The 72,089-nt window shown below is 28.4% G+C and overlaps 1 non-coding gene across 1 annotated transcript; it reads right to left on the reverse strand.

Moving 5' to 3' along the window:
* Positions 1–22,103: 22,103 nt before the first annotated feature.
* Positions 22,104–27,416, reverse strand: LOC101236854 (uncharacterized). Its single transcript, XR_010641465.1, has 3 exons — positions 27,191–27,416; positions 26,972–27,056; positions 22,104–22,468 (listed from the first exon to the last, which is right to left on the reverse strand). It is a non-coding gene; the product is annotated as an uncharacterized LOC101236854 (transcript).
* Positions 27,417–72,089: the final 44,673 nt, after the last annotated feature.

The following is a 72,089-nucleotide window of genomic DNA, read 5'->3' on the forward strand; positions in this document are numbered from 1 at the left end:
TGCAAACTAAACCTCTAAAAATGACATGAGAAAATTTAAAAATATTAAAAGTAAATAAAATATAAATATATAAATACAAACAATACTCTTTACCTTTATACTTTTTTCATAAGAACTGTAATCCTCATAACAAAATTTAACCTGTACATACAATAACATGTTAGTGTTGGAACAAATTTATTTATTTTTCTAAATTTTCTAAAAAAGAACAAAAACAGTTAATTATTAACTGTTAATAGCATCAATCAATATCAATCAATATATATTTTACATAATCAATATATTATTACATATAATCAGTATATATTTTCACTTTAATAATTACTGTATATATATACAATCGGGACATTTACAAACAGTTATAAACTGATGACGTGTAAAAAACTATGATGGTATAAATTATAGCATAATAAAAATAATGACAATAATAACAAGCTAAAATAATAAATAATAATAAATATTAATAATAATAGTAATAAATAGTAATAATAATATTAAATACAATAATATAAAAAGTATAATTTATATACATTTTACTAGTATAATTGAAATAAAACATTTGTAGCAAATAGTGATTGTCATTAATAATAATGCTAAATAAAAAATATAAAAATCATAATAATATCAATAAGAAAAAAATATAACAGCTAAAAAAAAGAAAAGAAAATGGAGAGATGCTTAACGACTTGGAAAGAAGAGTCAAAGAAGGAGAAGTCCTAGGAGAGTTTTGTTATGTACCAGAATTTTTTAAGCATAGTATTTTATAAGGAAATAGAAATATTGAGTATCCATTAAAGTAAAATAAAAAGAATTTAAAAAAAAATTGTTATAGAGAATTAAGTGGGGCGATAGAAATTATTTAAGAGAATTAAGTGGGGCATAGAAAATAGTTTATTGTTTATTTATTACATGTTACATGGTTGAATAACAATGCCACAAACATTAGAGCCATATAAACCTTACATGGAGGATGAAAATGAGGGTATTTGATTGCGACTAAATGAACATTTATATATTTTTATGTTTTATTTTCAGAGTTTTATATTTTTACTTTTATTTTATGAGTTTTATACTTTCATTTTATTAAAAATTTAGTTATAGAGAAATAAATTGTGACTGCATAACTAATAGTTCATTGATTTTTTTATTGAGGATAAACTTTTTTACATGGGTCATGAAGGCATTTCTATTTGTCATTTTGGAGAATATTTTTTTTAGTTTCAACAGGAAGAGAGTTCCAACAGTGAATTGATTGATACTTGATTGACTTTATGCCATACTTATGTGTTTGTTTTAAAGGCATAGAGAGACTACAATAAGATACAGATCTAAGTTTATAACTATGAATATCATTTGTAAATTTAAAATAGCTAGTGAAGCAGCTGAGCATATTATTGTGGACAATGTCCCATACAAGTACACAGTTTGATAAGTAGATAAGTTCGTCAAGCTCAAAAATTTTGAAAGGTTATATAGTATGTCAGAACTAAAACTGTTAGGTTAAAAGTGAATTACTCTTAAAGGTTTATTCTGGAAATTTATAAGGTTTTTTTAATAAATGGATGAACTTTGTCCCCATATCTGACAACCATAGCGTAGATGGGAGTTAACAACAGCATGCCAAAAAAACACTTACCAAAATGCCTTATTTTGGTAGGCATTCCATTTTCTCGACTTAGTTTATTTAATATGGATTTAATTTGTTGAATGAACAAAAGACTTTCATCTTATAATACGCCTAGATATTTTATTTTATCAACAATACTTAGTTTGTGACAATTCTAAAATTAAGTTTTTTGGTAATTTTTTTGCCTTGAGGCTTAAATAGAACTAATTCAGTTTTTTTGACATTCAAAGATATTTTGTTGGATTGCAACCATTGAACCATTGATGCCAGGTCATAATTAAGGTACTTATTTAGCTTTTTTAAAGACTTATCTTTTTATAAGATTTATCTAGAATCAGGAGGTTAGTGTCATCAGCAAAATGATGCACTTTCAAGTATTTAATATAAGTGTTTAAATCATTTACGTAGATATGGAAAAGAAGGCGACCCAAAGTTGAACCCTGAGGAGCACCTATAGGCATAAACTTAGTAGTGGATTAGATATTACTAATAGTAACACTTTGTGGACGATGGTTTAGACATGACTTAAACCAGTTCAGAGCAATTCCCTTTACACCATAATGATATAGTTTTGATAATAGAATTTCATAGTTGACAGTATCAAATGCTTTTTGCAGATCAACAAACACTCCACCAGCAAACTGTTTTTGATCCAAAGCCTCGCTTATGGTTTCAGTTATATCTATAAGTGCTTGGTTAGTAGAGTGTTTCTTTCGGAATCCGAATTGCGGACTCAATAAGCTATCTGATAGATTTAAAAAACTGAGTAGCCTGTTATACATAAGCTTTTCAATTAGTTTACCTACATTTGAGAGTAAGGTTATAGATCGATAGTTACAAGGATCTTGTTTACAGCCAATTTTAAAAATCGGAACAACTTCTGCGACTTTAAATAAGTTAGGGAATATCCCTGATTGAAAAGATTGATTTATTGCAATACTCAAGAGGAAGCTCAATTCTTGAGATGCTAAGCTCAATTCTTGAGATGCTATTGGGTCGAGTGCTTTTTTTGGATTCAAGAGGAAGATATAGTTATTTACCCCTTGAGAAGTAACTGGAGATATAAAAAAGTATCAGGATTTTGGTTTTTTAGATTTTAGAAGAGAAGTGATCATTAAATGTGTTTGCAATTATTTTCTTGTTAGTTATAGTTTTATTATTGATATTTAAACTATCTATATTATTGATGTTCATTAATTTAATATAAATAATACTCCTTATTTCTTTCCAGGTGTTTTTAAGGTTATTTAAATTTTCATTAAAGTAGGTTGAATAAAATGTTTGTTTTTTTGAGTACCGCAGTAAGTTACTAACTTGATTTCTGTAATATTTTAATTTTTAATAGCTTTGTTATACTCTGTTGTATCATAGTATTTACAATTAATATTATCATTGTCAAGTTTGTTTTGAAAAAGATTTTTTAGGATAGATAAAGAGTCATTAAATAAATTATGAGTAAAAGTATTTACACCATTTATAGTGACCTTAAAATTCTTATCTGTCAGAGAAGAGTATGATCTAGTGTTTTCCAAGCAATTAAAACAGAATCAATAGCCAGTTTTAGTCATCAAAGAGTTGTATAACTTTTTATCAACATTATTACACCTAATGTGGATACACTTATGGCAAGAGTCGCATTGTATGGCTTTTTGATTACATGTTGCGGTTTTATAATAAACACCACAGGAAGACTTAACAACTATATTATTCACTTCACTATATAGGATGATAAAGATGAGAAAAGGGTATTTGGTTGAACTAAATGTATTATTATATTTTTATTAGGTTTTTTTTTTATTTTTAATTTATGAATTTTATATTTTTATTTTTAATTCATGAGTTTTATTTTTATTTAATTCATGAGTTTTATTTTTATTTCTATTTTCTGAATTTTATATTTTTATTTTATTAGAGTTTTATTGGAGTTTTTGGTTTCAAATTTTAGTCTACAAGTGAGCACTATGCAATCTGTGTGTGAGTATTTTGATGAGAAGTAAGAATGTAACAATATTTTAAAAGTAAAGAATGTAACAGGTTCGAAATTTATAATAATTCTAACAGAGATAATGTATTAATTATTTGCATTACAAATTATAGTTACTTATAAGAATCAGATAATAATAAATAATATGATAGATATACTGTAAATACTATACAAGTATTATGATACTGTATTAAATAATTTTTATATTTTAGTAGGTCTAAATAATATTAATACTAAAATATACTGTAAATAATAAAACTAGATAAAATATGGAATACACACACAGACAAATAAGTTGTTACGCAAAATCTCTTAATAGTTTGACATTTTCGTCGGTGTTGTATGTGTTTTAATTATTATATAATCAAAACTATAATATATGGTGTTGTATATGTTTTAATTATTATATTTTTTTATTATCTATAGTGATTCCAAAATAAAAAACGAAATAAATAACTAAAAAAAAAATTATATTTTATTGATTAATTAAATAAATTAGACTTATATGCGTTTTCAAGATTCACTCCCTTACAACAACTGAAAGCAAAATGACTGATAAATAAATATTAAACGAGTTTCGGGTGCTTCATTTTATTTCACATATGAGTTGCTGGTCTCTCGTTTTCAAAGTCCTGCTGCAAGATTTTTTTTGTAGGCTTTACAAACAGTTTAAATTCATTTTGTAAACGATAGTATGATTGTGTAACAGTAGGTATTCATCTTTGCAATAATCAAGAGGTTTAATAACTAAATATTTATTTCTTTTATTTTAGATGCATTTTAGCTTAATTTTGCTACATTTGCTAAAGAAAATTGATGAAACAGAGTTGGTAAAATCCACTGCATATGTTATGTCGCGATGCTACTAATTTTTTTTAATGTCAAAAATAAACATGGATGGTACAGGAAATTTCGGAAAACATCTATTCGGAAAATCCTCGATATGTAAAGTTGTTCTGTGTAGTTCCAATTTTGATTTATGAATGTACATTTAAAATGCTATTTTTACCTTAGTTTTTTGCGGTTACAAATCAGGTTACGAAATTAGACGGTCAGGATACGAATGTAGAAGATGATGTTGCACAATAACAGGTGCATGATAAACAAGCGGTAGACGGTATACTAGGAAGATTTTTGATAATGCGTAAACCAAAGAAAACAGTGATCCAAAATATTTGTTTGTGAGTTAATTTTATTAGTAATCTTTGACTTAATCTTAATGTAAACTTTTATATTCTGTAATGAGATTAAATTTAAAAAATAATTGATAGAAATTGTTACTATAAAATTTCCGCTGCAAAAAGCTTGATCATTTAATTTTTCTTAATTATCGAAATATAAACAAGTATAGTGCACAAACATTTTCCTCTAAATCCTCACTATATGAAAACGTTGTATATAAGTTTATAACTTTGTATATAGTTTGATAAAATAAAAATATAGTATAAGTAGTATAGTGTAAAAGTATAAAACATATTATAATAGTTATAAAATATATAAAAAATGAGACCAGGTCTTTTATAATTATATCTTATTTATGAATTGCATTACTTTTATTACTACATCTTGTAAATTTCAAGACCTATATAGCTCTTATTACTTATATAAAGTTAAAAAGTTATAACGTAATTTTAATTTATATTAGTTTTAAAACTTAAATAAATTGAAATTACGTTAACTAAAGCAAAGAAACTATTAGACAAGATCTAAAAGTCTAATTTACGTTTACTTAGACTAAATCTAAACGCAAAAAATACGGTAATTTGACTACATTTACACGTAAATTAGACAAAGTCTAAACGCTTTATATAGGAATAATAATCCTATAAAAGACGTCTAAAATAAGTTTAATTATAGACGTTTTATGGACGTTTGTTCTAAACGTTAATCTGGATTTCATTCTGAACAGATAATCGACCAAATCTGAATGTTTTGTCGAAACGTTTATGTTTAATAGACGTTTGTGTGTTTACTAGGTACACTATACTTTTATACTATAAAATTATATATAAAATTATAAATCTAAATAAACCGTTTTTATATAGTGGAGATTTAGGGGCAACATGATATATTTATTGATTACCTCAAAAATATAATATTGTCTATTCTTGTTTATGCTTCGATACGTCTCAAAAAAAAAATCCCCAAGCCTTTGCTGCGGAGATTTCGTGGTAACCATTTTTAACGTCATTATCAAATATTTTTTATCTCATTTAGCAGAAAATATAAATGTAAAATTAAAGATTAGTAATAAATTTAATAAGCTAATAAACAGATATTTTGGATCACTGTGTTCTTAGGTTTATACATCATCAAAAATCTCCCAAGTATACTGTCTACCGCTTGTTTATCATGCGCCGCTTCTTGCGCATAATCATCATCTACATTCATCTCCTGATCGTCTTCTTTAGATTCTTGGTCTTATTAAGCACACAATTTTCATTGTTCTTGAAAATGTCTTTTTTCGTTCATCCTATCCGCGATGAGGTTTGTTTTAAATATGAGGCAACAAACAAATTTGGAAAGTTATATATTATAGATTCTAAAAGCGTAATAAATAATGAAATTAACAACAAATCAATATAATTCATTTGTTTTTGTATTCTAATTTTGTAACCGCAAAAAACAAGGGTAAAATAGTTAGCATTTTAAATGTAAAATAAAAAAACTAACAATGAAAAAACTTACAATGTGACAATGGCTCGCGGCGTTCCTCAAGGATCTATATTGGAACCACCTTTATTTTGATCTATATCAATGATTTAAGCAAAGTCTCTAATATTCTAGATTCTATCTTATTTGCTGATGACACAAATTTATTTTATCCTCATAGTGATATAACAACATTGTCTAAAACGGTCAACATTGAACTTCTAAAACTAACCAAATGGTTAAATATGAATAAACTTACAATTAATTTAACTAAAACTAAGTATACTATTTTTTATCGCCTCCATAAAAAAGATAAAATTCCTCATGCACTTCCAGAACATATTATTGGAGAATTTATTGTAAAAAGAGAATGTTCAGTGAAATATCTAGGTGTAATTCTAGATGAAAACAAAAAATTGGAAGACCACATAAACATGATTGAAAATAAAATTTCTAAAAATATCGGATTACTTTATAAAGCAAAACAATATTTAGATCAATCATGTTTGAAATACATATATTTCTCATTTATTCATTCCTATCTTATCTATGCAAGCATTGCTTGGTGCAGCATAAATAAAACAAAGATAAAAAGACTATTTAGCAAACAAAAACATGCAATTTGATTTATCAATTTATTATCAAATGCACACCGCCTCTAACATTCAACGCCATAGTTCAACAATCTAGAAATATTAAATATGTACCAAATAAATATATATCATCTAATTTTTGTGTATAGAACTAATAATAATACGATACCAAATATCTTCAAACCATTATTTAATAAAATTCAACACAAATACAAAACTAAATATTCAAGTAACAACTTTGTTCAACCCAAAACTATGTATGTGTAATGTATGGAATAAGATAATTTGTAATGATATTAAAACACATACAACTCTTTAACAGTTTAAACAAAAACTAAAACTATTACTTTTATATAATGAACAAACAGAGAATTATTTTTAAAACTATCTATAAAAATATTATATTTGAAAATTATTTATTAGTGCATACTTTGTTGGTCTGGAAAGGTCTAACGTCTTTAATTATAAACGTTATAGTCAATTATATTATAAAAAAGTAAATTTATAAATTTACAGCATTTATAGATTTTAATAACGATAATTTAAATTTATTATTTTTTTTAAATGAGAGAGAGAGAGAGAGAGAGAGGGAAAAAGAAGTAATCTACTTTGAATTTGAATTTATTTTATTTTTGATAATACTATTTTTTTAAATTTCTTTTTGCTGAATAAATATCTTTGATTGTGAACTTGTGTATATGTGTACATAAATTCATACATGCATACATACATACATACATACATACATACATACATACATACATACATACATACATACATACATACATACATACATACATACATACCTGCAGAAATACATACATACATGCAGAAATACATATATACATACATACACGTATACATACATACATACATATATATATATATATATATATATATATATATATATATATATATATATATATATATATATATATATATATATATATTATATGTATATATATATATATATATACATATATATATATATATATATATATATATATATATATATATATATATATATATATATATATATATATATATATATATATATATATTATATATATATATATATATATATATATATATATATATATATATATATATATATATATATATATATATATATATATATATATATATATATATATATTATATATATATATATAATATATATATATATATATATATATATATATATATATATATATATATATATATATATATATATATATATATATATATATATATATATATATATATATATATATATATATATATATATATTAGGAGTATTCAAAAAAAGTGAATTTTCAAATCTAAAAAACCATACCCTCTAAATTTGGAGCAAGTATATAAAAAATGAGCCTCACAAAGTTTGAGCGATGTCCGTTCACTTTTGACCCCCCCTCAAGCTAATAATTTAGGGGAAAATTGACCGAAAAGTGGTCGTTTTCGGGCGTCTTGAAGGAGGGGCAGTTTTTTTTTTTTTTTAATTTTTTTTTCTGCTATATATATATAGGCCTATATTTTTGTTTAAAAATATATGGTTTTTTCCTTACTTCTCAAAAATCTATGTTTGGTGATATTGAAAATCATGAAAATTGGTATTTTTTAAAATATATTTTCTGTTATGCCTAATGTTATATACATATATTTTCGTGTAAATTCTGATAGTTTAAACCTTTTTAAGAATTTTTCTAATAAATACAGATTAGTAAATACAATAAACATTAAAAATGAGCACAACTTAGGTCAATGAAAAAGGAACATTTTATTATAAAAGAGGCAAAACCAGCTATATCAGGTATAAACATTTTTATTAATATTGGAATTATAATGAGTCATTAGTTGCTAAAAAATTTATTTTATTTATAAAATATAAATTTTTCTATTTAGATATACAATTTCCAACAGGCTTGGATATACTTCAACATTTAATATATAACCAACAATGTCGATCTGTATCAATATCAAGTATTATTGCTTGTCCCCCTAAATTTTTTCTAGATGTTCGGAGAGTTGTTGTGAATGTATTTTGTCTAAAATCAAGAAACCCTGGATTAAAGCTGGATTTGATGTGTTTACTGATTTAAGTTTAGTTAAAAAACTTTTTAAATTGCATAAGTCCTATTCCAACTTGAAAAAAAATGCTTTAGCTCTTTCTCAAGCTCTGTTAATTCTTTTTTCCACTAATTTTAAAATTAAAAACTAAAACTACATTTTTCTGTTAATTAGGCAAAAGAAAGCATGAGGTAGAAAAATCGTTTACAGCCTAAGATTTTGAGAGATGATGTACCCAACGTTGAACTTATAGACACAATTCTAAGCGATGGTTCTTCAATTGAATCTGATTTCGAGCCAGGTGATTGGTATCATATAGAAGTCTCTGAAAACCCAGACACAGTAATTGCAAAAATTCCAAAAGATGTTTTTGCTGGTAATGTTTCACTTACTTAATGTTTTACAGAAGGTTACAAATGCAATTCTATATCAATCAGGTGTTGATCTTAAAGAAGTTAAAAGCAGTCAGTCTACCGCATATAGAAAAAAAAAAAAAAAAAATGAAAACATGGCAAAAATTTCAAAAGAAGATGTTAAAGCAGCCATAGGCGCATCTCCATATCCATGTATAATTCATTTTGATGGGAAGACCTTGTTTGAGCTAAACAAAGGAAAAATATTAAAGAGGGATAGAATGGCTGTTTTAGTTAACATTAATGGACAGACTTACCTACTTGGAGTACCTCCACTAGCGTCATCCACTGGTAAAGATCAGTTCTTAGGTATAATGAAATTAATTCAGGAGTATCAACTTACGTCAAAAACTAGAGGAATATGCTTTGATACAACATCATTCAACACTGGGACGAATAAAGGATCAGTTTCCAGAATATCTCAAGAACTGGATAAGTATCTCCTCCAAATAGCATATAGGCATCATGTGACTAAACTAAGAATGCTTCACTTTTGGAAATTAGTGACCAATGAAGAAACTAGTGGACCTGATAATCCTCTTTTCAAAAAGCTTAAAAGTATTTTTGAAGAACCTAATTTTAACTATAATTCAGTTCTACTGTTACGGTTTGATTGGAATAAGGTTAAAAGCAGTTTTTTAGAAAAGGCAGCTATGAAGTCATTAACATTTTGCAAAGCATACGTTAGTAAACCAGGTATTATAAGAGATGATAGAAGTGAGCTTGCAGAATTAGTTGTCACGTACTTATCCCCTAAAACATATAAAGTAAGAAAAACTGGTGCTATTCATCATGCAAGATTTTTAGGAAAACCAATTTATTATCTAAAGCTTCGGCTTTTATCCAATCAACTTACGTTTGTTCAGGAAAATGATAAACTGAAAATTGAAATTAAGCTTATTCCAGAATTTATTGTTTGCTTTTATGCAAAATGGTATCTACAATCTGAGGATGTCATCAAAGCTCCTTTTCTTGACATTACAGCGATACATCAAATGCATCTGTACAAGAAGGTATGTACAAACCCAATAGCTGTCGATGCTGTATTAGAGTCTTAGTATAAACACTGTTGGTATTTGGATTCAACAATGATACCTTTAGCTTTGCTAGATGATGAGTTAGCATCAGAGGAGAAGGCAAAAATTGCATCAGCAATTCTGTCATTTGATATGCCTAGCTCTGACTATTATAAGCCTGAGAATAAAGTAAAGCAAGATATCAAGAAAATTTATAAAATGAATACAAAAATTGGGAAAAAACCACCATCCTTGTCTGCCTTGGTTGATGTATTTTCTTACCTGATTTTTGACAAGATTGGGTTTGATAAGCAACGAGTTCAAGACTGGCTCTCACTTCCACCAAACTATTGGCATACTCAGTCATGCTTCAAAAGTTTTCAAAAATATGCTGAAACTTTGATTTTTATAAATGGCCATTCAGAACGGTCAATAGGTATGATGGGGCAGTATATTCATAGATATTCTGATGAAACTGAAAAGCACAACAGATTGCTAACTGTGGACAAAGTTCGATCTGTATTCAGATCACAAGAACAAAAATCCGGTACAATTTCAAAGATTAAGTTTAATGATGGACTTGGTGTGATGCGGAAAAAGATAAAGAGTTAAACTTGATTATTATTAGATTTGTAAATTTTTTTTCTGTTATAAAACTTGAATATAAATTTATAATTTTATTTATTCTTGCTCATTTTGATTTTTCAATATAGATAAATAGTGTTTTTTTCAATATAGATAAACAACATTGTTGAGGTCACAACCAACAACTGTTCCTTCTTTCTGGCAAAATGAAGTTGGTTGCTCCCTCTGGTATGTCTTGGCAATAGTTAGAGAGGCCTTGTGTGTATATGTTAATACACACAAAGCTTATAAATAAATATATGTATATATATATATATATATATATATATATATATATATATATATATATATATATATATATATATATATGTATATATATATATATATATATATATATATATATATATATATATATATATATATATATATATATATACATATATATATAAATCTAACTTTATATACAAAAATTCTGATTTTCATGATTTTCAATACCACCAAACATAGATTTTTGAGAAGTAGAAAAAGAAACCATATATTTTTAAACAAAAATATAGGCCTATATACATATAGCAGAAAAAAAAAATTTGAAAAAAAAGAAATTACCCCTCCCTCAAGGCGCCCGAAAGTTACCACTTTTCGGTCAATTTTCCCCTAAATTTTTAACTTGAGGAGGGGGGGGGGGAAGTGATCGGACAGCGCTCAAACTTTGCGAGGCTCATTTTTATACATTTGCCCCAAATTTAGGGGGTATAGTTTTTTAGATTTGAAAATTCACATTTTTAGAATACCCCTAATATATATATATATATATATATATATATATATATATATATATATACATATATATATATATATATAAATAAATATATATGTATTTATATATATATATATATATATATACTATATATATATATATATATATATATATATATACATATATATATATATATACATATATATATATATAATATATATATATACACATCGATATATATACATATATATAATATATATATAAAAAATATATATATATATATATGTATATATATATATATATATATATATGTATATATATATATATGAATATATGTCTGCGCATGTATATATATATATATATGTATTTGAATATATATATATATATATATATATGTATGTATATATATATGTATGTATGTATATATATATATATGTATGTATGTGTGTGTATATATGTAGTTGTGTATGTATATGTATATATATGTGTGTATATCCGTATGCATGTATGTATGTATGAATGTATGTATACATACATACATGCATACGCATATACACTCATATATATACATATACATACACAACTACATATATACATACATACATACATAAGTACATACATACATACATGTATGTATGTATGTATGTATGTATGTATGTATGTATGTATGTATGTATGTATGTATGTATGTATGTATGTATGTATGTATGTATGTATGTATGTATGTATGTATGTATGTATGTATGTATGTATGTATGTATGTATGTATGTATGTATGTATGTATGTATGTATGTATGTATGTATGTATGTATGTATGTATGTATGTATGTATGTATGTATGTATGTATGTATGTATGTATGTATGTATGTATGTATGTATGTATGTATGTATGTATGTATGTATGTATGTATGTATGTATGTATGTATGTATGCAGGCAGTGGAGGATTCAAAGGGGGGATAAGGAGGGTTGCGACCCCCCTAAAATATATATAGAAACATCAAACTTCAAATTATTATTGAAAAATTTGTAAAAGAAATAACAAAATACAAAAAATTTTTCTGTAGCAAACTTTTTACTTTTTTGAAAATAAAACAAAAACTAAAACTAAAGCAGAACTAAAACTATTTCATAACATTACAAAAAAAATATACTGTTGCATTTTTAACATTTTTACGATATCGAACAAAAACGATGAAGGTTTCGAAACATTTTAATGTTATCGTCATTAATTCATTCTATTATATGATTAGATAACAATAAAAAACAGTAGAATTACTATCGTTTTATTTTGAAAAATTTTGAAAACTGTTTTTAAAAATTTACGAAAAAAATGTCGTTTTAGGGAGTTAAAATTTCAATAAAAAAGTATTTATTTTTCAACAATTGTAGTTGCAACACTTCAATTTATATTACATTTATATACACTTTAAGTGAGGTATTTAAGTGAGATATAAAGAACTTTTTTTTAAATAATAACTGAATGAATTTCTTATGATTTAGTTTCTTATATTTAGAAAACAAAAGTGTGTTTATTACTATTTTAAAGAAATAAATGACAAATGATTTTAACTATTTTTAATGAAATTATTTTTATTAGCTACAATGACCAACAGGGTAAAGCTCTTTTAATGACTCTTTAGATAACTATTTTGTCAAAAGAATTAAAATTCTACCAATACAGGAACATGCTGGTCCTATCGTTTTGCCTTTATCTTCGGTGTCATCATCCAAACGATTTAATTGTGCATTTATTGGCGGGGCTCAAAATAATCAAATTACAATGAAAATTTGTCCTTTTTCTCCAGAACCTGGACTTGGTATGGAAGCTACTAGTTTTACAAGTAAAACTAACGCAGAAATTAATTAAAAAGATTCAATACCCGCGACAAAAGATGATAGCATTGTTTGCCTATAGACATTGGGCATTTTTAACACATCAGGTAACTGAACAAGATAAATACCGAATATTGAAATGCAATTGGTTTCATGGTCCAAATTATAAATACCATATTCTGTGCATTTAAAGAAGGGTAAGAATGTTAATTGCTTTTTTTTGTCCGAGAAACATATACATAAATTTCCGTGGATAATGATTTCAGAATGCCTTTATGGAATTTTTTGTAAGTATTGCTTTCTTTTTGCAAAAGATGGGGGAATACACAGTCGAGTGCAATTACTCAAGCTAGTTACTCTACCTCTTAAAAGTTATTTAAAGCTTTTGAGTAAGGATGCAGACTTACAATTACATGATTGCAAGGCGTATCACAAAGTTGCTATGTTGGCAGCATCAGATTTTATCAGAACATATGAATATCCGTCCTCAGAAATAGGTAATTTATTTAACGAAGGAAGACTCAAGCAGGCTAAAGAAAATCGAGAACGAATAAAGCCTATAATTAAATCTATAATATTTTTTGGTCAACATTGGTCGACCATTGGTATTCATTGGTCTAATATTGCTCTGCGAGGTCATCGCGAAGATGGGCAGATCTTTGAAATAAATCAAAACTCTTCAGTAGTTAATGACGGCAATCTACGGGAATTGCTTCGCTTTCGAGTGAGCGCTGGAGACAATATTTTTAAAAACCATTTAAATAACTGTAGTTCTAAAGCAACATACATAAGTAAAAGTATTCAAAATGAAATAATTGAACTATGCGCTCAACAAATCCAGAACTTAATTAAAACAAGAATTTTTAAAGGAAAACTTTATAGCGTTATATTTGATGAAACAACGGATACCAGTCATAGTTCTTAAATGACAGTGGTATTGAGATATATTGATGTTAATACCTGTAAAATCCGTGAAGATTTTATTGGTTTTGTAAACCATACTGAAAATCATTCTGATTTTACTTATGAACTTGTATTAACAGGAGACTTGCTAGCAAACACATTTGCAAACACTTTAACAAAATTTGGCTTTAATTTAAAGGATTGTGTTGGTATAGGTACTGATGGATGAAGCCTTATGTTAGGTGAAAACAACGGAGCAGTCACAAAATTACAGAAGATCCTACCAAACGCAATAAAAAGTCCATGTTACAACCATGCTTTAAACTTATCAATTTCCAAATGTTCGTCTGTGCGAGCTGTAAGAAATACAATTGGCACAATGAAAGAAGTAATATCATTTTTTAAAGCTTTGCTGAAGCAAAGTAACGTTCTTAAATATATAAATAAAGGAATGCTTACAAGCTTATGCGAAACAAAATGGATTGAACGGCATGGTTCTGTGTTAAGTTTAAAATCTTGTTTAATAAATATAGTAGAAACACTTGATTTGATATCTCAGTGGAATGAACGGGATTCTTCCACTGAGATATCAATGAGATCTTATTTGTAAAAACACTTTGTTCATTAGCCAATGTGTTAAATACTACAGTCTCTTTAAGTGAGACTCTTTAAAAAAAATTATTGGGTAAGGAATATGCTAAAACTATCCTTAAACATACCATAAAGATATTAAATAAAAGACGACAAAATGAAGAATACTTTAATGCTATATTTATGACTGCATCAAAGTTACTAGAAGGCTTAGGTTTAAAAATCAAAAATCCACGAATTACAGGAAAACAAACTAATTGCGCAAACCTCAATACCAATGATCCTCTAACTTACTATAGAGTCGATGTTTATTTACCGTTACTTGATAGCATACTTCTAGATTGAACTCTTCTGAACTAAATGTAGCAATACCTAGAAATTTATTGATGATTGGAATGTCCAATTAATGAAAGTTTCTTCAGAATTTGATTTTTTGGAGCCAAAATGGAAAGACGCAATCAAAAAGCAACAAGACCTACCTGAATGTGCACTGGAAGCATACAAGCAATGTGATGGTAATGTCTTCCCTTTAATTAAATGTATTTTGCAACTGCTTTGTACCCTTCCAGTTAGCGTTGCTTCGGAAGAAAGGAGTTTCTTGGTTTTAAAAAGACTTGAAACTTGGTTAAGATCCAATATAGGACAATAACGATTAAATAGATAAGCTATGATGCATATCCATAGAGATTGCATCATAAATGTCGAAAAGATTATTGATAGTTTTGCATCTTCGAAAACTAGAAAGCTCAACATATGTATAATTGTATATATATGCATATGTGTATGCATATATATATATATACATATATATATATATATATATATATATATATACATATATATATATATATATATATATATATATATATATATATATATATATATATATATATATATATATATATATATATATATATATATATATATGTTTTTGTTTTCTTGAATGAATTTTCAAAATTTTCTTTTAATGAATAAGTTTGAAATTTGAATATATATGTAATTGCATGAATGTAAATTAACCTTCATGCTATTAAGATTAAATTACTTCCATAACTTTTATTAAAGATAACTTTGAAAGACTCTATTAAACTATTTTGCATTTTATATAAACTTCTTTGAAACATTTTGCTTTTTTCTCTCATTTTTAATTTTAGTTACAACGTATTTATATAAATGTCTAGAAAAAACAAGGGACTTGGTGATGCATATTTTGGTGTATATATTATAAAACACGGAACTTGTAGATATTTGTACGGCTAAATAAATGAATATAAAAAAAATTCCGTTCAAAAATCAAAATTGGAATTACCAACAACAACTTTACATAAAACAAATTTTTTAAATGAAAATTTTTTGAAATTTTCTCTACCATCCATGTTTATTTTTGACATACAAAAATTAGTAAAAAGTTGCGACATTCTATGATCTTTAACAGCTCTGTTCCATAAAATTTCTTTAACAAATGCAACTAAAATAAACTAAAATGCTACTAAAATAAACAAAAAAATATTTTGTTAATAAATCTTTTGATTTTAGCAAAGATGAATAAATCATTCTAGCGTTTACGAAATGAATTCAAGTTGTTCAGTTGTTTATAAAACTTATGAAAAAAGTTCTTATAACAGGACTTTCTAGTCTCACATTGTTCAACTGCATCAATGTGGCCATCAATAGTTTCTAAAATATCGAAGTCCATTTATTTATTGGCCTTTAGGAAGGTAGCTGGCGTTGGTTGTCGCAAAAAAAACTTTTTATTTCCATGATTTAAAACGATGCACCCGAAATTTGTTTATTATTTATTTATCAGTCATTTTGCTTTCAATTGTTGCATGGAAGTGAATCTTGAAAACGCGGTTAAGTTTAATTTATTTGGTATAATGTCTTAAGTGTGGACAATGCAGTTTTGAGTTTATAACTAAAACAAAATCTTTTTAAAACTTGAAATGGAAGTAAATCTTTTTTCATTTATAAATCAATAAAAAATATTACTTGATTTGAATATTTAAAAAATATTTTTCAAAATGCAACATATAAACATAAAGTTTGTGCGTGACTTCAACAGAGAAAATGAAGAGAAACGAAAAGAAAGGCGATTTTCAATTTGCGTTAGATGAGTTAGACGAGGATGGCCTCTCTACAGCGGATAATGCGGCAACAATCTTGGCTGCTGAAGTTACTATAAGCATGAACATAATTCAACTTCAAAGATGTGCTCTCCACACTTCAGCTGGCACTCAATGATGCCTTAAAGAAGCCCACAATAAATAATTTAATTAGTAGTGCTGTTGTAAAACTTAAAAGAAATTCAAAGTGGATTGACTCCTTTAGAGATCAATCCCCAAACTTAATTCCTATTTTAGATTAAGCTACCCGTTGATCGAGCCTCTCTAGCATGATTGAAACGCTCATCAAAGTTAGGTCATAAGTTTTTTTAGTTTACCATTTCAAGTTACCATTTAAACTATTTAATTTACTTAGTATATAAATAGAGATTTTTTTTTGCTCTTTTTGTTTAAATATCTAAATTAATTCAATGTTGACTCTCCATAATGATTCCAAAAATTCTTTTCCTCCATTAATATAGAAATATCCGCTTCTGCAATGTTTTTTTAATATAGTTAAAAATACAGAGATATACTTTTCATAACATATTTTATTTTTTCAGATTCTACCAAATATTAAAAACCTAAACACACTTAAAGGAGCTTCCAAAGATATTAATGTTCATCCATATTACTGGGAATCTGGGAAGAACTACGAGATATATAGGAGATGGCTCGCGATCTCACTATTCGCCTTCAACGGGAGTATATCATTGCTGGTGAGTTTCTCTTTGACTGGAACTCAATAAGGTAAATTTCTCTTTGAATGGAAATCAATAAGGTATGAACTTGATGACAAAGACCATGAGTTAGCAAATGATATTCAGAAGTGAATAATGAATTGGGAAAAAACGGAGACCTAATTTGTTTTTACTGTGCCAAAAGGAGATAGAAGGGAATTTTTCAGAAGATAATGTGCAGAACCAACTTTGTACAATTGAAACAGAATTTCAAGCTGCTTTAAAAGTTATTTCGGAAATTAGGTCAATTTTTAAGAATAACACGTCCTACCTAAATGATTTTTTAAAAGTTAACCCATTCAATGCAATTAACCGTTTCCCAGAAATTATAAGGGGTTCTTGCAGAGTTGCTTTGTCTTTGCCTATCTCTCAACTAACGTGGAACGACTGTTTTTGGTGTTGAAGTACATGACTCCGAACCATCGTAGTCGCTTTACATCTGATTTAGTTGATGATATGCATTTTTTGCGCATGAATGAGTTTTTTGTTTGCAAACCCGCTAGTCAAAGTAATAATAGTCATAAGTAAAAAAGTCAGCAAAGCCGCCAATCTAAATTAAATCAGCAGCATCAGTAAATACCTTCAACCAAAAAGAAATAGTCATTTTCTCAGCAAAGCAATGAAACTAACAATATATAGTAATTTTTTCGATGCATAATAGAAACTTTAAATAGTCTATTCTAGCATGTTAGGACACTTTTATCCGTAAAAACTCCGGTTAAGACAAAAAAAAATTTCGAAGTCCTGGAGTCCCTAAAAATTGACTGGACTTCGCATCCCTGACTTGATCTCTTGTATGAACCTTGTATATACTTAAACTCTTGTATGAACCTTATATATACTTGAAGCCTTGTGTGAAACTAGTATATACTTGAAGCCTTGTATGTACCTTCTATATACTTGAAGTCTTTGTCAACTTAAAATTGTGTGTTCATATGGACTTTATAACCTTCAAACTTTTTTAAAACTTTATTTTTTTTTAAAGTTATTAAGATTTTTGTAGAAGTATATAACAGGTTTATTTTCAAACGTACAGTTGTTGTCATTTTTTAACTTAAAATCTATTATAAAATTTTATACATTAGTGTGTATTAAATTGCAATTGTATATTTTATTATAATTTTGCTTTTTTTTAGATGTATTATATAATATAAGCTAATACTCACCAACTGAAGCATTTACAGCGCTTAGGTATTAAACATGTAAATAATGTTAATCATAGTTCATGTTAATAAAGTATTTATGTATATATACATAAATTTGAAAAAATTGAAAAAACAAAGCTAGAACAATCTGTTTTTTAAGTATACTTAAAAATAGATTGTTTTTGTTTAGTTTTGTAACTAATAAGTTTTTGTATCTATATCGAGTTGTTTGTAGTTTACAAAATACTGCTAAGAAGATGTAGCGTATATTAAGTTTATTCACGAATATTTCAATATAAATTCCAATATATACGTAAAAAAAAAAGTATAATTTAGAAAACCATTCTGTAATAACAACAATCTGACATTGCCAAAATTACTGGTTGAAATATATCTGCTGCTGGTTGTGAAATATATCTGCTGCTGGTTTAGATTTTTAAGAAAACAAAGACTCACGTTGAGATAACGGTGTTTGAAACTTATTAGCAATTTGTAATTTTGACTGAACAATTTTGTTTAGTTTAAATTGCAAAGTTCATTTAAGCTAAAGGTTTTTTTTTAAATAGTCAAACAGTTAACAAAAGATTGAGTTTAACGAATAACTGATAAAAGCCCCTTTTACCAAGCTTTTCATATTTCATTCAACCAATTAGCATTCTACTCTCAACTTTTCACCAGAATTGGTAAATTTAATTAATTTTTTTTCAATCATTATATTTTAATCAAATATTCATAAATTATTATTTCTGCAATGCTTAAACAACCTTAATAACGTAGTAAATCTTTTGATAACATTTTCTTCTTTTTTAGAAAAAATGACTACAAAGATGCATTTTTTTGAAAAGAACAAAAATTACAAGTAGAAAGTTATATTTCCCAAAAAAGATGTAAAGCATTGTAGAAAAAAAAGTGATGTGGATATGTTTGCATTCTCCAGGGTTAAAAATAAATAAATTTTATATTAAATTTTTTTTTAAGTTTTCAAAACTTAGCAATATTAAATGTAATGGTTTAGATGTTGTTTTTAGATTGTGCGATGCAAGTGTTTTTTTGCATGGGAACCAGGGCCGTCCTTAGAGGGGAGGGGGGGGCGTAAGGGGTGTCTAACCTCCCGACTATAAAAACCTGTCGGCAAATATCGGCTATATCTACTTTGTCGGCAAATGTAGACTTTCAGTCGGCAAATATTTAACAACGAGGACCTTATCTTTTTTTTAGTCTTTTTCTAATAAAATGTAAAAGTCATGTTTCACCCCCCCCCCCCCATGCCATTCTCTTCGGGACGCCACTGATGGGAACTTAAGAAGCTTTAAATTTTTTTTTTTACTATCGTATCAAGTTTTAATCTTTCATAACAATTTTGCAAATTTAAACAATTTTGTAATTTTAATATTCTATTGCTTAAATAATTTGTTAAAAGCAATTTTTTTTATTTCTCTTTGATTATTATTCTCACTTAATATATGTAATTTACAATCTGGAATTGGTGGGATAAAAGACATCTTAAATACGTCTCTCCTTTTATTGCTACTTTAATAATTTTAATTTTTCCGCTTTGCGTTTTTGCTGTACAAACTCAAATCATTAACTGAAAACAAATTTCAGAAATTCTGAAGCACGAAATGAAGCGCAACAACAAAAAGTTTTTCATTATTTTAGATAAAATTATCATTAAAGATGAAATATTGGAAAGAACGAGGAGAGGAAGTTAAAAATCATAACACTGGTCTAAATCTGGTCAGTGAAAATAGTGTGTTTTGAAAAATCACATATAATGCCAACTAAACCTGTGCATTATAAAATACTTCTAAAATTTTGTGCACGGAATATGTCATGTGACTGAAATTCCTCGCAGTACGGAGATAATTGAGTTTATAAAAATATAACTATTCTACTTTTTTTGTAAAAAACGTTAAAACCAAAATTAACCTTCCATGATTTTCCAAAAAGTTTCGAGTTTTTAGGGGTGAAACCGATATATAATTTAAACTGCTTTACCAAAAGTCAAAATACTGCATTTAAATAGTTATTTATATAATAAAAGTTAAATAGTTGTTTATATAATAAAAACTTGACAATTAAATAAACTTTTAATGATTTTTAGGAAATGATAACAAAATAAATTATTTATTTAAGCAACATAATTTTTAATGAGAAGGTTGACAAGTTCTACAATTCATGTTTAAAATAAAACATGGGCTTTCTCCTATTGTATTTCAGTCTTACTTTTGTGAAATATCGCACAAGTATTCTACTAAATTTTCAATTAACAACGTTATTGTACCAAAAACAAACTTAAAACTAAGTTTTAACCAAATCCAATATCGTGGATCGTTTCTATGGAAACACTTTTCAAAATTTATTACAAAAAAAAATAAATATTTAAAACATCTCTTTGGAATAATTCAGGAAAGAATCTAAGAGTCTCTTATTACAAAATGAATTTGATTTAAAATATCTCCTTTAAAATAAATACATAAATGATATAAATTATCTAAAAAAATAGTTATTGACTTCTCTTTTGCTGCAATTTTATTTTTATTGGATTTTTTGTTGAAAAACTTTAATACTTTTATATTGTTGTTAATCTTTGATACATTGCGTTATATTTCAACACTAATATTTATATTATATTAATATTTATATTTTAACTAACGTGTGTAAAATTCTTATTATACTTAGTTGCATATTATACTTAGTTTCTTATTACTTAGTTACATTTCATTATTGTATATAAACTGACGATTTTTTCAATGTAAATGGGGCTCGATGATAAGACAGTTTATGTCTTCTGCTTGCTCCAGGTCTTTTATTTATTAACACGATTTATTTCATTGTAAATTTTAATATACGGCAAATAATAATAATAATGATTAAAAAAAAGATGATATAAAATTTAAAAAGCCGTAAATGCTGTAGCAATTTCTGCTAAAAGAACAGGAGGTAGCAGTAACACTTTCAATTATTTGGTAGCAATGCCCAACTCTGCATGTTTATGTAAATTGTATTTTTTAAAGCAGATTTTTGGTCACATGGCTAAAAGGTTTTTTACTAATGTCCACGTTTATATATTATGTAACAAAACAATGTATTATGCAAAGTATAACAAACTTTATATTTGAATATATTTTAATAAGAACAAAAACAAACAAAAAAAAAATAATAAGAAAAAAATGTGACAGATATTACAACTTTTTCTCAATTATGTCTTAAATTTGATACAATAATTATATTTTGATAAGAATATTATATAAAAGGGAAGTTTTGAAAGCAGTTGCTCAAATTTTTCTAAAAGCGTTTCCATTACAATTGACAAAATCTGCATGAGTGTATAGTTGGTTATTTATACAAAATTGCTTCATTTGATCAAAATATTGGTTTCCACATTTTGGCTGTGAAGCTGACCAAAGCATATTGTTATAGCAAAAGTGTGTAAAAATGTTGTACGTTGTCATGCTAAACAAAGATATAATAAACTTGTATAGAATGAATAATTAAATAAAGTTGTTACTAGAGCCATTAGAAACTTTTTACGGAAAATCAAAATTTTTATTTAAAATGGATACGTTATGTGTAAAAATTGTTAACATTTATTGTTTTGAATAAATGTTAAACGTTACATATATATATATATATATATATATATATATATATATATATATATATATATATATATATATATATATTAGGGCCTTACGAATCGGCATTTTTAGTTTCGAATCGAATGTCGAATCGAAGCAGGTCTTGATTCACGAATCGAATCGAATCACGAATCGAGTCACTAGTTGAAAGAAATTTAAGTTTTTTATCTTTGTTTTTATGTATACTTTACAAAATATTACAAAATTTGAATGTTATCTGAACAAACTCTTTTTGTTATTTCTAGCCCAAATTAACCGTTCCGCATTTTGCTCGGAAAGACTATTGCGTTTACTGTCGATCACTCCTCCTCCCGCAGAGTTAACTCTTTCAGACGAACAGTTTGTAGCTTGAACAGCAAGAAAATCAGTTGCAACTTTGGATAATAAAGGGAAAATGTTACGTTTGTTTTTCTAGTAGAGAATAGAAAAATCTGAACGTCCCAACGTTTCCTCTTCGATGTATGCAGTAGTTTCAAAATTTAATTGATGATCTAAAGTTCTTTTCTCTGGTAGAGTACTATTTTTAGTGATATGTTCAAACATTTTATCAAAAATTCCATTTGCTTCAGATGGCAAGTTTGCTACTTCGAGTTGAATTTCAGCGGGAATCATAGTAATATTTAAATCGCGTTTTTTTTCAGAAGTCATTAGATAAGGTTTTACGATTTGTATCTCTGCAAAAGTAAACATTTCTGATTTAAATTGAGGGTCTAAGAAAGCAGCGGTAAGAAAAACGTCTTCACTTAAATCAAACCTCATTTCTAACTGCGTAGTAAGATTGTCAACAAATTTGCCTATCCATCTTTTATCCATTAAGTGAAGATAATTTTTCAAAGTTGTAATGCACGGATAAACTAATCTAATGCTTACGCTTTTTTCCGCACATAGTATAGTAGTGGCTTCAGATACTGCATTTAAAATAGGAGTGACTGTTGTTAATAATTGCACTTGTGTTTCAGTTAGACGAGTCGGTGGCACTTTCATACAGTTTTTTTTGTGAACACTCAAATAGAGCAATTTCTATAGAACCATGATTTTTTTAAATCCATTCCAATAAGTTGGAAGTGCTCTTAAAGCGCGTTTCCACATCCATTGGAGGCTTTGACTCAGGTTTTCCTTGAGAAATCTGATACTTTTTGAGAGCTGCCTGTCCAACTGATGAGTGAAAAAATCCTACTATTTTATGAGCCTTGCTAATTAATGTAACAAGGATTGGTTGGTTATGTATAGCTAATTTCACACAAAGTTGGAGTTTATGAGCACAACAGCCTAGCCAATCAATCCCAAGAAGTTTAAGTGTGCATGGCATACTAGGAGTAGTATCGGTTGTGGCTCGGTAAATATTATCTGAAGTCAAATCAAATTTTGACAGCACGTTTTTTAAAATTTATTCAGTGGAAGTAGCTTTGTGACAAGCATTTATTACTTCCAGATTTACAACTGATAAACAGCACGATTCTAAGACCCAAGAGGATGAAATAAAGTGACAAGTAGAAACAAGAAAGTTATCGCCATTGTCGGCTTTAAAGTGATCAAAAGTGATGCTAGGTTTGGAGATGAACTGGCTTTTTATACTTTGTTGGAAGTTAATATATAAATCATCAACCATATCACCTAAATTTTGAGATAAAGTGGTTGGGTGTGGTAGATGATATTGGCCTTGAGTAAGCACCGAGCACAGATTATTAAAGCCAGATCCAGAAGTTGTCTCAAATGATCTTCCATCTTCAATTATAAATCTAAGCACTGCACAATCGTTGTTTTTTTTAATAACCGTATCTATTGGAGGTCGAATAGAATACGAATTTAACGAGGAACTTGATGATTGCTCGATTTTGTTATCGGAATTCTATTTTCTTTTAGTAGCAGATGTGCGCTATTTTTTTTGCTTCTACGTGTAGTTTTTTATGGTCACGTTTTAAATGGTTCCATAGATGAGATAAAGTTCCAGTTTTCTGAACAGAATACTTTTTGTTGCAATTTTCTTGTTTGCATTGCTAAAAAATCGGCAGTTAAAGAATTTTTTGAAAAAAAAAGGAGTATTCTGGAATACTCCTTATGCGAAAATAGCTTGATGTAGCACAAACAAAAAGTATCGAATTTAAAATTACTTTAGTGAAAGCGAAGTCAAACATTTACGACGCAAAAAATAAAAGCTAACTTTGGCGTTACTAATTTGCGTTCCGCTCTGTTTAAATCCCTAATCGACAATTAATTTTAATGAAAAGTATGTTTACGTTCCGAAATTACTCCACCGCTGAATTTTCTGATAACATATATATTGATATTTTGAAAACTTTTTACTGCCGTTTGTATGAAAGCATAAAGTATTTAAATAAAAAAATGATTTGAAAAATTCGAATCATTTTTTTCGAATCGAATCTCGAATCGAAGCGACTTTTGATCGCGAATCGAATCGAAGCGATTCGCAGGGCCCTAATATATATATATATATATATATATATATATATATATATATATATATATATATATATATATATATATATATATATATATATATATATATATATGTTTATATAACTTCCTGATGAACCTACTGATAGTGGAACAAATTATTGAAGAAAATTAGATAAGTGTTATTACTAATTTATTACTGCTCTGTTCTTTAAGAACATTGAGCACTCATTTTGTAGAATACACTAACATAATATATATATATATATATATATATATATATATATATATATATATATATATATATATATATATATATATATATATATATATATATATATATATATATAAGGGTGTATTGAAAAACAGAATTTTTTTAAAATTGCCTTGTAATAGCTCTAAATATATGCTATATAATAAAATATCACTGAATTAACAAAAAATTTCGAAATTAAAATATTTTTAGAGTTGCCTCTAGTCCCTTGAATATTTTAGGGCCCCTAATATTCTGGGGATAAAAAATTCTTCAAAAGTAGATCAACCTGGTACTCAAAAGAAGCAAACTTTTATAAAATGTATGAAAATAATATTTGTTTTATGTAAAAATTATTATTTTGAATTTGATTGCATAACTATGGTTTTTCAACTAAAAATAAAAAAAATGCATTTTTACAGGTTTTTCAATAATATTTTTTTTTTTTAAAGTTTTTTTTAAAACTATTATTTTCGAATTTTTTATAAAATTTCACTTCTTTTGAGTACCAGGTTGATCTACTTTTGAAGAATTTTTTATCCCCAGAATATTAGGGGCCCTAAAATGTTCAAGGGACTAGAGGCAACTCTAAAAATATTTTAATTTCGAAATTTTTTGTTAATTCAGTGATATTTTATTATATAGCATATATTTAGAGCTATTACAAGACAATTTTAAAAAAATTCTGATTTTCAATACACCCTATTATATATATATATATATATATATATATATATATATATATATATATATATATATATATATATATATATATATATATATATATATATATATATATATATATATATATATATATATATATATATATATTTCCTAATGTAAAATAAAATCCAGTAAATAATATAAATTAAACTTAAAAAAATATTTCAAAAGTTTTGTTTTTTCATTATTATTTTTTAATTTTTTATCCGTAATTTTTTGAATGTAAAATTTATATGTAAAATAAAATCCACAAGGGATTAATAATAAGTTTTTTTTTTTACTTTAGTGAACTTTATAAACTTAAAGTAAAACTGTAAGTTAATGTCGCCAATTAGGTGCAAAAGTTATGTCGTTTCTTATAGTTCGAAGTGTCCTTTGAATAAAATTTTTCTTGTAAGGTTTGTTAGTGAATCTAAAACCCACAAGTAGAGGTATATATTGTTTTTTCAAAGTCAAATCTATCTAACGGTGATAGATAGGTTTGCCTTAATTGTTATGCATTAACGGGTGAGGCTTTTATAATCTGATGGAACTGTCAAAATGTTGGGTATTATTTTAAATGGAACAATATCATTTGGTATGAAATTTTTTCAGATGCTCATAATGAAATTACAAATTTAACAGCAGTTTGGATTTTGTAGTAATGAAATTAAAAATGGAATTTGAAAACTTAAAATCGAGTTTGAAAGATTAAAAATTGATTTTGAACATTTAAAAATTGAATTTAAAAATTTGAAAATTGAAATTGTTTATTCTAAATGCTTTATTTTAACATTTTTGAATGGTAACAATCTTGAGTAAATCATCACGCCTCATAACTTAAAAGGAAAGTTTTAAGAAACATTATTAGCTTATGCTTAATAAAAATTTTTTAGAGTTTCATTAAAATGATTTTAAATAAACAAAATAAATTAAAACTTAACTTACCCACAGCATCGTATAAAAGGTTGCTTTGAAAATACTATGTTATTGCAGCACATCTCTGCAAAAGGATCAAACATACGATTCCCACCTAAACAAGAATAAAATAATTAAATATTTAACTTAAGCACACACACGGAGTACGCAGCCAAATCTAAAAAAGGGATAGAGGAGACACTTTTATATAAAGAATATGGTTAACATAAACATAGAAAATGCACATACAATATCCATACAAAGAATTTATGAATGGGCTCCACCATCCAACATTATCATTGATATTAGCGTTATTGTTATTATTGTTATTATTGTTGTTGTTGTTGTTGTTATTATTGTTGTTGTTGTTATTGTTATTATTATTGTTGTTGTTTTGTCCGTTAATTAAACAGACAGAAGCAGCAAAAAATAAGACGAAAATAGTTTTAAATTTCAACATTTTTGTCTTATTATTTTATTTCGAATTTTTTCTAGATTTTATACTCTTTTCCATAGTTACGTGTTAACTCAACTTGGTATTTTGATAAAATATTGTAATATATGTCATATGGCCGCAAAGTTTGGAGATGAATATAATTTGTGTACTTGTGTGAACAAATATCCTCATTATGAACACTAATTTAGTTCACTAAAGAAGTTTTACAAGACATAGTTAATAAAAAAAAAAAATACTATCTTTTATGATTTTAAAATTTAAGTCCGACTTTCTTTACGAATCGACCAAAAACGACAATTTTTTATAGTGACCCTCTTCAAAAATGGTAATTTTAATATTAGTAGTTTTTAATATGTTGTTGCTTTTCATACTAAATTCCAAAATTTTTTCAAAAAATATTAATTGAATCTTAAGATATTAGATGTCCAAGTTTGACAAATTTTTTAAATATTGACCAAATGGTGCCGGATGCATTTTTAAACTTGAAAAAAAAAGAAGTACAAAGTAAAATTTACAACGAATATTGACTAGTTAAGACCAAAAATTAATTAAATTAGTAAAGAATTTTTTTTTCGTTGTTTAAATATCATGCTTCAAAGTTTACGCAAAAGATAACTTTTTGTCATTTTTGCTCATCATTTTCATTTAAAGCCGTGTCCCATGATTTTTTGAAACGTAAACATATTAGCATTAATTATCAGATAGAAATAAAATTGTTGTGGGGTCATATCAGCTGTTCAATTTAGCAAACACTTTTGTCTGAAACGCAACTTTCCTTGCATCGATAAAATAACTCGGTTTCTCTCTTTTTGTTTTCTTTGTCTTTTTTTCCTGCGCTTTTTTTCTTTGGAGGCATACTTAATTGTCATTTAAAAAAACATTGCATGTTGTTTTACAGTAAATTTTTTCTAATACAACTTTTCTTCTTTTTTAGTTTATTTGTTCATTAGTTTGTTTGCTTCTTCAAAATTATTTGTTGCTGAGAATTAATCACCTTGGTGATTAATTAGAGTCAGAGAACTTATTTTACATCGGAATATACTATGCTATTTTTCTAATTCGGCCATCGAAAATAACTTTTTCCAAAAGAAAAAGTCGATACTGCAGCTCACTTTTCATGCAGTGAGCTACAGTATCGACTTCAGTTATCTGAAAATATTTAAACACAATATTCATGGATAAATAATGAAACTTATCATTTCTATAATAAACATTCATTTAAGTTTTAATATTGTTATCAATGTTATTAGTTTTTTACTTAGTTTTATATGGCATAAGTTTTTGGTTTAACAATATACAGAAAATATTTACCTCTGTAACAACTCCTAGATACCATTTGTACCATCTGGTTTTTGTAAACATATGACATCCAATTACCTTTCAACCATATAAGGGAAAGTTTGGTTGCAACTTTATGTATTTCTTCTTGATATTTCTTGTCATCTTCAAGTTCATTATTATTGTCTTCTTCATTAAGCGGTCCATTCAATTTTCCGATTCTTAAAAGCTTGCTTTATTTATAGGTTAAAGATTTTATTTGTTAACTTATCATTTGTTATATATTTTCTTATCACAGTGTTTACTTCCTCAGGTGACAACTTTCTTGCAATTTTCTTCATTTTTGAAGTATTCATAAAGAAGTATTTTCAGCCTAATAGAAAAACGAAAAGTCTTTCACGTTGGAAATGCTCAGTCAAAATTTCGGAATAACTTTTAATAATACACTGTAAATCTAAAGGGTTCTTTATAGTTTTTTGAGATTTCTTTGAAGTTCGTAAAGGTTCTTTACGTTAGTTTTGGATTCTTCAATGAGCTAACGGGTTCTTTGTGCAGTTGTATTGTTCTTGTAAACTTTTTATTCAAATTACTAATTTGCAACTAATTACTAATTTGCGATAAGGTTCTTTGCGTTTTTGAAGAACCTTAAATGCAGGTTCTTCATGCAAACTCCATTTTGTTTTTATTCCCGCGTGTCTGTTGCACAGCGTTGTTTTTAATTGTAATTGGTTGTTTTCTTGTAATTGGTTTTTGTAAAAAAGTCAATTCGAATCTGAATTAACAAAAATCTTATCTTGAGTGTTTCGTTGATTTTTGCTACGGCAGAGGTATCTAAATTGGAACGTAGAAGTTGTCAGCAAACATTTAGTATTGAACGGGCTGTCTGAATTAAGACAGAAAATTATTGGTTAGATTAATGTTTCAAGTTTTTTATATTACAACTATTTTTTATATTTATTTAGTTTAATTAACTTTTAATTTTAATCAATTTGAAGTCGATTTTAATTTTAATTTAATTAAAACAATTTGAATTGGCAGCAAGTAGTAATACTGTCATTTTGCACTGTTTGCTGTTGAAATAGCAGAAAAAACATTTTATACCATCTGTTATGCAAGTTGATTTGGCTAATGAAGTCCAGTTCTTGATAACTTATTTCAACAATAGTTTTTGTAAAATAATAAAACAGGATTTAGGCACCAACTTAGTATCCAATGACAAATTGCATAGTTTATTAAAATGAATTACTTTTAGATAGAGTTTTATCAGTTGTCAACTCTAACTAATAAAAAAACTATTGCTGTTAGTAAAACCAATTTAGGTCTTATTTTGCTACTTGAAATAAATTTGTGTAGCAAAGATGATATTTTATGTAAATAAAAAGTACATTAAAGCAAATAAATTTAAATAATAGATAAATAATAGTCCGTTTCTCTAATTGCATTAAAAATTTAATATTAATATAATATTTAAACAACATTTTGCTGGGTAAAGAATGATATATCAAAAACCTGTATGAGGGAATTCTTTAAGGAACCTCTACGGATGCTCAAATGGAGCACCCGTAGAAGAGTTCTTATAAGAACCTTAAGTAGTTTGTTAAAGAACATTTACAGAAGGTTCATACGAAGAACTAGTATATAAAGTTCTTTAAAGAACTTTTAAGGGTGGTCGATTGGCATAACCGCTAAAAACCTCTAATAGTTCTTCAAAGAACCATTCGGCTTTAGTGTGGATGTATTTTTTATTAAGGTAGGTGCGATCTTCACCAATGCGGTTATAGAATTAGAATAAGCTTGCAAACAGAGGCAATTTTACGGGGGTGGAGTGAGGAGTGTGGGGGTGTTACACCATCATAACATTGACCGCAACAATTGTTAATTAAAAGATTCATCCGCATAAAAACATCTTTGATAGTTGCAGTAATACTTTCAGCAGATGTGTTTTCCATACTATAAAGTCCGACAAACACTTAATGCCCTTCCAATTCATCTTCATCTATATATTGCAAGCAAATCACCACTTGCTCAGTGTAGGACTGATCTGTGGTTTCATCTGCCATAATAGTAAACCATTTTCCAGAAATGTTGAATGTAATTTTTCTGAGTATAGTGAGATCCATTATATGCAGAATTTCATTTTGGATAGCAGCACTCGTGAATTTTTCTTGCGACTTTCTCATCCATTTAGTTAAAGCGGGATTATCTTTGCTTCTGAGATTAAGCAACTGATAAAAGTTCGAATTAAGTTCTTTACAATTTTTGTCTGTGTTGTAATCACCACGCAGAGCAATACCTTGTCTGGCGAGAAATTGAACAGTTGTGATTATTATTATTAACATTGCTCTATTTTCCATTTTTTCCTCTGCATGAGTTTTTTCTTCTGCATGAGAAGTTCACCAATAACTTTAGTTGATGAAAAATAGTTACAACCTTCTCGATGGCTTCTCGAAGAGAAACAGTATTTTGGTGTTTCTGGAATTTTTGTAAACCCTTTTTCCAATTGGAAAATCCAGTTTTTGTGAAAACATCCTCGCTGCATTTTAAAGATGATAATTTATGCATTTCCATTAACATAAAATAGTAGCATAAAAACTGCATCGTTACATTCGTTAATGCAACCATGGAAACAGTTTGTACCATTGCTGACAAAATGATTGCTTCTGACTACCACATGAACGTTTTGGAAAAACTGGCACGGGTTTATATCGGGCGGACTATTATTTATTTTGGTAAACTGTAACAGTGGAGGTAGAGTTAAAATCATTGTTGGCTGAGTTAGTAATCGAAAAATTAAACACAGTACTAGAAGATGATGCCGAAGTAACAGAGGATACAGAGCCAGCATAAGAAGAAGTAGTAGCAGCAGTGTCAGGGTTAGCAAGAGATGCAGTAGTAAAAGTACTGTTAAAACCATTAGAATTCGAAGTATTATCTAAAAAAATGCTGTAGTAGCTGTATTTGCAAGGCTAGAGGTAGAGGCGAGTCATCGCACGCAATTGCGACTATATTAGTAACTGCTCATTACTGGCGCGAGTCTGGCAAGCAACTCAAGCAACTTTTTCATGTATGGTAAACCATTCCAAAGAACCACAGCGGCGTGCGACGAAACGCCAGAACTCTGGGGAGTAGTCGTGAGGCACTGCTACGGCATTTGACTTTAGGCCAGCACTGGCCAAATTGCGGTTGATACAGAGTTTTGGCCGAATGTCGTAACAAAATATTTCTATAATTTAGTTTTGTATGAAAGTTATGCTGGTATGCAAAAGATGCTTATATAATAAAAAACGTATCAAGTACTCAACATGGTAGAAATTTGATACATTGTTTACTTACAGGATAATTGGAGTATTATCTTAAATGAGGCTGATGTGAATCAGCATCTTTTGAAATAATATTAGTCTAACTAGCTAGATTTATATAAACTATATATTAATTTATATTTATGTTGAATTTATGTATGATTATAAATTTAAATTAATTTATACTTAGTAGTTTTAAAAACATACAGAAAAAATAAATTTGATTAAAAAAAGAGTAATAACAAATGCCTACATTAAAGTTTAGTAATATTAAGTCTTTCACTTTGATTAAGCATTTGTCTACTCTACATTCAGGTAATCAAAGTTAATGCTAAATGATAGTTTTTCCAGTTGTCGTGCTGAACCTCCTGTAATAGAGGGATGTGGCAACTGAAAGACCATGTCTAATTTGTCCAACTCATACACAGTTTATATTCTCTTTGATAATTTGAGAAAAATATCAAATAGAAGATAACAATTTGACAAAAATAATTACAACTTAACAAAGAAATACATACTATACTAAAGAAATTATTATTAGGCAAAAAAAAAAAAAATCGTAATAAACTATAACAACATATTACATTAAAAAAATACTTTAATAACAAATATTACTCATAACAGTATTTACAAAATCATGCAAGTGCATACCTTGGTGGTACCACCAAGATACATAACATTATCTACCTCCAAGGTGCACCGCTACCATAGTTTTTACAAAATCGCTACCATATATTTATAGGTTAGGATTTAAGCAGTTTCAAACATGCATAAATGTAGCTGAAAGCATGCTTTACAAGTTTTAATAATTAGTTTTAAAATATAGTTTATACCAACTATTGTAGAACTTTATTACAGTTGTAGAGCTATTACCGGAAACAAACTTTTATTTTTATTGCAACAGCATATGTTTTAATCAGTGATAAAACAACTAATTATGAGCCTTTAATGACCAATACATGCAACTAAAATTTTAGTTTGAATTCATCACTTAAGATGGCAGCACAATGGAAGTGTCTTCAAGGTACACACACCTCCAAGGTACACCTCTCTCCCCGATGCATACTTTTATAATTTTTATAGTTGTTGTTGTTGTTTTTTTTGTTTTTTTTTATTTTTTAACAAGGTCTCTGCTTTAAATTAGTCTTGTACTATTTGCATTGTCCCTTCTCAAAAATATTATTGTAATATTTATACTATATTGTAAATGGTATTTATTTTGTGAAAAGTAAATTGATATATATATATATATATATATATATATATATATATATATATATATATATATATATATATATATATATATATATCATATATATATATATATATATATATATATATATATATATATATATATATATATATATATATATATATATACGTATGTATATATACACACACATCATAAAAAAATGCTTTCAATGAATGTCAATGTAATGTGTTTTTTAAATTTGGTTTCATAAATTATTTGCATTTTATTTTTTGAAATACTATTGGTATTTTTTATTGTTCTATTAGTCTGGTGGCTACATGTAAAAAAAAAAAGAAAAACTAAACATTTTGAGTGGACATTTTAATTTTTATATAGACTTGTTCCTTATAACTTAAGAAGTTTAAAAATTTTTTCGTGCCACTTGGAAACTCCTTATAACTTTAGTTAGAGACAAAAATTAAAGCAACTTATTGAAAGGATTTTAAGTATAAATTATCCGCCATGTTGTTTATAAATCGAAAACCGCAAAGCATTGATTTAGTTTTTACAATTATTGACAGGGGGTTAACAATATATAAAATTAAATGTTTTAAATATAATTATTTAAATCTATTTAATCAAAATAGATTTAAATAATTATAAACCTTTCAATTTTAAAATCATAAACCTTTTTTAAAAACAAATTTTTTATAATTGTTTTTTAATATTGTATTAAAATAATAAAATTAGTTGTAATTTAGTAAATCTAAAAAAGAAAATTTGTTCCCGTTATTTGTTTACTTTAAAAAATGTTCACTTTTCAAAAACCGTTTACTAAAAAAACGTGTTTTATTTATTTTTATTTATTTATTATAATTAAAGTAAATAATGGCGAGTAACAAAAAAACACAGCATCTTAATCTAGTTCCTAAAAAAGAAATTAAAAATGCTTGCATACTTCATCAAGGAGAAGTTGCTCATAATAATAACAAACTGCGGTGTTTTACTGAAAATGCGCTTGCGAAAGTAAAGAATGCTTGCTAAGTCACAAAATAAATGTCCAACTCAATTTATTTCTTTACATATGCCTAAAGCAATGGTACGGAAAAAACAATAAATAGCATGGATTTGATAATAAAATTTTTTTTTAGTATAGTCAAATTCGAAATGACTTTAAGATCATAAACATTCTACCTGATACGTGCCCAACAACTCCCTTGTTCCATCAAAGATATTACGGTAAGTAAGTAAATATAAAAACTTTACATATTCTACAACATCGGAAAAGTAGAGCAGAAAAAGTCAACGAGAATGTAGGCGTGGATAATGCATCCTCATCTAAGCGCAGAATCTCAGCTCGGAAAAGAGATAGATCAGGTAAATTAAAAAACCTTTGGGTGGCATTTGCAAGGCAAATAATATTACCCTCAGTTTTCACGTTTTTTATTGTTTTATGTACTACTTCGAAGTTAAAATAATTCCCTGGTTTTAGGAAAAATTATTGCGGATGAAGAATGTTGCATTTGCTATTACAAAAAGAGTAATAAAGATAGGAACGGGTATGAAACGCTGACAAAATGCGTAACGGAAAGTGCAGCAAACATGTTAAAAGAAGACGCTGTAAGTAAAACTGACAGCCCACGACTCATGGCTAGTATATCGGGCACAGAATGGCAAACCATAGTTTACTTAGAGTTATGTTATCATCGGTCTTGTTACCTTATATATACAAGACCCCAAAAAAATCTTTTTGTTATAACAGAAGATGCAATTAAGCGTTTGCTCTTCGACTATGTGAAAGAACACGTATTAGACAATTTAGATATTATTCATACAAGTAAGCTATTTGAATTTTACAAGGAAAACTGCACAGATAGAACAAAGATTCCAGATAGAAGGACTTTGCAGGATGCTGTAGTTGCAGAATTCGGCGGGTCTGTTCAGTTGTGGTCACCAAAATACGGCTATTCTTTCTTATACAACGATATCATTGAGAAGGGAAACATCATTGAAGTTTTTTTTGAAAACAATTGAGAATCTAGAAAAAAAGAATAATCCAAAACCGATTGAACAGCTTATCGATCATGCCGCAAAAGAGATTCGCAGCGAGGTTTTGTCTATGAAAAAAACATTTAAATGGCCTCCAAATGAAGACGAGTTACTAAGAGTTAAAACTGAAACTCCACCTTTTCTGCATCAAGTTTTAGCAAAAATTCTATTTTGTGCTAGAATTAGTAAAGGAGGAATTGTCAAAATAAACTCTCTTTGTGAAGATGTTATTTATAACGTAACAAACGGCCATCATCGATGCTCTAAACACGTGTTGTTAGGGTTAAGTACCAAAGAAAAAACTGGATCAAAAGAGTAAGTGAAATTGCTAAGTAAATTAGGACATGGAATTTCCTATAATGAAGTAAATTATTTAAAAACATTTCTTGCACAAAATGCAATGCAAAATCAAATTTTTAAAAGTTTTTGTCCTTCTGTTCTCCAGTTCTCAAAATTTGTGACCTTCGTTTGGGGCAACAACGACATAAATCCTGAAACTCTAAAAGGAACTTCAAATGGTATTGTCATTCAGTTGCAAAATATTGATCAAGTACACAAAAACGGGGTTAACGAGATAATTTCAAGAAAAAGAGAAAGATCTTTTAAAGCAATTGAGAAAGAGTTGCCTCTGAACGTAAAGCATAATCGAGAAGAACCAGATTACCTACGTCAAACAAACGCTTTATCAAAAGACAGTAAGTTACTGGTAGTTTCAGAGAAGCTGGATTTCTTTTGGAACTTACTACATCCTTTTTCTAATGATATCCCAAGTTGGACTGGGTTTAACTACCTAATTACACCTAAAAGGGTATCAGAAGATATCCACCCTATTAGCTATCTTCCTGCTATTAACTCATTGCCTACAAACTTGAGCACAGTGCTTGTAGTTCTGCTTCAATCCAAAGCAAAAGCCGAGAATCTTAGTCTCTCAGAAACTTACGTTGTAATGGATCAAGCTATATATGCAAAAGCGGTGGAAATCCTGATGAACCTTAGTCATATTGATCTTAAAAGATTTATTGTCCTCCGAATGGTTGCATTTCACACATCTTTTATTTTTTAGCTGTTGTTTGCAAAAGATTTTATGATGCCGGAATACAAGACTGGATAATTGAAGCTGATATAGCTAGTGAGTGGTTTTTTTATCTATTTAAATTTTATTGACATTATATTACGTAGCAAATATTACAGCAGATTTTTTTGACCAAAAAAGGTCGAAGTACTAAAGATATTTTTTATATATTTTTAAGGTAAAAGTTCATTGGAACGTCCTTTGAAGGGAAAGCAATATAACTGCGCCCTTCAAATTAATCAATATCTATATAATGCACTAACCAGCTGAGGATAAAATATTTTGAAAGTTGTTTAGTTGAAAGCAATCTTTCCTTGTTGAATAACTTCTCTTCCTCACCTGAGTTCATTAACTGTTTAAAGGAGGTAAATAAATTTGCCTAAGTATGCTTCATGTCTGTGAACTTAATGATGACATTAAAACTATACTTTGATTATTTCTAGGCAAATTATGACAATTTGAAATCGTTGTTTGATGATGATTTCTTCAAAATGATCACTTAAATGTGTTAAAAGATATTGATGTTTCCGGACCATCTTCCACTTTTTGGTTTTCCTTTATTGAAATGTTTAATTTTTTTTTTGCTTTGCTCCGTTTAACAAAGGTTGGTAACTGGACTCTTCATTTGGAGGCAACACGCCAAATGCTACCGTGGTTTTTTGCATATGATTGTCCAAATTATTTTCGCTTCTTAACTTTCTATTGGACCGAAATGATGCAACTTCCTAAAACTTATCCAAGTATTTATCAACAGTTTATGTAAGCTTGTACTAAAAATATTTCGTTTGGATTTCAACAAAATTTTAGTTTTAAAAATAGTCTCAAATTAAATTTTTACAATTTATTATCTTTTTGAAAACAGGGATGGAAACCTCTCCGTAAGAAGAACGAGCAGTACGTTTAACAAAGTTCCATCTGACCAATGCATTGAACAAACTATTAATCGTGATCAGAAATGCCAAGGGGGAATATAAGGTTATGGATCTTCTGAAGGAACCATTCAACGCTGGGTACTTACAAGTCATACTGTTTAAAAATGTATTTCAATTTTGAAAAATGATATGGGAATCACAACCAAAAAACAAACACCAAACGATCTAAAACCATCAAGAAAAGATTTCAACAACGGATGTGAAGAGAGAGAGCTTTGATACTAATAACAAATTGGGGTCTTTTTGAACAAATAGATTCTTTGGTAAATGTTTGTTCTGGAATAGAAGCACCTGATGAGTTAAAAGATAATTTATTGAATGCACAATCCATTGGAAGCCGTTGGAATGCACAATCCATTGGGAAGCCGAGTTCCAAAGGTTCTTTAGAGAACGCATTCAATCTTCAACAGTTTCTTTTTACGCTTCAATCAAAATGTGTTGTCTGCAAACATTTAACAATTTAAATTTAACAAAAATTTATTGCCTTAAAGAGAAATCATTCACTATATCAGCCGAACGAAGTATATTTGGAAGATTGCTAGTTATTGCAAGAGGTAGAGAAGGTCTAACTTTGAAACAAATACTATGTTATTCTTTGAGTCCCATGGGCGTTACCTAATGGTAGCCTCGTCAAAACAAGCAAGGTGAAGCTTCTTTGAAAGTTAATTTGCTACTGTTACTATAGGTTTTGATAAATCATCTTATTCAATTATCAGTTTGACTTGAAATAGTTGCCGAAAGCCGAAATCATTTGTTTGTTAAGAACATATTAGTCGTTCTAAAATAATTAATAAATACAACCTAAACACTACATTTTAGTATTTAGGTAACATTTTCAGTTTAGTAAGTTTATTAAATTAAACTTTTAGGAATAATAGAAGCTTCGGTGAATTGAGAACACTTTGAGGAATTTGTTTTACAGGTTCCTCTAAGTGCTGCACATGTTTTCGATGGAATGGCAATTCTGCAACAGCTTGCTAACATTAAACTCAAAACTTTTGAAGATATTTCAAAATTTATTTTAAATCTAATTTTGAAAGGATCCACAATATATTTTATGACAGACCAATACCAACCTGGCTCGATAAAATTACTCGAACGTGCTCGAAGAAGTCAATCAGGATCTCTAAGCTTTAAGATTCAGCGTAGAGAACAAGCAAGACCTAAAAAATGGCAAAAATATTTGCAAGATGCTACCAACAAGACCAAGCTTATTTCATTCCTTCAAAAAGATTGGTCGCATACGGAAAGATTTGCATCACAGCTTACCAGATATGTGCTCTTAATAAACTTGCAGTCACGATTTTATAAACTGACATGCGAGGTTGGCAGTCAGGTTAGCTAATAAACTATTACTTTGTTTTATTTATTTACTTGGTATAAGTTATTTCTGTTTTTGTAGCGTATCTTATAAAATTATATTATACATAAAGGTTTCAAGCGAGGAAGTTGTATCGCAGCACACAAGTCAAGAAGAGGCTGATACAAAAGTATTCTTGTGCTCCAAACACGCTGCATCTATTGGTTTCGAAACTGTTTGCATTCACACGGTTGACACAGATATTGCTATTTACGCTTGGTACTTCCAAAACCAACTTGAAATACACTTATTTGGGGATATTTGCGTTTCTGCTAAAAGGCGGACTCTTGATATAAATCTTATTGCCTTACAGTTAGGTACTGATTGTTACAAAGCTCTTCCTGCTCTTCATGCATTTAGTGGGAACGATTATACAAGTGCATTTTACGGGATTGGCAAGTCAAAATTCTTTAAACTAATGAGACAGTCTGAAGAGTACAAGTCAATTTTTTTCAAGTTTGGGGACTCTTTTACCTTTGATGTAACCCATTTTGACCAAATAGAAAAGTTTATATGCCATTCATATGGATTGAGATGCAGTGATATAAACTGTTGATAACTTAAATTTATTTCCAAGAAAGATGCTCCGGAACCACAAAAGCTTCCACCTACTAGGGATGCTCTAATGTGTCATTGCAAGAGAGTTTCGTATGTAACAGCAATTGTCAAACGATCACTAGAGGGAAATCCCGATATTCCAAAACCCAATGAATATGGATGGCGAGAAATTGGCGATCAACCTCAGGTTGAATGGATGCTCATTCCACCTGGTCCAGAAGATGTTTTGCAGTTAATTTCCTGTGTGTGTAAAAAGTCAAAATGTGAAAAACTGGTTTGTCTTTGTTGATTGCACGGATTGACTTGTACGGATTTGTGCAACTGTACTTCTTGTGAAAACACAAATGATTGGGACGACAATTTAACAGAATATTATTCGACTGATTCCGATGCAAGTTCAGGATTTTCTGAAACTGATTGAATATCTATCTATGATATATATAAATATACATATATATATATATATATATATATATATATATATATATATATATATATATATATATATATATATATATATATATATATATATATATATATATATATATATATATATATATATATATATATATATATATATATATATATATATATATATATATATATATATATATATATATATGTATATATATACGCACACACACACACGCAAAAAAATTCTAGACTATATATTGTAACATTTCTCAAGTTTAGGGTTTTTTTGATTATCAAATATAACAAAATGATCAATTGCAATTAAACTTAATGTATATAATTAGTAGTTTTAATATAGTTTATTACTACATTTAGCATTAATTTACTTTTATGAGAACCATGAATAAATTTTTATCATATTGGTAAATTTATTGATGAAAAAAAAATTCAGTGACTGTTTTTCCTGTAAAATGGATAATAAATGATATTTGTGGATGGCGATGCTCCTATAAGACCCACTGCATTAACCAAGCCATTAAATAATGTGAAGATTCGTAAGGTAATTGGATTGATTATGATTTAAGTTTTTTGTATAACGCTGGTTAGTTATTTTATATATATTTTTATAAATATATATTTTGTCTATAGCAAATAATTTTTCTTATTTGTTTGTTATTTTTATACTTTTTTAATTTGAATATTCTTTTTTCTTATTGTAACTGAATTCCAAAATGTTCAGAAACATTTTTCTAGTTAGTCAATGCAAATAGGTCAAAATTTATCAAGTTAAAATGATGGAAGTACTTCTTTTGAAAGCAATGAGTTTGACAACTGATGGGACGGAGACCCATCCACTTCTATGGTATTGTATTTTATTGACTAGAAAGTTTTTATTTTTATTTTTATGATGAATAGTTTATTTAAAAAAATGCTTTATAAGGTGACAATTTCTTATTTTATTTTTAGCACTTTAATTCTAAAAAATGCGCTTTGATTGAAGAAAAATGAAAATAAATTAATGCTGCCTATTGAGATGATAGCAACTTTGATGCGTGATGATCCGTTGCAAACTAAATCAGTTTTCGAATGAACTAAAACCCACATAGCTCTCCCTAAATTAGTATTACAGTTGCATCTAATGCCAAAATTGAAGCATATTTATATATATATATATATATATATATATATATATATATATATATATATATATATATATATATATATATATATATATATATATATATATATATATATATATATGTATGTATGCATACCTATTAGTGATTATACTAACCAGTGCATTGAAGTACTACTAACCAGCACATTAAAGTGTTCTTTTGCTTACATCAGCAAATATTAGATTCTTGCTGATGTGAGCAAAAGAACACTACAATGCACTGGTTAGTAGTATTCTTACAATTTATACTTAGAGTTATTTTTATGATGCTCAGTTTTTTTTATTCTAACTTTTTTTTAAATATTGTATTTAAAAAACATTTTTATTTAAAGTTTTTACAGCAGTTGAAAAAGAGCTGCTTATTTTTGGAGGAAAACTTGAAAAAAGTTGAATTCTAATAACGCACTAGTTAGTTAACTTATTGGAATGCTGAACAAAAACAGTGAATCGATTCTACTTGATGAATTTTTTAGGATTCCAGTTAATGATGAGGAAAATTTGATCAAATTCAGTAAAGATATTGATTCAGATAAGAAAGCTATGAATGTATTGGTAAGTGTGAGCGATATATGCATATATATATATATATATATATATATATATATATATATATATATATATATATATATATATATATATATATATATATATATATATATATATATATACATATATATATATATATATATATATATATATATATATATATATATATATATATATATATATATATATATTTTTTTTTTTAAATAAAATATTTTTATTTAGTATTTAAAGTATAAAATTTGTATTTTACAATCAATAAAATTAAATAAACCTAAAATTGTTTAGTTCTGCTACTTTTCTATTAAATTTGAAAGCAAAGGTGACTCGAAAATAAAAAAAGGTTGTTTGGAGTATAATTCCAATGGTGATTGATACCAATATAGAGAAGACAATTGATTGGTTAGGAGCAAACAATGAGCTTGCTTTGAAAGCAATGCCATTAATATTATTGGGTATGAAGAAATTTTATTCTATATATAACATTTTTATATAAGTATATTAGGGTGATTCAAAAAGCAGCTTTTTAAATAGTCAGCTGCTCATCTCTAAATGTGTTATATACAATAAAATAACACAAAATTTTGATACTAGTACTCCAAAGATTCAATATTTAATAAAGTTTTCAAAAATAGTAATCATTTTTTATAAAAATTATCATTTCAATAAAAACTATGGTTTTTTGACTAAAAATAAAGGTCAATATTTAATTTCTTAATACAGGGTGACCACAAAGTATCCGCACACGAGACGGTTTCATCTTGTGAAAATATAAGCATAAAAGCACTTATGTATTTTCTTATTTTGTTGTTGTTTTTGGTTAATATTATGTCATAAACTTTATATACTTTACTTTATATACTTTGTAAACTATGTTCAATTGGTTTTTTTAGAATGGTGCGCGTTTCTCCTTTGTGCGGCAACTTTTCCTGATTTTATCAACTTTTCTCAATGGCCGCCATCGAGCCCCGATCTTAACCCGATGGATTTCTCAGTCTGGAGCATCCTAGAAGGAAAGGCATGCCAAAAGCCGCATAAAAATATTGAAAGTTTAAAAAAATCACTACTGAAAGCTTGGGATTCTCTGGACCCTGCCTACTTGCTCGCCACCGTCGAAGCATTCCCGAGACGCCTACAGGCCTGTTATTTTGCTGATGGAGGAAAATTCGAATTCAATCTTTGAATCATAATTGTTATAGTTCAATAAATGTTTTAAAATAAAATTTGTGTTCCAAATACTTTCTACATGCTTTTTATTAAGCTCTTTATCTGTGTGGATACTTTGTGGTCACCCTGTATTAAGTATTTTTTAGTTTTTTTATATTTATATAAAATTGCTTTTTTTTTAATGTTTATTTAGTTGTTGCATCTTTTTAGTATCAGGTTGACATAATTTAAAAAAAACTTCATTTTCGATATTATGAACTCGTCTTATGTTTAAGGGTCTAATGAAAAATATTCTTTTAAATTTTATATCTAGTTTTATTTTATTATATATAATAGGGTTATTATATTATATATTTTTATATATATAGGGTTATATATAGGGTTATTATATTATATATTATATTATATATATATTATTATATTATATTATATATATATTATATTATATTATAGGGTTATAATATATTAAAAAAAATTGTTTTTTAGTTACCCTAACGTTTATATATGTCTGTGTGTAAAGCGCATTTTTGTTTTACATTTTAGTTTAATTATTTACTATTGTATATATAAATATAACTTATATATGCAATGTTTCACACATAGTTTAACTTTGTGTTACTTAGATGCTGTGAAATTAAAAGCTTTAGCCTCAGTAGCATCAGGAGAAGAGTTTGAACATTAAATGAAAAGATATGTTTAGCTTTCCGGGGATCGAAATGGCGGGCGAAAAGCTCAAGAAGAATGTTTTTTGCATAAATAACAATATGAACTATTAATAACATTTTTTTATTTATAAATTCATAATTTTTTAACACATTTTTGGTTGGCAATAAATTTCGAAAATACTTATTTATTTTTGTCGATATATGTTTGGAATAAATTTCTAAAAGTACTTGTTTGTTTAAATTATGTGGTATAATACATTTGTACAGAAACGGTTAATAATAACGTACTAGTGTATGAGTTAGTTAAAAGAAACGCTTTAGTGCTGACACGCGATCACAAAAAAAAGTTGGAAAATGATCGCGGATCAGTACTGGTAACAGGTAGTGGGCCAGTGCTGGCAAGAAATCACGGGCCAGTGCTGGCGAACGATTGCTGGTCAGTGCTGAGAAAAGTTTGCAGGCCAGTGCTGGCAAACGATTGCGGGCCAATGCTGGCTCATTTGGCCGTTTCGATGCAGGCCGGTGATCGACGGCCGTCATTGCGCCGTAGTCGCATGCAAAACTGGGCTGCTAGCGGTAGGCTGTCTGGGTATTATTATATTAAAACAATTATTTTTTATATTATAATAAATTTTTGATTTTATTATTATGTTATACTTGTAATTTGTACCAAGAGGCTATAGCGTTTTCTTCCAAGTAGAAGATAAATGCACAACTTTTTTAAAATTTTTAACTGGTCTGCAATGAACGCTTGAAACAAAAAGTTGTTCCACGTTAACTATTTACACTCCCACTGTTAACATTTGTCTCAATCAGATGAAGAGACAATTTAAGTTGCTGCAATATATTGTAAGACATTTTCGGTTTTAATTCCCAATATATTTATCATATTCTTCTGATAAAAAACTCTTTAGATTTGTTACAGTGTTGGTTGAAAAGTAAAAAAGACAACCTGACAAACCTTATAAGCCAAGTTTTAACATTTTTTTTTTCTTCTGACAACCTTATAAGCCAAGTTTTGACATTTTTTGCGTGTGCCAAAAAATACATTACAAAAGCAGAAACAAGCAACAGTGTGAAGGGACACCATAGTGGAGCTCAATTTAAGTCCAACTTTCCAGATTTACTCACTGTGTTCGTAATTTTTTTAAACTCTGCTCAACTCCATGGGCACTAATGAACGAAACTTTTTGAAGCTTAAATTAATAAAAACATATATATGTTTTTATACAACGTTCTTATATCATACCAAATCACAAATATATTTGTGATTTGGTATGATAAAAGAACGTTCAAGTATTATAAACATTGAAAAAGAGCGCTTTTAAGAGCTTGATAGAAGTACATCAGCTAAAGATTTTGCTGACCAAAACGCCAGAAAACAAAAATTTTGACTTTAAATAACTAATTTATTAATTGCATAATTCTAATTATATATATCCCTTCATAGTTCTAGATATTTCATTAACAGTAGTTTTTACTTGGTTGCGTGAAATACATTAGAAATTTTTTAAGCTTGTCATAAAATAGCCACAGGACAGTGAGGGATCCCTACCAAAAATCTTGTTGGGGCCCCTCACCACCAACGACCTTGCCACGCTAAAGATAAGTGAAAAGTTTAAAAAATTAAAAGACAAAAAAAAAGGTGATAAACAGAAACTATGATTGGATACCCAGACAGCAAGTATATACTGGTCCGTTAATGGCTAGCCTATGTCAGCAAATTCATCATAGGACCGGCACAGTTCCATTCGTGGATTGCCAGTAATGGCAAGCCGTAACAAGGCCTTGCCGAACCTTTATAATATTGACTGAACAGGTTAGCCGCGATAGTACAAATAGCGGGTCATTATTGGTATGCCGTAGCCGAAGAATAGACATTGAGCCAATATCGGCCGACCAGTGCCGAACCACTTTAGTGGAATTTGAAAAAACTTTAGTTTTTGCATCCATCTTGTTTTTAACGTTTCACACAAATACACAATGCAGAAAATAGAATTAGCCTCACCGTGTACAGATCCAATATTTTGTAAATTTGTAAGCAAATTTGTGCGGTGCATATTTTGTATCCACACACATAAAATTATTGTTACAAACAACAACTTTTTAGATTATAATATAGCATAATTAAATTGCGGTACATTTGATAAAACCATAAAATGTATAATACTTGATATTTGCGGTAACAAATAGAACTAGCCTCATCAATAATTATTTTCAGTTTACTTGTATATTTTGATCTCGTGATACGCATTTGTTACTTAATTGTTTATTATTAGTTTTTTATTATTATTTGTAAGTTAAACAAAGACTATGAAATTAGTTCTCATAAAGTTTTTAATATTTGGTTTTTGATAACTGAATTTGAAACGGGACGTTTATAGCGTTTACCGAATGAAGAAATAGCTGTAGCCAAAGCATACAAAGATACAGGCTTATCTAATCGGGAAATTGAAAAGAAATTAAAAGATCTTCAATAGTAGTTAATAATTACTTTAAGATGAGCGTTAATTATGGAGCTTATAAGGGTAGTGGTGGCAAACTTATAATTAATAATTGTACTAAACGAGTTATTGTACCTCGTGCTGCTGCTCGGCACATGACTGCATCTCAAATTCGTGCTGATTGGAAAATTTTTATAAATTATAAACTTTGGGTCTTCCGTTATAAAAGATTGGTAATCCCTTGTTTATACAAATTATCAAATGCATTATTTTGTTATGCTAGACTCTATTAGAATTAGTTTGCTTTCAATGTGGAACTGGATTAGGTCTAAAGGTAAAGTAAGGAGGATTGGGACGTTCACGTTTTACGACTCTGCACTGTACATAAATTTATGATAAAAATATTATAATAAATATTTAATATTATCTAGGAGTTAGTCTGTTGACGGGCACGTTGGTTAATACAGTTATCCCAAACTACCTTAATGCTAACGTTATCAATGGGAAAACAATATATATATATATATATATATATATATATATATATATATATATATATATATATATATATATATATATATATATATATATATAAATATATATATATATATATATATATATATATATATATATATATATATATATATATATATATATGTATATATATATATATATATATATATATATATGTATATATATATATATATATATGTATATATATATATATGTATATCATAACTTTCAGATTAATTACATATGTATTTTTTAAGTTTGCAATTATTAATCGCTATATAACAACTTAAAAATATAAACTTGTTTTATTTAAGAAGATGTTGAAGATCTTATCGAAAATTTCAACAGTTACGATTTTTTTATCCTAGTAAGAATTTTGGAAAGCATCGAAAAATACTCTGCTCCATCAAAGTTTTAATGTTTCTCTTTGTTCTTTTAAATTCCATAACTGGAACGACTTTTTTATTTTTGACATAATATCGACTTGCAGTTCTTCGATAAGTCGAGTGAATTTAATTTTTTTTACCTTCTATCACGCACTGGCAGAAGTTTAAACCAACAGCATGTAGTAATCTTTTTTACTCCTATTCACTTTTTGTTTAGAGCCTTTGTAGTTTTAAATGGTTATATGTATTTAAAAAGTGTTTGTAAGTTAAAAGTTGAATTAAGTTTTTTTTTTTAAACATTATACTTTTAAACACTTTTTTTTGAAGTTGTAAACTACTACTAATACTATTTTAAAATTATTAATTTTTTTAATATTTTTTTATTTTACATATGAAAAGGGGAGCAGGGGGTAAATTAATTATTGACGTAATTTTATGGATGATGGGGGGGGGGGGGGTCACTGAAAGTTTGACGTTGTTAACAAGGGGGAGGAGGAGATAAAAACTGCCAAAAATTATTGACGTAATTAATGGACAGCCCCTAATAGTTTTTTTTTGGAAGATTTCGCGGAGGTGTACTTGATTCACGTGTCAATAAAACGATGAATTATTTTAGCCGTTTTTAATTGAAATCAACTAAGATATGCCACCCTACCCTAACCCCTTGAATCAAGTACACCTGCGCCGATAATTCATTGCCTTAAAATATGAACTGCAATAACTCAAAGTTTGATGCTACGCCGGAGAGTTTTGAAGTTATTGACATATCTTCTTTTTCTTTAAATTCAGTTTTTCATGATTGTGTCAATAGCTCTGATGAAATTTGGAAAACCAATAATGAACAATTAATTAGTTCAGAATCAATTTTATCAATAGACACAAGTCAAATGTTATAAATGTTCTAGTAATTGATATGTCTAGTTGGGCACAAAATTAACAACTAGGCACAAAAATACGCATGCAGCTTTGGGTGATTTATTAATTATATAGCGCAAATCATTTCCTGGCTTACCAAAAAGTCCCAAATCTATTCTAAAAACTAAACAATTAAAGGTTGAAGTTTGTGAAAATTCCTATTCTTACTTAAGCATAAAAAATGGATTTTTATCTAAAAGGACAGAGTGGTTTACAGATAAGACTAACAATTCAAGTCAATTTTGATGGCTTCTTTTTAAAAGTTCAAGCATGTAGATATGGCCGATTCTTGGTTTAGTGGAAAAATTTGATGGAGCATTGCAATGTAATAAAAAACAATTTGTTATTGCACTGTACTGTAACAATTGCAAACCTAAAAACATTACAGCTTTCTTATCTGACTTTGTTTTGGAAGTTAATGAACAGCCAAAAAAAATGGTATTACAATTAACAATCAACATTATTCATTTAGAATTTCTGCAATTATTTGTGACACCCCAGCAAGAGCATTTGTAAAATGTACTAAAGGTCATAAACATATAATGGCTGCTATAAATCTGAGCAGCGTGGTGTATATTTTGCATCATTTGCTAATGTGTCAGATTGTAAGCATCAGATTTGTGTGAGCCCCTAGCTCAAACCTCTATTGGTTTGATATCACAAGTTCCAGGTGATTATATGCATTTGTCATGTCTGGGTATTATGCGCAAATTTGTGTATTTGTTAATTGAGGGTTCTTAAAAAAAAGTCTTGGTCCACGTGCAGTATTAGATTTATCAGAAAAGTTGCTTCATTTAAAAACAAATATATGTTCAGAATTTGCTTGAAAGCCAAAAGCATTTCCTGATTTTGAACGCTGGGAAGCTTCAGAGTTCCGACAACTTCAGTTGTCTACTAGTATGGTTTGCTTTCGAGATACATTACCTGATGCTTTGTTCAACAATTTTATGCTTTTTTGTGATGGAATGACTTTTGTGATGACTGATTGTGATGGAATGACTATTCTTCTTAGTTATTCATTACGTCACAAATATATTGATTATGCACATAGTTTGCTTGTACTTTATGTGGAACACTTTTTAAGTCTATTTGGACCTGAAGTTGTAACTTATAACATGCATGGACTTGTACATTTAGCACAAGATCTCAACAATATGGTCCTCTAGACAATGTTTCAGTTTTTCCTTTTAAAAATTATTTATCAAATCTTAAGAAACTTGTAAGAAAACCACACTTTCCTTTGCAACAAGTTTGTATGAAGGCTATCAGAACAACATCTTACAGAGTCAATCAATAGTCAAACTAATAACACACTTTTTCAGTTAAAAAAAGAACATTTTGATGGACCTTTGTGCAATAGTGAAAATATAAATGTGCAGGCTCAACACGAAGAGCTATATGCAAACCCAATTTGTATTGAAGTTTCGCAAGGTGACAATTGTTTTAAAATAAAAACTGACTCTATAGTTCAACTTAAAAATATTTTTAAAAAATGTTGTGGTCAAATTTATCTGATGTGTAGAAATTTTGATTGTCTTGAGAATTTTCTTAACTACCCATGCAATTCAGACATCCTTGATATTTTTATGGTATCTGCTTTAGCTAAGCATCTTTCATATGTTTTATTATCAGAAATAAAACAAAAATGTGTTTTACTCACTTACAAAGCTTGCTTTGTTGCTATACCTTTGCTACACAATTTTAGTTGAATAAGTTTATATTTAGCCTAATACTGCACATGCTTTGACTATCCTCGACTTGAAGACATATGTTCAACTTTTTTTTTGTTAACAGATTGTAATAAATTTGCTTTTTTAAGCTTAGTATTTTAATAGCAATATTTGAAGAGTTGATTATCAAAATCCGGCGTAAACAATTTTGATTTTATGTGCCATTCTGAATATTATTTTATTTAAAATATAATTGAAGCTGAAAAAGAATTTTATTTTTTTATATTATTTCTTATTAATATCTTTTAAAAATTGTTAATTTGTTTAGTTACTACTAATTATACATACATATATATATATATATATATATATATATATATATATATATATATATATAAAATTCAAATTTAAGATAGGTTCAAAATTTTCAAATTTAATTTCTTTGAAGATCACGGAGTATAAAGATGGCAATAATTGTTAAAATTATATTGGCAAGGATTCTGCAATTTTTTTTAAACATTGGTTAATCCGTAAAAGTCAGATACCATCAAAAAGCAGTTAGATAAGCTAACACGACAGACAAAAGTGTAAAGATAGTGAAATAAAATGTATGAATAAAATAACCAATGACAAATTTTATCGCCAGGCAAATTTAAGCCACCACGATTAATCTCTCTGACATATTCTCCGAATTGGTCGAAACAAAATGATATATCTTTAACTGGAGGATCTTTTCTACTGACATAGCCAGCAATATAAACAAAACAAATTTTAGTTTCTTTAGATAAATCACTTTCAATAACTGGAAGACTATGAAAAACATTAAACAAAGTATCATCTTGCATTACATAATTACATTTGTCACATAAATGGCTCGAGGAAGATTCTAAATTGTTAACAATGATACCAATATTCAAGCAAAGTTTTATTTTTTTAATGTCAGCTTTTTACAATATTTGCTGAACATTTATAAAATAGGTACCACCTAATCCTTGTCGAAGTTTTCTAAATGCTTTCTCAATTAGACCACTAGTAAAATGTCCGTGGCAAACATATTTATGACTTGTAGTAAGTAAATGTTTTACTAGTTCAACCATTCCACAACACATATGAGAAAAAGCATCTTTAGTTGAATGTTTAATTCTTTGACCTTGTTTATCAGGTGCCATTTTTTCGACCATTTCAGCCAAATTTCATTCGCTTCATTTGATGAAAAACTTCACGATATTTATCTCTAGTACAGGTATCCTTATAAATTACTTTAACATTAACAATTTTGAAAAATTTGATAAAAATTGATAAAAAAACTGTTGTATCATCATTTTCCATTGATGGATGAGTTTTTAAAGCAGCTAAAGTCTCATCACAAAATACTCTTAAACAAGTTGACACATTTTGACGTTCAATTGGTTTAGGAAAAATTGCAGTTTCATTAAGTTTATAATCGAATCTTTTTCAAATTGAAAAAGCTTTTTATGATCTGACCATTTTGCAGTTCTTGAAATACCTTCATAAGTAAAACAGAGTTCTTGGCATTTTTCTGTGAGTCAATTATTGCGAATAGATTTTATTAAATGAACAAAGTCATACAGAAGAAAAATGTTATCATTAGTGCACCAATTATAATGAAGGTTAAACATTCCAAAAAACTTTTTATTTACTTTGTTATTGTCGCAAATAATAGCAACAACAGAACCACCACCATTTTTTATTGTTTCAATTGTTTGCATTGTTTGATCATATTGAAAACTAGCACCTAAACCTGGCAAAGCCTGAAACAAAAACTGTTTTTCACCAAACAATAAACAAATCATTAAACCCAAAACTGTTTTTGCCAATTCATTTGGGGAGTTTACAGATTTACCAAAAATGTTACCTCCTTGATATGTTAACTGTGGCTTAACATAAATTTCATCAATTAGTAAAGTTATCTGTCTTTAAGAAATACAACATTTATCAAAATAAAACTTTAAAAAAATCATCTTAAAGATTGCAATGATCTAGTTGTTAATCTTGGCGGCGCATGTGGAGTCGGAATTTGACTTGGATTTACACAAGAAAATACAGAGAGTGGATGTTTTGATCTTAACTTTCCATAAACTAAAACTTTTTCATAATCTTTAGGCCATTGATTTTCGCAAATAAAAGTATTTGGGCTATCTGGAATATTCTCCAAAGGTGTAGCACTTATCCATCTATTTCATTCATCTACATTTTTTTATTTGGAAGGCAATGTAACATCGTGGTTACCTCTGCATCCAGTGACACAACACTTAAAAACCATATTATAACAATCTAACTATTTAGCTCTAAAAATAAAGCAAATTTAATATACATATAAGTGAAATTTATCACATAATTAGAGATGTTCGGACTGATTGACGTTTTTCTGTTCGCCCGTATTCGTACGGTCCGAACCACCGAACCGGTCGAACACGAGCAACAATAATTTTGTCAAACAACCCGGACAACTTGGACACCCCAAATACCGGACAGAAAAACTAATGTCGAACCGAACACCGATCGATCACCGAACAGTCATTGAACTAAAAATTTCGAACGCGGTCGGACGTCGAACATGCAAAAAAATGAAAAATAAAAAATGACACAAGAGTCGGACAAATTTTTGTTGTTGTTGTAATTCTTCATATTTATTGGTATTTCATATTTACAGGTTCGTAGTAATTTCTAGTACAGATTTAAGTGAAGTATATACCGGTAGTAAATTAAAAAAAAAGTTGAGTAAGTTTTCAATAAGTTTTCTTAGTGTTTGTCCTTGGCATTGAAATGGGAATTTTGCAGTTCCTTGTCCATTCGAAGTAGCATCAAGGCTTCAATTGTTTCTGGTGCAAGATTGGCTCTCCTGTCATTGGTAACCAGCTTTGCAATGGAATTCATTCGTTCACTTGGGGCTGAGGTAGCAGGAATGGCAAGAACAAAGCTAGATACAATGAACAATACTGGAAATGTCCCTTTATTTTTTCCCCACCACTTTAGTACTTCATTCTCCAAATTTTTAAAATCTTGAACATTTGGTGCCACAACTTCAGTTCTACTATATTGTTCAATTTCATTATTCTCAACAGGGGCTGTTGAGTCAATAAAGGAAGAAAGTGAAGGCAAAATGTGGTTAGAAAAAGGCTTGGTAGAGGAGTGCTGAGGTGGAGAATTGGTCGATGATGAGTTTGTCTTTTCAAAATTACAATATTGTATAAGACGTCGCAGGTTTTCCTTTGTTTCTATAAGCTTGGCAGAAGCATTTTGTCCGAACACTTTGAAAGACTTGCAAAAAGGAATAAGAAACAAACCAATGCAATGAATATGATTTATTTTGAATTTATCAGACAAAATGTCAGTTGCAAAACTTGACAAGTACGTAATAATATCTTTTTGGTTTTCATAGTCCTGTGTGAAGACCTGAGAATCATATTGAGTTTCAAAGTCAGAATCATTAACCCAACGCAAGAAGTTTTCAACTGGAAGAGTGTTTGCCAAGTCAGTGTCATCATCAATTACATAAGACTCAGGATTGTCTGATTCAGGAGTAATGTTCAAAGGAATCTGTGCAAAAGATGAGGATAAAGACTTAAAGTAATCTTGCATACTAAAATTTAACAAAATTGGCATATAAATTGTTGGATAGGTTGACCCTTCCAAATCATTAATTGCAGCTTTGAAAACTTTTAAAAATTTAACAAAAACCTCCAACTGATTTTGCCTCAATTGCTACCATTTTATTAGTTCCTTGTAAATGAATCAACAATTCATCATACATTAGAAGGACTCCTTTAAAGAGTGCCAGATGTGAATTCCAACGTGTAGCTACATATTTTTTTAGTCCGGCTTAATTTTGCATTCACATTTCCACTCTTCACGAATGTGACAACTTAATAACAATTGTGAAGAAGATCATGCAAAGATAAGCAGTGAATTTTCAGTTCAGATGATTTAAAAAGTTTTGTCAAAACATTGTTCAAGATGTGGCTGCGACATGAAATTCTTGTCGATTGCAAGATTTCTGGACGAATATCTATATCTTCTATTGCTACTACAAAGCCACTATCTTTGAAAGCATTCAAAATATTAGAACCTTGATCAGTAGTGAAAGTTATTCGTCTCAGTCCGCCAGCAGTATAGGCATCTACCTTTTTAAAATTGTCAATGAGATATCGAGAGACGACAGTGGCAGTTTTTGAAATAGGAGGTAACACAGAAAAAGCCATTGCCGCCTCCTGTACTTGATTATTTTCAATCCAATACAGCGTCATCGATAGATATGAGTTTCTGTGAAAATCATTAGTCCAAATGTCAGTAGTTATGCCTACACCACTTCTTTCTAGTTTCGCTTTGAGTATTCGGCTGATTGTGATTCTAGACTTTGAAACACTAGTTTTCATGGCTTCAGCAACTTTGTGTTTGGAAGGAAGAATGTCTTTAGCAGTAATATGTCCCTGATAAGTAGCACCAAGATGAATAGCAGTGTTTATGACAGATTCAAATCTTTCCACATAAATTGTTACAAATGGACGAAGATTAGTACTAAATAACGCAAGGCAACTATTCAACATCGCATTCTTGTGGTTTTTATGAACTTGCACAGATGTTTTGAAGGTAGAATTTTCCTTTTTTATTACTGGCAAAATAGACTGTGAAGGATCTTGAGCTGTTGGGGCATGTGTTTTTAAATGTCTGATCAAAGTAGTAGTGCTACTTAGCTTTTGGTGAACAGCTTTTTTACAAATGTTACAAACTGCAATATTTTTGACAGGTTTGGCGGTATGTAATTTGAAGAGCAAAGAAAAATTCATCCAAACTTCTGACTTGCCTAAACCAGTAGTTTTCGTTTTCAAAAAAACAGAACCACCGGAAATTTGTTAATTTAAAATTGCATTAAGTTCAATGACTTCATCTGAAGTCTCATAGATATCTTTTATAACATGCGCCATTTTGTATTTTTGTGTAATAAGTTCTCGAAAATGTGTAACTAATATTCACCAATATCCTGTAGTCCAAGGAGAATTAAACTTTTAAAAGTCCTGAAATAATTTAAAGCTGTGGTGAATAATCGAAAATAAAACCACAAACAAAAAATAATTCCCATGAAAAAAATCATGAAAAACACACCTGGAGAATTACTCAACTTTTCTGCGGTCACATACAAAGCTATGATGCGTATATAGAACAATAGACCATTAAAAGTTTACAACAAGATAACAATAGAATCAAAATAAACAAAATATTTAACGTTTATATGTGCGCACATTTCATGCTCTTTAAATATCTGTTCACAAGCAACAAGAGTACAACCGTAGCATAGTTTCGCATACATCGTGATTTTTAATAAAAAAACTAAAACTAGGATAAAACAAAGGTTTAAACGATATCAACTATAAACTATAAACTAAAATATACAGTAACCATAACTTAGAATCTCCAGAAAAAATGAATATTTTTACTATAACAATTAACTATTAATTGTAACGCATTTATTTTCCGGTAAACGTCAACTAAATAATCATCCCCAGAAACGTCAAAACACAATAATCAAAACAACGTACAGAACACTTAAAGGACACTTACTGTACACAGAACTGGACACTGAATCATATTCCCCTCTGAAATTTACATCTCAATACTGGACACCTGTCCGAATATGGTAATTTACCTTGCACTCTCCAGCACTTATGTAAAATATCTCTTCTCTTCCCTCAGAACTACAACGGCCTGATGTGTTCCAAATAAGTGGTGGAACTTTAATAGCTTCCACTGCGAAACAATAGCAAAAGTCTTGAAATAATTTAAAGCTGTGGTGAATAATTTGGATTAAAATGGAATAAATTCAAGAGAGATAATAATGCTGAACAAGTCGTACAACCGAAAAGTCGAACACTTTCGGAAAAGTCAATCAATTGTAATCGATTTGGTCCAGAAATGCCGGCCCGGTCGGACGCCGAACATGGCGGCCATAAAAAAGTCGGACAATGGCGGACATCGGACAAAATATTCTTCAATCAGAACCGAACATTTCGATCACGGACACCGTTGAAAATTTTTCAATTCAAACCAATCAATCATCTTGTAAAATTTTTTTGATTCGGTTGCACATCGGACACAATTTGGCCCATGTCCGACCATCTCTACACATAATGAATTAAAAGAACACGTTCTTTCTCTGGAATGCGCCATATTCCAATGTATATTTAAAAAAACTCGCCTACAGTTTTTTTAAGAGCCGTAAGTTTACTAGGCCTGCCACATGATGTATATATTAGGGGGGGGGGGGGGGGTCCAAAATTCTATATTTTTTGTTTAACCAATTATTCATTATTAGTTTTTTTAAGAAAAGTTTGAAAAACAATTCAGTTTTTTCTATTTTTTTGTGGTTGGCCTTCTACTTCTATTTAAACATTTTTAAAGATACAAAAAAAAAAAAAAAAACCGATAAAAGAAAAATCTTTGCAGCGGTATTTTGCGTATAAAGTTACGCAGCTTTATGTTAAAATTTATGCAATTTAAATTTTGATTTGATAAATTTGAATTAAAATGAATAATAGTTGCGTTTTAAAAAAAATGTAATAAAACTTTTTTTGTTTAAACGTAAAATTTATATATACTTAAAAAATTGCTTTTGTTTTACTTTGCTAGAGAATACTTTGCTTCTATTATTGTTAACTAAATTTAGATATCAATTAAAATGAAAAAAATTGTAACAAGTCGTAATAATAAAATAGTTTTAAATCAAAATAAACAAACTCCTTAAGAAAGACTCCCTCTAGTTGATAAATTTTATCATACAAAGTTGCCTTTACTCAGAGATGTTCTTTCACTTGTCTTTATCGAAGTCAACAATAAATTATCTTTTGAAAAGCGAAGAGTTGCAAAGTTAGTAGAAACTCATTGGGCAGAGCGTAATATCTACACAATATCATACCAGGCCATTTTAAAACGTCTGCAAAGTGAAATCAATGAATATTGCTACTTAAAAGGTGTTGACAAAAACAAGCAAGGTGATTAAGTAGATGTATTTCTATGAACGAACCCTTTAAAAAATTTTTTGACATTTTCTGCTTCAATCCACAACGTCGTGAAAAGCTAGAGAAGTTTTACTGTATTTCAATGAATGCTGAAGACTACTCGTATCTAGAAAACGTGCACGGTAACAGTAATTTTACATGTCAAAATGTTGATAAAACTTTCCATCAAAAAGTTATTAATGACAAAGAAAAAATGGAGAAAAGGATAAGAAATGAAAAAGCAGTTTATCAGACAATGTACGTTGACAATGATGATAGCGAGTTTAGTGAATTTGAAGACGAAGATGAATTTCTTGATAAAGAATTAACATAAAATAAATATCAGTTCTTTGAAAAAGACACTGAACCAATTTAAAAAAAGAGAGTTATATGTGTTGATGTAAGTGAACCAAAACTGCCATACATGACGAGATCAAAATCAAAACTAATATTTGAAGATAGTTCTCACAATACTTATGTTCCACCTAATGTGCGACAATCAAAAAACTTAGTCTTAAGTGATATCTACCATGCATGTGCAGAGTTAGATGGAGAAGGATTCTCGATGAGGGAAATGCAAATTGCACTGAAAATAATCGGCAATCGAATTTTTTAAACAAAATGGAAAATTCCAGATGAAATTGACCGTATATCTAAGTACGATAAAAATGATTGTGAAGCTGTTGAGAGCACATTTATTGATTCTAACACGCTCCCAACACGCAGTGCCATACGTAAAAAACTAAAACAGATGTATGCGAATATTCTTGGCTTGATTGTAGACAGAGTCGTTCAAGCTAAAAATAGAGGCGATATAATAACTCACGCAACTGACTCTACCACTAGAAAGCATGTTGGGACTTTTGCACCATCTGGTTTGCATATTAACCAAGAATTCTATTTAACTTTGCCTACATTAGCAATTGCTTCAGAAACTACAACAAATATTGCAGATGGAATAAAAACAACATTCGAAATGTTACAGGAAGCCTCAAAATACACCTTAGAAGAACTATACCAGAAGGTAGATGTTCATATGACTGACAGTACTGTTCATAATATAAGAATATCTAAAATCACAGCTGATATACTCGATAGAGAAATTCCTGCCGGTCAACTGTTTTGCGCTTCACATACAGCTTTAGGTTTTGACAGAGCTATTGAGAAAGTTCTAAACTAAATTGAAAATGAAATGAATATGGATAACTTTTTAAAGGCTTTCTGTTAGATATATCTATTAACAGAAGTACGGAAACGTTATCCTTAACCTTTCTATCATGGGTACTAAACTTGTTTGGTCCGAGTTTTATTTAAAAACCATGGAATTATCATAAAGAATTTAAAACTTTTATGCAGCGTAAAAACAAAGATATTTTTCTTTTTGAATTTAAAGATGTTCGATTTAAATGTCTTTTGAAATGTTTTTCTACAGTTTGCATTCACTGGGATGACTTTAAGGAGTTTTTAGACCAACATGAATATATAACAAATAAACTTGCTTGTTTAGTCCGAGATTCTATGAATTTTGATTACATTATAGTTACTTTAGTTGTGGTAGCAGCTTTTGGAATGCAAGTCATTTCACCATTTTTCTGTAAAACTAAAGGTAAAGCCACGCATTCAAAACTGCAAATATTCTTTAGCAAGATGTATGCAAACTTATCTAATGATGTCATAAATGAACAATTCTTTGAATTTAATGAGCCATGTGTTCATGGAGTATTAAAGAGACTTTTTGAAAATCTCATTAAAGAAGATTATGGCTTAGAAGTTGTTGATGTAGTTTGAAAACACGCATCAAAGAACTTTGATGATTGCATTATTCTTGCCAATATAGTTCGGCAAAGTTTAGCTATAGTTCTTTAACACCAAAGAAGAAAGCATTATGGGATTGGAGAAAGAAACAATGATCAATTACCTGATGAGTATTATGTTTTTAATCAAGTCGTTGGAGTCGATAAAACAGTTACAAATAACATTGAACTTGAGCGTCAGTGTGGAGTTCCACACTGACGCTCAAGTTCAATATTATTTGTAACTGTTTTATCGACTTATCGACATAGCAATCGACTATGAGTTCCACACTGACAAAAACCGTCACTTTCAACAGCTTCACGTGGTAATGTTCTTAAATATTCAAACCATTTAAGAAATGAAGATTCAAATAATTTAGAACTATTTCGGAATATGGGTCCTATTGTTAGAAAAATTGAAAGTATAGAATACAGTTGGAACCAGCGACAGATTCAACTGAGACAAAGTGGCTTAACTAAAAAAGAACAACAAGCTTTACATCAGGTGTCCATGAGAAATTCTATTTTAACTTGTTTAAAAATTAGATAAGGTAATTGGTTTACGCTACCCTGTGGGAAATCGGCTAGCGATATTCGTAACGATTAAGACAGCAATTTGGCAACGAGGATCGCTAGCTTAAATAGCTAGCGGATTCGCTAGCTAAATTAGCTAACGAATAGCTAGCGACAAGTTGTCAGGGTTAGGGATAAGGTTAGGGTTTGCGATTTGGCCAGCGATTTGGCTACGAAGATTGCTAGCTAAATAAGCTAGTGAAAAGCTAGCGACAAGTCGTTACGATAAAGATAGCGATTTGGCCGCGGAGATCGCTAGCTTGATAAGCAATTTGGTTTAAATCAAGACTGTTTAAATCACTTGTTAAAGAAGAATTTCTCTTTCTTGTTGCAAAATATCGATCTTTAGATTTTTTCAAGTGTTTCCCAATTAAGGTAGTCATACTGGATTCAGTGGCAGTTGGAAATAAGCAGTAAGCTGCATCAAAAATCAAATTTTCGACTGGTCCTATAAACCTTCGCTTTTTATTTGCACCAGTTCGATTGATGCTGTAACACAGCTTGTCTGTTATGTAAGTTTTTGAAGCATTTTTTAAAATATCTTTTACATTTTTCCCACCAAATTGCTTCATCTTTCTGCAAATGATACCTTTATTATTAGAGTTGACTTTTTTTTTCTTCTAGTGAATCAAACTCTTCAACTGAATTTGCTGGTAAATAATCTATATTTAAATTTTCGCTATTACCATGGCTAGTGTCTAAAAGTGAACACATGGTACGCATTTCTGTTTCCATCCCTCAAACTTTTCTTTACATGGCATTCACTATAAATTGAATGGCTATTGTATTGCATTGGGTTCAACATATGCTTCCAGAATAAAGTTATTTATTTGGTCTATCCCGTTTTTTTGAGATGGTAAAGAAAAGGAAGATGAATGCAATAGAGGCTGAATTTGTGAAACAGACTGTAACTCTGATGGAAACACTGTCTGTGTAACTTGCAAGTCATCTACTTGATCCATTGAGACAGAAACAGACAAAAAGTTCTAAAAAAAGATTAACAATGATTATAATGCTCTTTAATGATTTAAAAACTCTATCACAATACTCTAATTATTTTATACTGATTTTTTTGATTTTTTTAAAATGGTAACTAAAAAGACGACAAATAAACCATTCAAATGAAACCAAAAAAAAATTCTTATTTTCACAAATGGGATAAAAAATTGTTAAAAATGTCTACTAAATTAGAATCGGGTAACTTTGGTGGCTTGCACGATGGCCATGATGGTAAAAACGGTTCTTCAAAAAAGCTTTTTCGTTTTCTCTTTCTGTTTTGTAGATTTATAGGAGTTCTCTTGTTGTTTTTTTGATGTATTAAAATCAATTTCTACTTCTGATTTTGCAGTATCATTTTCAATCATAGTTTTATATGTGCAATAAACATATACAAAAACCTATAATGATAAGAAAGCACACCAGAAATAAAAACAAATACAGATCATAAAAATTAAAATACCTAAATTAAATACTCAACCCATTTTCTGCAATACTTAGTGTATTGAATACAATATAAACAATTTATTAAGTTGGTTTAAAAACACTCACATTCAAAGGTAAAATGCTCTGCATTTTGCTTTGACCCACACGATCAATAAGTCTAAGGAGTCCATTTTTGGGAGTAAAATTTTTTTTTACTACAAATTTTTTAATTTTTTGAATAAGTGATTTTGTATTAATTTCAGCGTATATATATATATATATATATATATATATATATATATATATATATATATATATATATATATATATATATATACAGGCTGTGTCAAAAAAGTTTTCATCCACCTGTCCTGTTCATTTTTCAGACGCGATAACTTTTTATTGAATAAAGATAAAAGCAAAATTTCAACTAAATGATATCATTTAACCATTCTAGAAGAATTGTAAAAAACAATTTTACAAAATAAAGAATAGAAAATTAAATATCGCATTTTAAACTACACAATGCCTGTTTTTTGCGCTAAAAAAGTTTTCATCCACCCTGCACTCCAACCTCAATTTGTTATGTAATTAGGTATGCTACATGAAATTTTTTTATTGATTAAATTTTAGGTTGTTATATATTATTAGAAAGAGCTTCTATTGAATATTTTAAAAGTGAAAAAATTATTAAAATTGAACAATTTTAATAATTTTTTTACTTTTAAAATATACACAAAAAGTTGGTAGGTATATGGATTTGTTGATAAAACTGTGGTCAAATTAAGGTTTTTTTTAACTAAAATTATTATAACTTTGTCAACTCATATATATATATATATATATATATATATATATATATATATATATATATATATATATATATATATATATATATATATATATATATGCCTAAAACTTAGTTTCAATAGATAGATATAAGAATAGCCTACACATTAACACTGTCCTACACCCTCAGGGTGTATCTGGTAGGCTAGAGGGGCCACTCAACCTTCACCTTCACTGTCATAATATCAATAATTCATCTTTAAAAAAGTATTTTTTTTTGTAATTGCTAGTTTTTATATGCAAGTAGTTGTTTTTATTTCCTTCTAGAACAAATAGAGAGGTTGATTTTTGAGTTAGGGTGTATGTGGGTTTGGGGTAAGCACCGTATTATTGAAAACACCCTATTAAGGTGAAGACCCCTCAAAAATCATTAAAAAATCAAAAAAAATATTTTGTGTAATTCTGACACGAAATTTATCGCTGAACTCGAATTTGAACCGTTTCTTCAAGTAAGATTTAGTTCTTGAGATATAGATCTCTATTCCTTCGACTGGGTAAATTTGATCTGCCTAGCAACACGCATAGCAACAGATTTTTAATCAGAATTGCAAGCTTTTTTTTTTTTTTTTTGTTATTTAATAAACTTTTTAACAATGGGTAAATCATGTAGAGTCAAACAAAGTACTCAAAGTAAAAAATCCAGAAAATTTCATTTAAATAGATACACAAAAACTTTGCCAATCGATTCAACTCTATCAGTTGCTCCAGTTATTAGTTATGAAAATGACTATATATCTTGTAAAACTTCTTTAAATTTATCGATATCCTCAATAAAAATTGAGAAAATTGAGACAACTCAGCATAATAAAAATAAAACTGTTGGTTGTTGAACTGTTGGTATTGAAATTTTGTCTGGTGTAATTAATCAACTATGTTGTAAAAAATGTTTGCAATCAGAGTTCAATCTTTCAGAATGTTTCCTCAAAAAAAAAGGACTCAACTCAATGTTTAATATTTGCTGCTCTAACTGCAATGAAAAAACTGAATTTTATACTTCAAAGAAATATTCTGTGAAAAATTTTTGAATGTAAATAACAGAATAGTTTATTCAATGCATCATGTGGTCAAGTTATTTCAGGATTAGAAAAGTTTAAATCTTTAATGAACATTCCTAAACCTATGATTAAAAATGATTGCAACAAAATAAATAAATCTGTCTCTGATTGTGCTAAATTGTCGCAAAAGAAACAATAATTGATGCTGTTAAAGAAATTTGTCAATCTTCAAATATTGTTGACACTGCATTATCAAACGATGGTAACTGACAACATAGTAGGTTTTCTTCATTAAATAGAGTTATTACAGCAATATCAATGGCCACAGGTAAAATTCTTGATTACGAGTCAATGAGTTGGTCATGCAAAGCACGTAGTCTAAAATTAAAACTTAAAGAAAATAGTCCTTTTGCATTTGAAGCTTGAAAGTTATCACATGTTTGTAAATAAAATTATCGTGGCTCTGCTTCTGGCATGGAAGTAATTGGTACACAAAGAATATTTGGTCGTTCTATTTCACCAAAGTAAACTAAGGTATGTTAACTATTATGGTGATGGCGATTGTAAAAGCTTACTCTTTATTCCTGGTATATATACTCTTCAAGGCTGTTCAACCATAAACAAAAAGCGTTTAACTTTCATAGAGTATTAAAATCAACTAACATCTAAAAAGCGAAAACAAGTTATTCGTGGATGCAAAAAAAAAAAAAGATGACTCAGAGAATGACCAAGAAGGTTATCTATATGATTCCGGTTCTTGTTCTTATAAATAACAGATTTTAAATTGAGTATTTGACTTTTTATTTGGTAAAATTGTTAATGTAATATTTAAATGCTTTTTTTATCAAATTATCAATTTCTAACCTCCCAGCCATCCTATCTCATTAACCGTATGTCAGATTTGCATGAAATTTTCACCAAATGTTTATTGCATCTAGTTTTACAATTGGAACTAAAATTTTTACAATACTGTAAGGATTTTATGATTTATTGAAGATTTAGTTCACAAGAATGCATTTTTTTAAATACGCCATTTTGAAAACTCAGCATAGCTTAAATACTTTGTTTTTTAGAACAATTTTAGTTCAGTTTGTAGATTACTGTGTTGTTAATCATATGCCAAAAAGTCATATTCAATATGCTTTCGGTTACTGAGATAGAATGGCCGGGGTGGCCTAAACATTTTTGGGTGTCTGCCATTTTACTTCGTAAACATGGCAACTAATAAATTTATTTTGGATTATTTAAAATCCTGTTATATACTTGTTTCTCAGAATATACTTGGTTTTTTGTTGAAAAGATTTTTTCAATAAATAATTTTTTGAGGGGTCTTATACCTTAATAATTTTACACTAATAGTAATATTATTACTACTAATAATAGTATTACTATTAGTTTTACTGTTTCCATTCAAATATCAATAAATAAATTTCAAAATGAAATTATTAAAATTCTTACAATTTAACTTTTCATTCATTTTATCTAAATAAAGCAACATTATAAACTTATTAATTATGACAGTAATAATATAAACAAGCAATAATAAAAACCTTTTTAAGTTAAAAGGGTTTATTTTATTGTTATTTAATATTAATTTATTGTTATTGTTATTAAAATATAAAAATGTGATTATCAATAATAATAAAATTTAACCTGCAAAGAATTTTATCTCGTACTCCCCCCTCCTCCCCGCAAATGATTAAAAAAAAAAGGAAATTAGGTACCAAAATTGTGCACCTAAATAGGGTATCACCGCCTCTGAATCTGGCAACGAAATTTGGCAGGAACATAAAAAATGTGCTAACACGAGTGTCGGAAAAATTGAGAGTTTGTCAGGCTTTATTTTCAATAATTCCTTGATGCAGAAAGTACCGTTTTGCCAAAACTTTTGAATATCAACATATCTACTTATAAAGTTTATTATTTTATTCAGAAAACAAATATTATTAAAGTTTATTCATTCAAGTTTTTAAAAAATATCTATGTTGGTATGAAATTCCGAAAAATAAATCAACAAAAGCCTGTTCAAGATTATAGAAAAAAGAAAATTAGCTATCAAAATTCTGCGCCCAAATAGGATATCACTGCCTCTGAATTTGGCAATAAAATTTGGCAGGAACATAAAAAATGAGCATACTCAAGTGTCTCAAAAAGATTGTCAGGTTTTATCTTCAATATTTGCTCGATAGAGAAAGTAAATAACAGTTTTGAATATCAATAAATCCACTTATAAAATTCGTCATAGTAATCAGAAGACACATATTATTTAAGTTATAAAATTCTAAAAAATTAAGTCAACAAAATTTGATACAACCTCTATCTCTAAAATCAATCTTCAAAATGCGTTGCACAAAATTTTAGTAAATTTATGGGTTCCGTAAAACGCGATTTTCGCATACCTAATGTAATCAGTATTAAAGTAACGTTTTATAAATATAAATTAGATTTAGTAAGATTTTTGTATTATTTTTTCTTTATATGAATCTTTTATATTTTTAATTTTTGTTAGAATAATTATTAAAAATGAGAGTTGCAGAGGCAATTCGATCACTTATTGTTAGACTACAGAAGGAGGGAAAATCACAGCGAAATATAGGAGAAATAGTAAAGAAACCACGTTCTGACTATCATGTAGCTAGCTACAAAGCTACGATATGTAACTAGCGATAAATCGTTATTAAATCGATAGCTTAAAAGCTGCAATATGCAGCAATCGAATAGTTATAGATTTATCGCTATCTAGTAGCCAGCTACACAAATACGATATGTAGCTAGCGTCTTTATCGTAATAAAATCGCTGTCTAAAAAACTGCGATATGTAGCAAGTCGCTAGCTATATATCGCAGTTTTTTAGATATAATAAAGACATTACGAAAGAATACCTTCTGTGCCAAATGTCACTAAAATTTTTTAATTGGTCGTGCTTGAGGCACATTTGGGGGATTGGATTCTTTGTCAACGTAATAGACATATTGGTCCATCCAATTTAAAGAATCTTTAGAATAATGAGAACTTGCTAAATCTGGCCAAAATAAATAGTTAAAGTCTCCATGATACTTGTGAATAAATGGAAGAAGTCGTTTTTCTAAACATTCATTAATATAGATTGATGAATTGATCGCTACAGCCTTGGAAGTGCGAAATAATGGCTCGGACATACTACGGTCAGATATGGCTATCCACATTAATAGTTTTTTGGAAATTTCTCTTTTCCTATAAAACGAACACTTTCTGGGCATGCCTTTTTGTTGTTTGTGTAGTATCCAGAATTTCCAGACATGTTTTCCACTGCAATTCAAAAGTATTTTTCGTCATCAGTGACTAGAAGCGATTTTGTGTTTTAGAGTTGGTTAACTAGTTTCCTGCTTCTTTTCTTTGCCTTTATATATTGTATTTTGGAGTCTTTTCACGTTTTCTATATTTAATGTTCATTTTTTTTAACTGACGACCAATTGTCGATTGATTTACACCGAATTTAATACCTATTTTTCTCTGACTGACCCCTTTTCAATTGTTGACAAGTCTCGTTAATTCAGATTTTTTTTCTCTAGTTCAAAATGTCGGACGACCAGGGTGCTTTCTATCAGAAAACAATTGAACAGTTTCAAGTCTTTTTAGGTTATCATTGTACTTCGAGCAAATCCTTCCTTTTCAAAATGATTTACGATTTTTTTTTTTTTTTGATATTTGGTTTATTTACAAAAAAAATTTTTAGTCGCTTTCGAAAAGATTCTCGTTCAGCTGCATTTAACCTCATTTTAAATAATTTTTTAAGTCTATTTCTCATTTCACTAATTTTATTTTTTCTTCAAAACAAGTTTTTAATCTTTAAAATTGTATACTAATAATGGAATCGTTTGAAAATTTTATACATCAGGAAAATAAAATAGAAGTAATATTTCATATACTGTGCTTTTTTTTTTTATCAATGGTGTTGTAATGTTTTTTATTTAATTTAGAAAAAGTTCTAGAATGGCTTTTCATGAGTTTTTTATTGTTGCTTTAAAAATGAAGAAGGTGCTGTTGAAATTTTGCCAGAAACATATTAATTGATAATGAACTTTGTTCTTGGCAACCATATACCTCACAAGCTAGAGTAAATAAGGCTATCAAAGAATGTAAAGTACCTGAAGAAAATTTGCCAAAACAGTTATTAAAAAAAATAGGTAAGTCACTTATGTACATAATGTGCTTAAGATATAACCTGCATTTTTTTTTTTTTTTTTTTTTTCTATTTATTTCGTCATTTTACACATTTTACAATGTTATCTATAAATTTAAACAAATATATATAATTACAAGCTGACTGGGGCAAGTAGAAGTCAAAATGACTTATCATCAAGCCCCTTTGTGAAATACAAAAAAAAAAAAATACAATTAAATTTTACATTTTCCAATATTACATAAAAGAGTGAAATTATTAAGTTTAAAATAAAAAAAAATTGGTTAGAAATTTTAGAAGGTTAAAGAAGAACTTAAAGTTAAAAAAAGAACTTAAAGTTAAAAAAAGAAGAAATTTAAGATAAAGTTAAAATATGAAATGACAAATAAAAAATTACAAATCTGTACATATTCGTATACATATTAAAGACAATAAACAAAAAAAAAAAAAAAAATTTAATTCGCTTCACATGCATATACATATTCAATACAATATTAAAATTAAATAAAGTACATAAAAAATTAAAAATACAAAACTATTTCGATTTTTTTTTCAAAAAAATGAGAGAATGTACGTAATGTTTAAATTTAGTAAGTGTTTTTTTATAGTTCTTTTAAATGTAGCAATAGATTTTATTTTTTTCATATTTTCGTCAAGAACCGAATTCCACAAGCGTGGTCCCCGGCATATAGTCGAGAAGTCAGATTTTTTGAGTGATGTTAGTGGGATGTAGTAATTACTCATTGAATGTCTTGTTTCATATTTATGATTAATTCGAGTGAAACTTTTAAAAAAATATTTTGGAATCATTTCATTTTGAAGTTTAAACATAAATAACAAGTTATGGTATATATTTAGTTTGTATACATTAAGAGCATTTATTTCCTTGAGTAACGGCTTGGCACTTTTGTATCTACTTGCGCCCAAAACTAATCTACTTGCTTGCTTTTGTTTTGTATAAATAATTTTTAGGAAAGATAAATGATTGTTTGCCCAGGCAATATTACAATAGTTAATATGACTATGTATAAATGAATAAATTTTTTAAACATAAATTATTTAAAAGATGTTTTGTCTTGTACATAATCCCCAGGGTCTTTGAAACTTTGTTCTCGACTAGCTTTATTTGGCTTTTCCAATTTAAATTCTCATCGAAAATTATTCCTAGTATTTTCATTGAAAAAACTCTTTTTATTTTAATATTGTTAATTGTTAGTTCAGGTAATTTGAGTGGAAGGTTCTCGGATTTAGATGACTTAGCAAACAAAATATATTTCGTTTTTTCAATATTTAATGAAAGTTTATTTGCTTCAAACCACTCATTAAGATATATTAATTCTGTGTTTACAATATAAAAAATATTTTTTAAATTTGAGTCAGAAAAGAAAACATTTGTGTCATCAGCAAAAATAATATAATTAAGTATTTTTGAAGACAAATAAATATCATTAATATAAATTAAAAACAGCAGGGGTCCAAGTATTGATCCTTGGGGAACTCCGCAATTTATTGATTCAAATGGGGAACATGTTAAGTCATATGGTACTCCTTGTTTCCGATTTTCTAAATAACATTGCAGCCACTTTAAATTGGAGTGAACTACTCCATAATTGTGTAGTTTATAAATTAGAATCTTGTGGTTGACAGTATCAAATGCTTTTGATAGATCTAGAAAAATTCCGAGTGTGTAACTGTCGTTATCAAAACCATTTAAAATTTGGTTGGCAAGATCAATTAGTGCATGTTCCGTGGAATGGTTGTTGCGAAATCCAAACTGTTTATGATAAAGAATGTTGTTTTTTTCAAGATAATTGTACAGTCTGTTGTGCATAATACGCTCTAGTATTTTGGAAAAACAAGAAAGTATGGAAATTGGTCTGTAGTTAGATTTTATTGAGTCATCACCGTCTTTGTATATCGGAATTATTTTTGCTAATTTTAGTTGGTCAGGAAAAATGCCGTTTTTCAGGGAAAGATTAAAAATTTTAAAAAGAGGTTTCTCTATAATATCTGAGACCGCTTTTACAACATCAGGGTTAACTTCATCCAGACCCGCACTTTTATTTATTTTCAGCATTCTAATTGCTAGTCGAAGTTCATCAATTAAAAGCTCCGACTCCTCCATGAAGGAATCAGATTTTTTCAAAAAAAATTTGAATGATTTTTTTTCCTCAGGAGTTGCACCGGCAAGCTCTTTTCATATATTTATAAAAAAGCTGTTAAATGTTTCAGCAATTTCTTTATTAACAAAAGCATCTCCTCTATTATCATCTCTTTGCAATCTTTTTGGAAGATTATCACTTTTCACCATACCCACTCCTGTTATTTCTTTAATTACATTCCATGTTTTCCTTGCATTTCCAAATGTTTTATTAAGTAACGAAGAGTAGTAATTTTTTTTGGATTGCTTTTTTAATTTTTCAAAAGAATTTTTAAATTTTTTGTATTTGATTTCATTTTTGTAGTTCTTTTTTTTTAAAAATTTTTGGTAAAGTTTTTGTTTCCTTTTTGACGACTTGATGAGTCCTCTCGTCATCCACGGACTTAACAAATTTTAAGAATTAACAATTTTTTTTATTTTTGGAAAGGCCTTTTCGTATTGTCTTGTAAACATGCGAATAAAAAAATTGTAGCCATCATTAACGTCATTGGAATCAGTTAAAAGTTCCCAGTTTACTTCATGTAAGAGATTGATTCATTATTTATTTTCCTTACGTATACCGTTTTTGTTTTTATTTTATTCTCAAGGGTTGCAGAATTTATTATCAGAAAAACTGGAAAGTGATCAGTTAAATCTGTTTTAATAATACCACTTTGGATTTTAGTCCTTGTGTAATTATTAGTAATTATATTATCGATAGTAGATGCAGTTGTTTTAGTCACACGTGTTGGCTTATCATGGGAATCATGTGAAAAACGCTGTATTGCAAAAGTGTATTTATAAAATTCACGACTTGGTTAATAGCTTTATTATTCAATAAATTTAAATTAAAATCAACTAATAAGTACACATTTTTTTTAATAAGCTTTGGTAGCAAATAGTTTAAGTGGTTTTCAAATTGATTGTAATTACCGTTTGGCGGTCTATATATTGCAGTTATAAATGTATTTTTATTTCTTTTATTAATTATTTCAATAGTTAATGACTCACAATTAGCGTCATTTACTTTGAGGTTTTCAACATGTTTAAAAACCAATGAGTTTTGGACGAAAATAGATACGCCCTCCCCCCCATTGCAGTTTTCTCTCGGTTGATGAATAGGTTTATACCCTGATAATTGAAAGTTAGAATTTATCGCGTCTCGATGACACCAAGTTTCTGTCAGATAGATAATACTAAACTTGTTACTTATATTATTTAAGGTGGTAGTATAGTAATTAGCAGAAAAAAAAAAAAAAAATCACCTTTTTCAAATAAAAAAAAATTCTACAATGTGTAATATAACATCAATAAGCAAAAAAAAAAAAAAAAAAAAAATTATGACAAATCTTCTTCAGCATAATTATCGCTGAAGGCCCATAAATGGGGTAAACTGTGACAGAGATTTTTCAAGAACCCTTATATATTTTTTATTGAAAATTTGGCTGGTGATATATTACATGTGGCATTGCAACATAGACTAGAAGATTTTGATATGGTCAAAAAAATCAAAAAACATTTGCATTTGTGTAAAATTTTGCAATTTTGGGGGTAATTTATGAAAAAAAATGATTAAAAATTACTGAACGAGAGAAGCAATAAAAATTATCCTAGTTTATGTTGTAGATACTAATGTAGTGAGTATGTGTGCCAAATTTCAAGTAAATCTGATAATTGGTTTTTTAAAAAATCCACGTCGCAAACCCCAAATACATGATTTTGAGAAAAACGCAATTAAAAAAAAAAAGAAGAATAAAATAGTTCAAAGTTCACCACTTTTATAAGTTACACCTTCCAGTTCTTCATTTTGGTCACAAAAACCTTTTTTTATTGCTCTTAACTTTTTTCTTCTTGATTTTACTTTAGTACTACATTGTTTTTCTGCTTTAATGATTCGTTTATTGTCTTTACGTAAACAGTAATTTTGCGCATTTACACCGAATTCCATTCCAAGCTCATTAAACAATTTATTTAAGAACTGCTGCCCTTCATTAAAATTTAGTACAGCTGAGGCTACTCCTATACTTAGAGCAGTTCTTTCAATAAATATATCTTTTGGGCATCGCTTCCATATCAACTGGTTTAAAGACTCATTGGGATTCTGCGTTTTTCCATGCAAACATTTTTCAAGAAGTTTATCGGAACCAAGGTCTATAAATATTGGTTTGATGGTGTTGCAGACAGCAGCGGGAATACAAATATTTTCTTTATATGAAATTTTGCCAGTCAGTTTGTCAGACTGGAATTTGCACCAAGAATCTTTGGTACGCAAACAAAACTGATGACGCGTTTCGCCATCACAACTTTCAGAACAGTGAAAAAGTACAGCTGCAACACTCTTTTTCATTCCATATAAATTTCCAACGTTTTGCCTTATTGCCTTACCATAATAATTTTGCAATGTATTTATAACATGTTCTGTTAAGCGACCTGCTCCTCCTAACTTTTTGCCATCACATAAAGTTTCTTTATTTTGTTTTTTTAAGTTTCTTAATCTAGTACCAACACGTTTTTGAATATGCCCAATGCACTCTGCTTTTTTTATTTCAAAATCTCCATAAGGTTTTGCAGAAACGACATTAACATATGAACTGCTATCTCCATCTCCTAGAAACGTTGTATATCTCAAATTATTTTTTTTTTCAGAACGCAAAAATATTTTTATTGTACCACTTGATTCCATAGAGGAGGCTGAACCGGTATGACTGATTTTGCACTTTTTATAATGTAAGGAGTGAAAATCATTATATTCTTCATGATGTGTGTACTTTTTTAACTCCCATATAGAACACAACTTACAAGTTTTTGTTTCTATTTCGTAATCAACACACTTACCATTTTCTACAGCAACAGCTGTTACTAATCCATTGTTTGAGGTGTATCCACGTTTCTGCCATGATCCATCAAACCCACGAATAATATCTTCAGATGTTTCATTGATTGATAGTAACTCATTTGCTGCATTTGACATGCTTTTGTCAACCAAACTTTGATAGACATCCAACATTATGTGCAATGTGTCATTATAGCAGTTTTTATTCATTGGAGGGTTCATGTTCATAATTCCACAAAATGTTTCTATTGCTGAAAATCCCTTACCCATTTCACGAAATGCAATTACTGTACGAGTGTTTATGTCAAAGCGTTTTTGTCCAACACAATTAATTTTTTTATCCATTTTAGCAGATGAAAAAAAATCGTTTCCCATTCACAATCACTGCAACAAATTTTTAGTCCAATACTTAGGCCATATTTTTTTGAAGAATCAAACTGCAAATTTACTAACTTGTTACATTCTGGGCATTTAAGGACCATTATTGCTTTTTTAAGTAAACCAAAGTTCATAATAAAGTTAAAGTCTTCATTTATCTGTTGAGGTTCATTTACAACTTCTTTGTTGAACAACTTCTTGTAGGATGAGGAACATGGTATGTTTTCAACTGAAGGTATGGCTACGGTTTCATTATTTTTGCAGACATTTGTATGTCTGTTTCCATAAAACTTTCTTTTCTTATTTTGGTATACTCTTTTAGAAGATTGTTTTCTTTTCGTTCGACCCATTACACTTTTATTAAAATAAGATATTTAAAAAATTGACTGATGTATACTACACTATAGACTATTGGTGAACTTATAAAGAGCATAAAATAGCAATAAAGCGTGCTCATTCGCGTATAAATCGAGTCAATAAACAAGAAGTAACTGCTGATTAACAATTTTCATTATAAAAGTTTAGCATGAAACTGTTTTTATTGTTTATATATAACTTTGATTGCAAAAACCCGTAGCAACCTGGTAAATAAAGCGTTGCTACGGATAAAAATTGATATTGAACAATTTAAAAGCAATTTCAGAGGTATATACTGATTTTTTTATTATAAAGCAAGATAAGATTTCGACTCTACAATAGTTATATTAGCTAAAAAATGTATTTTTGAAAAAATGAATTTTTCAATTTTAATTACTATACTACCACCTTAACATCAATTTTAAATTTTCAAAGTTTTTATTTATGCTTCTGATGTTTATATGTAATAATGAAAAATAAGATGATGAAGAATTAAGAACATGTTTAACATCGTCAACATTGTAATAAGTCGTATCTACTGA

Source organism: Hydra vulgaris, chromosome 10 (assembly GCF_038396675.1).
Source record: "Hydra vulgaris chromosome 10, alternate assembly HydraT2T_AEP".
Classification (NCBI taxonomy): Eukaryota; Metazoa; Cnidaria; class Hydrozoa; order Anthoathecata; family Hydridae; genus Hydra; species Hydra vulgaris.